The 72,089-nt window shown below is 41.9% G+C and overlaps 2 protein-coding genes across 4 annotated transcripts in view; both read left to right on the top strand.

Moving 5' to 3' along the window:
* Positions 1-12,567: 12,567 nt before the first annotated feature.
* Positions 12,568-46,096, top strand: stat4 (signal transducer and activator of transcription 4). 2 transcript variants are annotated; one of them, XM_036958922.1, is made up of 23 exons: positions 12,568-12,726; positions 13,221-13,349; positions 15,191-15,326; positions 17,705-17,803; positions 18,026-18,197; positions 26,315-26,400; positions 27,543-27,694; positions 27,830-27,988; positions 28,245-28,337; positions 33,103-33,162; positions 33,357-33,377; positions 36,977-37,070; positions 37,379-37,423; positions 38,970-39,053; positions 39,553-39,651; positions 39,755-39,890; positions 40,217-40,269; positions 40,612-40,706; positions 41,143-41,279; positions 41,645-41,836; positions 44,193-44,238; positions 44,431-44,530; positions 45,458-46,096. In XM_036958922.1, the coding sequence occupies exons 1-23, from the start codon at positions 12,668-12,670 to the stop codon at positions 45,479-45,481; spliced, it is 2,271 nt and encodes a 756-aa protein (XP_036814817.1). In that variant the 5' UTR covers positions 12,568-12,667; the 3' UTR covers positions 45,482-46,096. The 2 variants fall into 2 exon arrangements, with proteins under 2 accessions (XP_036814817.1, XP_036814818.1); XM_036958923.1 differs by having other exon boundaries at positions 37,382-37,423.
* An 18,517-nt stretch (positions 46,097-64,613) lies between these two features.
* Positions 64,614-72,089, top strand: part of stat1b (signal transducer and activator of transcription 1b) — a 39,608-nt gene continuing 32,132 nt past the window's right edge. The window contains exon 1 of one of the 2 annotated variants that reach the window (XM_021579196.2): positions 64,614-64,806. The gene's annotated coding sequence lies outside the window, so the exon portion shown is untranslated. The remainder of the gene's footprint in view (positions 64,807-72,089) is intronic. The other variant, XM_021579195.2, reaches the window with a different exon arrangement.

The raw sequence follows: 72,089 nt of genomic DNA on the forward strand, positions 1-72,089 counted from the left end.
ACCAAGAAAATGCCATTTATATTCTCCCTTTTTCCTGTAGTTTGAGACAAGGCCTCTAGATGGCATGCTAACACAGACATAAATGTACACAGAACAAAAATACAAACGCAACATCCAACAATTTCAAAGATTTTACTGAGCTACAGTTCATATAAGGAAATCAGTGAATTAAAATCAATTCATTAGGCTAATCTATGGATTTCACATGACTGGAAATACAGATATGCATCTGTTGGTCACAGATACCTGTCACAGATACCAGTCAGTATCTGTGTGACCACCATTTTCCTCATGCAGCGCAACATCTCCTTTGCATAGAGTTGATCAGGGTGTTTATTGTGCCCTGTGGAATGTTGTCCCACACCTCTGCAATGGCTGTGCGAAGTTGCTGGATATTGGCGGGAACTGGAACATGCTGTCCTACACGTTGATCCAGAGCATCCCAAACATGCTCAATGGGTGACATGTCTGGTGAGTATGCAGCCAATGAAAGAACTGGGACATTTCATCTTCCAGGAATTGTGTACGAATCCTTGCAACATGGGGCCATTATCATTCTGAAACATGACGTCATGGTGGCACGAATGGCACGATGAATGGCACGACAATGGGCCTCAGGATCTCGTCGTGGTATCTCTGTGCATTCAAATTGCCATCGATAAAATGCAATTGTGTTCGCTGTCTGTAGCTTATGCCTGCCCATTCCATAACCCCACCGCACCATGGGGCTCTCTGTTCACAATGTTGACATCAGAAAACCGCTCGCCCACACGATGCCATACACGCTGTCTGCCATCTGCCCTGTACAGTTGAAACCAGGATTAATCCGTGAAGAGCACACTTCTCCAGCGTGTCTATGGCCATTGAAGGTGAGCATTTGCCTTCGGAAGTCAGTTACAAAGCTGAACTGCAGTCAGGTTAAGACCCTGGTGAGGACGACGAGCACGCAGAAGAGCTTCCTTGAGACCGTTTCTGACCGTTTGTTCCTGCAATTCTTCGGTTGTGCAAACCCATAGTTTCATCAGCAGACCAGGGTGGTTGGTCTCAGACTATCCTGCAAGTGAAGAAGCTGGTTGTGGATGTCCGGGGCTGGCATGGTTACATGTGGTCTGCGGTTGTGAGGCCGGTTGGACATACTGACAAATTCTCTAAAATTACGTTGGAGGCGGCTTATGGTAGAGAAATTAGCATTAAATTATCTGGCAACAGCTCTGGTGGACATTCCTGCAGTCAGCATGTCAATTGCACAATCCCTCAAAACTTGAAACATCTGGGGCATTTTGTTGTATGACAAAATTGATCATGCTGTTAAATCAGCATTTAAGCTTTTCTGCTACATATACATACACTTTATATATACAGTTTACATACACATTTTACATACATAGTACTTTTATATACATCAGTCCCATTACAATAATACATTACCAAACATAAACTCTTTAATCCCACCCCTCAACCACTCTCAGCCCATCCCACCTATCAGCATAGACCACCCTCGTTTGGTTTCCATGTGCTATTAATCATTCCCATCTGTTCATTTCCAGCTGCCAAAGAGAAGTTGGAAAGTGGTTCGAAATGTCAGTATAAAGTATAGCTGTATTAGACACATTATTCAAAGAATTTGTAAAAAATATTATCAATAAAGGTGGCATATGATTCTCACTTTATAAAAATGTTTGTTGAAATCATCCATTAGAAAACAAATTGTATCTTCATTATTAATCAAATCCAAGGTTGATGCAAGGATATCAATGAAACTACCAATGTCAGAATCGGGTGATGAACAAAAATGGACACTCCTCTCACTCTTGATGTTCTACAGTGGTGAACAGCATTATAAGGAGACATGTCATAAAGCATGGTTGTCAACCATGTTTCTGGAAGGGCAACAATGGAAAGTTCATGACTGAGAGAAGACAGATAATGAACAAGGTGGTCATGATTTTTAAGAAGACTGAACGTTCAAACGAAAGGTAGAAAATAAGCTTGTCTTGGAATTAGATAAACTGCTATACAGGTTGATAAATTGCTTAACAATAAATTACTTCTGGTAAATGTCAAGAAATTTGAATCTGGATCAAACACAATCATTATATTTATAATTTGCTTCATTAATATCTAATGGGTTAAAAACCATGTTATCGGGTTTGATATCCTGCCCAACTAAGTGATTGTCGACTACAGGAAAAGGAGGACCGAGCACGCCCCATTCTCATCGATGGGGCTGTAGTGGAGCAGGTTGAGAGCTTCAAGCTCCTTGGTGTCCACATCACCAACAACCTATCATGGTCCAAACACACCAAGACAGTCATGAAGAGGGCACGACAAAGCCTATTCCCCCTCAGGATTTGGCATGGGACCTCAGATCCTCAAGTCTCTCACTGTTGCCACTTGTTATAAACCCTCCTCAGCCCCCAGCTGTGCACTGGACACCATATGTGAATTGATTGCCCCCCATCTATCTTCACAGTTTGTTCTGTTAGGTGACCTAAACTGGGATATGCTTAACACCCCGGCTGTCCTACAATCTAAGCTAGGTGCCCTCAATCTCAAACAAATTATCAAGGAATCTACCAGGTAATCCCTAAATCCATAACCATGGGCATCCTCTTAGATATCATCCTGACCAACCTGCCCTCTAAATACACCTCTGCTGTCTTCGACCAGGATCTCAGCAATCATTGCATCATTGCCTGCGTCCGTAATGGGTCTGCGGTCAAACAACCACCCATCATCACTGTCAAACCCTCCCTAAAACACTTCTGCTAGCAGGCCTTTCTAATCAACCTGGCCCGGGTATCCTGGAAGGATATTGACCTCATCCTGTCGGTAGAGGATGCCTGATTGCTCTTTAAAAGTAATTTCCTCACCATCTTAAATAAGCATGCCCCATTAAAAAAATGTAGAACTAAGAACAGATATAGCCCTTGGTTCACTCCAGACTTAACTGCTCTTGACCAGCACAAAAACATCCTGCCTGTAGAGTTCTGCATTAGCATCGAATAGCCCCCGCAATATGCAACTTTTCAGGGAAGTCAGGAGCCAATATACACAGTCAGTTAGGAAAGCTAAGGCTAGCTTTTTCAAACAGAAATTTGCATCCTGTAGCACTAATTCCAAAAAGTTTTGAGACACTGTAAAGTCCATGGAGAATAAGAGCTCCTCCTCCCAACTGCCCACTGCACTGAGGCTAGGAAACACTGTCACCACCGATAAATCCACGATAATAGATTATTTCGTATCGTCTGAGATCCCCAAAGATTGGAAAGCTGCCGCAGTCATCCTCTTCTTCAGGGGGGTGACACTCTAGACCCAAACTGTTATAGACCTATATCCATCCTGCCCTGCCTTTCTAAAATCTTCAAAAGCCAAGTTAACAAACAGATCACTGACCATTTCGAATCCCACTGTACCTTCTCCACTATGCAATCTGGTTTCCGAGCTGGTCATGGGTGCACCTCAGCCACGCTCAAGGTCCTAAATTATATCATAACTGCCATCGACAAAAGACACTACTGTGCAGCCATCTTCATCGACCTGGCCAAGGCTTTCGACTCTGTCAATCACCGCATTCTTATCGGCAGACTCAATAGCCTTGGTCTCTCAAATGACTGCCTCGCCAGGTTCACCAACTACTCAAATAGAGTTCAGTGGTACAAATCAGAGGGCCTGTTGTCCGGACCTCTGGCAGTCTCTATGGGGTGCCACTGGGTTCAATTCTCGGGCCGACTCTTTTCTCTGTATATATCAATGATGACTCTTGCTGCTGGCGTTTCTCTGATCTACCTCTATGCATACGACACCATTCTGTGTACATCTTCAATGCCATACAACACTCCTTCCGTGGCCTCCAACTGTTCTTAAATCTAGTCAAACTAAATACATGCTTGATTAACATCACTACTCTGGACGGTTCTGACTTAGAATATGTGGACAACTACAAATACCTAGGTGTCTGGCAAGACTGTAAACTCTCCTTCCAGACTCAAATTAAGTATCTCCAATCCAAAATGAAATCTTGAATCAGCTTCCTATTTCACAACAAAGCCTCCTTCACTCATGCTGCCAAACATACTCTCGTAAAACTGACTATCCTACCGATCCTCGACTTCGGTGATGTCATTTATAAAATAGCATCCAACACTCTACTCAACAAACTGGATGTAGTCTATCACAGTGCCATCCGTTTTGTCACGAAAATCCCATATACTACCCACCACTGCGACCTATATGCTCTCGTTGGCTGGCCCTCGCTACGTATTCGTCGCCAAACCCACTGGCTCCAGGTCATTCTATAAGTCTTTGCTACAACACCTTATATCAGCTCACTGGTCTCCATAGCAGCACCCACCCATAGCACACGCTCCAGCAGGTGTATTTCACTGGTCATCCCCAAAGCCAACACTTCCTTTGGCTTCCTTTCCTTCCAGTTCTTTGCTGCCAATGACTGGAACGAATTGCAAAAATCACTAAAGCTGGAGACTTATATCTCCCTCTCTAACTTTAAGCATCAGCTGTCAGAGCAGCTTACCGATCCCTGTACCTGTACACAGCCAATCTGTAAATAGCACACCAAACTACCTCATCCCCATGTTGTTTTTCTTTCTTCTTGCTCTTTTGCACCCCAGTATCTTTACTTGCACATCATCATCTGCACATCTATCACTCCAGTGTTAATGCTAAATTGTCATTATTTCACCTCTATGGCCTTTTTATTGCCTTGCCTCCCTATTCTTCTACATTTGCACACACTGGCCATAGACTTTTCTATTGTGTTGACTGTACATTTGTTTAAGTGTAACTCTGTGTGACGAACTAGCTGAGGTATCCTCGGTAGACTCAGCAACAGACGCTTGACCGGCCAACCAATTCTTGTGAACCTGAAGTGCTGGCTGAGGCATCCTTGGTTGCTCCTGCAGTGGCATCCGGACCCGACCTTACCTACCAACACAGAAAACCCACCCTGATGCTCCCCTTAGGTGAGGCGTTATATGTAACGTGTACGCTGAGAGTTAGGAAGCAAGTAAAGGGAGTGAATAATTTCATAAATAAACAAACACGGTCAAAACAAGAAACACGAGCAAAGTACAGACATGAAACAACGGAACAGAAACGCATGGGGAAGGAACCAAAGAGAGTGACAGATAGAGGGAAGGTAATCAAGAAGGTGATGAACTCCAGGTGAGTCTGATGAGGCGATGGTGACAGGTGTGCGTATTAATGAGCAGCCTGGTGACCTAGAGCGCCAGAGAAGGAGTATACGTACATGACAATTGTGACTATTTAAGCACATTTTTACTCCTGAAAATATTTAGACTTACCATAACAAAGGGGTTGAAGACATTTCAGCTTTTTTTTTCAAATGAATTTGTAAGAATTTCTACAAAAATTATTCCACTTTGACATTATGGGGTATTGTGACCAGTGACCAACACATCTCAATTTAATTGATTTTAATTTCAGTCTAACACAAAATGTGGAACAGGCATTCAAAACCTTTTACGGTTGTTTTAACGCATTAGTGTAATTTTCACAGTTATGTGGTACATTCTCACAACTCTCAGTACAAAACAGACTAAAAAGGCAGTTGTTTCAACTCTAAGCACATTTTAAATTGACTAAGTACAACATACTCATGCAATACATGTTCATATCAAGTAATTGTTTTCACAATACAATGCTCACAATACTTTTAATATGATTCTCTTCTCATTTGTTAAAATACAATTTACTATTACTTAATCCGACTGCTCTTAATTGATAATCACTTAAATGTTTGGTAAACCGATAGATTTTACATGTAAACTGGTTTGTCTACTAGTTTTGAGAACTACATAATGAAAATCTATGTCTGTAAAGTAGAAACAAAAAGTATAATATTAAGTGTGTTTTGAAAGTATTCAAACCCATTGACTTTTTCCATTTTTTTTTCCATTAAAATTGCTTATTTTCCTCAATCTACACACAATACCCAATAATGACAAAGCAAAAACAGTTTTTTGCTAATTCATATAAAAATATTCTTAAATATCACACTTAGATAAGTATTCAGATCCTTTACTCAGTACTTTGTTGAAGCACCTTTGGCAGCGATTACAACCTTGAGTCTTCTTGAGTATGATGCTACAAGCTTGGCACACCTATATTTTGTGAGATTCTCCCATTGTTCTTTACAGATCCTCTCAACCACCCTCACCCCAGTCAGAGGGCCTTAGCAATCTGGAGCAGGTTTTCATCAAGGATCTCTGTACTCCGTTCATCTTTCCCTCGATCCTGACTAGTCACCCAGTCCCTGCCTCTAAAAAACATCCCCACAGCATGCTGCTGCCACCACCATGCTTCACTGTAGGGATGGTGCCAGGTTTCCTCCAGACGTGACACTTGGCATTCAGGCCAAAGAGTTCAATCTTGGGTTCATCCGACCAGATAATCTTGTTTCTCATGGTCTGAGAGTCCTTTAGGTGCCTTGTGCCAAACGCCAAGTGGGCGGTCATGTGCCTTTTACTGAGGAGTGGATTCCGTCTGGCCACTATATCATAAAAGCCTGATTGGTGGAGTGTTGCAGAGATGGTTGGCCTTCTGGAAGGTTCTCCATTCTACACAGAGAAAGTCTGGAGCTCTGTCAGAGTGATTATTAGGTTCTTGGTCACCTCCCTGAATAGTGCCCTTCTCCTCAGATTGCTCAATTTGGCCGGGAGGCCAGTTCTAGAAAGAGACTCGGTGGGTCTAAACTTCTTCCATTGAAAAATGATGGAGGTCACTGTGTTCTTGGGGACCTTAGATGTTGCAGACATTTTTTGGTACCCTTCCCCAGATCTGTGCCTCAACACAATCCTGTCTCGGCACCTCTACGGACAATTCCTTCAACATCATGGCTTAGTTTTTGCTCTGACATGCACTGTCAACTGTGGGACCTTATATCCGACTGTCAACTGTGGGACCTCACGTCTGTAGCCATTAAGTGCTTTGAAAGGCTGCTAAATGCTCACATCAACACCATTATCCCAGAAACCCTAGACCCATTCCAATTTGCATACCGCCCAAACAGATCCACGGATGATGTAATCTCTATTGCACTCCACACTGCTCTTTCCTACATGGACAAAATTAACACTTATGTGAGAATGCTATTCATTGACTACAGCTCAGCGTTCAACACCATAGTACCCTCAAAGCTCATCACTAAGCTAAGGATCCTGGGACTAAACACCTCCCTCTGCAACTGGATCCTGTACTTCCTGATAGGCCGCCCCCAGGTGGTGAGGGTAGGTAGCAACACATCTGCCACGCTGATCCGCCACACTGGAGCCCCCCAGGGGTGCGTGCTCAGTCCCCTCCTGTGCTCCCTGTTCACCCACGACTGCATGGCCAGGCACGACTCCAACACCATCATTACGTTTGCAGTGGTAGGCCTGATCACCGACAACGGCGAGACAGCCTATAGGGAGGAGATCAGAGGCCTGGCCGGATGGTGCCAGAATAACAACTGATCCCTCAACATAACCAAGACTAAGGAGATGATTGTGGACTACAGAAAACGGAGGACTGAGTACGCCCCCATTCTCATTGACGGGGCTGTAGTGGAGCAGGTTGAGAGCTTCAAGTTCCTTGGTGTCCACATCACCAACAGACTAGAATGGTCCAAACACACCAAGACAGTTGTGAAGATGGCACAACAAACCTATTCCCCCTCAGGAGACTAAAAAGATTTGGCATGGGTCCTGAAATCCTCAAAAGGTTCTACAGCTGCAACATCAAGAACATTGTGACCGGTTGCATCACGGCCTGGTACGGCAATTGCTCGGCCTCCGACAACAAGGCACTACAGAGGGTAGTGCGTACGGCCCAGTACATCACTGGGGCTAAGCTGCCTGCCATCCAGGACCTCTATACCAGGTGGTGTCAGAAGAAGGCCAAAAAAAATTGTCAAAGACCCCAGCCATAGACTGTTCTCTCTACTACCGCATGGCAAGCAGTACCGAAGTGCCAAGTCAAGGACAAAAAGGCTTCTCAACAGTTTTTTACCCCCAAGTCATAAGACTCATGAACAGGTAATCAACCACCCCAACCCCTCTTCTACGCTTCTGCTACTCTTTGTTTATCATATATGCACAGTCACTTTAACTATACATTCATGTACAAACTACCTCAGTTGGCCCCACCAACCAGTGCTCCCACACATTGGCTAACCGGGCTATTTGCATTGTGTCGCGCCACCCACCACCCGCCAACCCCTCTTTACGATACTGCTACTCTCTGTTCATCTTATAGGCATTGTCACTTTAACCATATCTACATGTACACACTACCTCAATCAGTCTGACTCACCGGTGTCTCTATGTAGCCTCGCTACTGTATATAGCCTCGCTACTGTATATAGCCTCGCTACTGTAAATAGCCTCTCTACTGTCTATAGCCTCGCTACTGTTTTTCACTGTCTTTTTCCTGTTGTATTTATTTCTTTACTTACCTATTGTTCACCTAATACCTTTTTTTGCAATATTGGTTAGAGCCTGTAAGTAAGTATTTCACTGTTGTATTCCTCGCACGTGACAAATAAACTTTAATTTGATTTATATAGACAGATGTGTGCCTTTCCAAATCATGTCCAATCAATTGAATTTACCACAGGTGGACTCCAATCAAGTTGTAGGAACATCTCAAGGATAATCCATGGAAACAAAATACACCTGAGGTCAATTTCGAGTCTTACAGCAAAGTGTCTGTTTTACATTTTTAATAGATTTGCAAAAAATTCTCAAAACCTGTTTTCACGTTGTCCTTATGGGGTATTGTGTGTAGACTGATGAGGGGAACAAAAATGTTTTATCCATTTTAGAGTAAGGCTGTAACGTAACAAAATGTGTAAAAAGGAAGGGGCCTGAATGCTTTCCAAATGCACTGTAAACTCAAATGTACTAAGATGATGATAATGACTATTATGATTTGACTTCACAGTAAGTTTTACACTGCTTTACTAAAGTGTATTTTATTGCTTTGGTATTCAAAACATTTCCTTGTGTATTTATTTTGTTTTTAGACATCTTTCATCACAACCATTGATCCAAAATATAAGTTTACTCTGAAATATGATACATTGGTTTAATCACCAAAACATATTCAAACATATTTAAATCTTTTCAATTTAGTTATTTTAACAACCAGTTAATCCAATAGCAAAACATTTAAGATACATGTTTGAAATTTGCCCTTTGAATGTAGTATGCTACAGTACTGTAAATTACAGTACATTACATTATTTTCACATTAGGCAATACAATTGCATTACCCTCTAAAAATCCCATGTGTGATCAAAGATCATCTTTCACAGTGTAGTCAAATGAAAGACATTGAAGAGACAATGTTTAGCAGGCACTAGTTTGCATCAAGCAAGTCTTTGGCCATAGATTGCAGTAAATATCCATTTATCATCTACCTTTTGGCATGGCGAATCCAAGCCTGACATACAGCAAGACTGGATTGAAATCAGTGCATGCCTCATCCATAGACTGAAGCAGGGTGGTACGCTCATGGGGATAGCAATCTTACATGTCCCAACTTTATTGTAATTGTTTATTGTATTTGAAAGTATTGTAATACACTTTATGTATTGTAGTGGTCCTGTACATGGATCAGGTCATAAGAGCATGGCACTAGCAATACCAGAGTTGTAGGTTCGACTCCCACTGGGGTCATGTACCAAAATGTGTTCGCTGTATTGACCAATACAATTTTAGCAAAGCTGACCAACCCCCCCCCCCCCCCCCCCCCCCCCCCCCCCCCCCCATCAACGAGACCCCAACAACTTAATTTTTTGCATACATGCTTACTGTATAGGGAAGGGGTATGTATTCAACTGCGAGGTATTGGGCCTGCTGGTTTTCTATTCTACCTGGTAATGTATTGCACATACCTGGTGTCCCAGGTCTAACTCAGTCCCTGATTAGAGGGGGACAATGGAAAAAAAGATGTGGTTGAGTTTGAAGGGTATTGGGGATTCATTTATTTATTGTTTTGGACTTCCTGAATCATTTGCATATTGGTATTGTATGATATTGTAGTACTGCACTGTAGGAGCTAGAAACAGAAACATTTAGCTGCACCTGCTGTAATATCTGCTAATCTGTGTACACAACTGATTTGATTTGTTACATACAGTACGTCTCTGATCATGTCAATATCAGATAAATGTTTTATTTACTGTGAACTAAAATCATAATAGTCATCATCATCGCTGTACATTCGGGTATGTACAGTGCCAGTCAACAGTTTGGACACACTGTCACATCAGCCTTTGCTTTGGCTCCCCCTCCTGTCCAGCTCAGGCGTTCAGCGTCGCCTGCCTTCTAGCTGCTGCCGAACCTGTAGCCGGCAAACGCCCTTCACTCATCAACCCCAGACTTGTCTGGTCATCATTACACACACCTGGTTCCAGTCCCTACTCTATCACTGTATATATATTCCCTCTGTCATTTGTCTTTGTCGGTCATTGTAGATGCTGCTTGTTTTCCTGAGAGGAAACTCTCCTACTATTTCCTGAGTACTTTATTATTTTGCACTTTGGGTTTCATCCAGCTTTTATGTATGGCGCTTTAATAAATTCAGTAGTTCTAAACCTGCGACTGTCTCCTGCCTACTCTTCTCTACACTTGTGACACATGTAACGGATGTGAAACGGCTAGCTTAGTTAGCGGTGCGCGCTAAATAGCGTTTCAATCAGTGACGTCACTTGCTCTGAAACCTTGAAGTAGTAGTTCCCCTTGCTCTGCAAGGGCCGCGGCTTTTGTGGAGCGATGGGGAACGATGCTTCGTGGGTGACTGTTGTTGATGTGTGCAGAGGGTCCCTGGTTTGCGCCCGGGTATGGGCGAGGGGACGGTATAAAGTTATACTGTTACACACACACCTACTCATTCAAGGGTTTTTCATTTATTTTTACTATTTTCTACATTGTAGAATAATAGTGAAGACAACAAAACCATGAAATAACACATATGGAATCATGAAGTAACCAAAAAAGTGTTAAAAAAAGAAAAATATATTTGAGATTCTCTGAAGTAGCCACCCTTTTACTTGATGACAGCTTTGCACACTCTTGGCATTCTCTCAACCAGCTTCATGAGGTAGTCGCCTGGAATGCATTTCATTCCACTTGTCAAAAGTTAATTTGTGGAATTTCTTTTCTTCTTAATGCATTTGAACCAATCAGTTGTGTTGTGACAATGTAGGGTTGGTTTACAGAAGATAGCCCTATTTGGTAGTCCCTATTGTGGCAAGAACAGCTCAAATAAGCAAAGAGAAATGACAGTCCATCATTACTTTAAGACATGAAGGTCAGTCAATATGGACAATTTCAAGAACTTTGAAAGTTTCTTCAAGTGCAGTTGCAAAAACCATCAAGCGCTATGATGAAACTGGCTGTCATGAGGACTGCCATAGGCAAGGAAGACCCAGAGTTACTTCTGCTGCAGAGGATAAGTTCATTAGTGTTACCAGCCCCAGAAAATGCAGATTAAATAAATGCTTCACAGAGTTCAAGTAACAGACACATCTCAACATCAACTGTTCAGAGGAGGCTGCGTGAATCAGTAGTCGAATTGGTTGAATTGCTGCAAAGAAACCACTACTAAAGGACAACAATAAGAAGAGACTTGCTTGGGCCAAGAAACACGAGCAATGGAGCAATTACATGAACATGTAATTGGATAATGAAAACCAGGTGTGTAGAAAATAAAGACAAAACCAATGGAGAATGAAAGATGGATCAGCGATGGCTAGAAGATCGGTGACGTCAACCGCCGAACGCCGCCCGTACAAGGAGAGGGACCGACCACGGCGGAAGTTGTGACACATACATACATTTCATTATGTAGTTCTCAAAATCTGCAGTAGACAAAAGTTGACATGTAAAATCTATTGGTTTACCAAACGGTTAAGTGATTAACAATTAAGAGCAGTCGGGTTAAGTAATAGTCAAATGTATTTTAACAAATGAGAAGACAATCATACCAAAAGGAATTTGAGCATTGCGTTGTGAAAGGCAATTCCTTCATGTGAACATGTATCGCAATGTGAAACATGTATTTCTAGATGAAACACTAAGTTTGGTGAAAAGGTGACAGTATGATTTTGTGTGTTGTACTTAGTCAATTGAAAATGTGCTTAGAGTTTTGAAACAACTGCCTTTTTGAGTATCTGTTTTGTGTGAAAATGTAGCACATACTTGTGAAAATTGCACCAAGGCTAAAAAAAAATGTAATCAAACTGAAATACCTGAATTCATCAATCCATGTGTTGCATAGTTCAACAAAATTATGCGCTTATTAAATACCATTTGCATTTCCTGTTACATATATGCATTGCAAACAGTAAGTAGGGAGGCCTACTATTGGTTATGAATTATATATTTTTTAACCAGTCTGTTTATTTTGTACAGTTCAAATGTTGTTGAGAAATTAGATGTCCCTCACTCTAAACATCAAATGATACATTTATACAGTACATTATGAATGAGCCACAGGGGGCGTATCGAGGGAGGGAAGTGACAAAACCTATATGACATGACGAACAACATAAAACGATAAGGTTTGAAACATATAATAGGCTGAAAGAGGAAACGAGAGAGAGAGAGAGACAGAGAGAGAGGAGCAATTGACAAGCATTCACATGACTTGTGTCCCCGAACGTGGATATTTCTGTGATAGCGCACCAGTCCAAAGACACAGGTAGGCTTTCACAAAGGACGACGTTTTATAAACTTTTTGATAGTCATTAACCAGAACGATTTGATCTAGCTCCGCAACAGAAATTAAGGTACGCAAAGTTTATGCTTTACAAGACATCTCGTGTGGTAGGCTTACTTGACAGACAGTTACCAGTCGACAAGCGTCAGTAATTGATCGATCTATATTATTCATTACTCCGAATATATTGTGTTATTGAATAACGACAGACATAAACAGTTTAATAATACAAAATAATAATACATATTTTTATGCAGTATGATACGCATTTGAAACGCAACATGCGTCACATTTTTAGAATAGGTAGGCCTAGGCCCTAGAGTATGCTCTTTTTGAATAGTCTACTTTATCCGAAACTATTATGTTACTGTACCTGGACAAAAACTCTACAAGCACCGATCCTTCAATCATTTTCACAGAAGTGTAATTGATTTGGCTGTTTTAATTTGCTCTGGGCTGTCGGAATTGTTCCTCAGCATGAGTCAATGGAAACAAATTCAACAGCTCCAGATCAAATACCAGGAGCAGGTGGGCTACCTTTATGATGACAACTTCCCTATGGACATACGGCAGGTGCTCTCCAACTATATTGAGAGCCAGGACTGGTGAGTGTGTGTGTGTGAGAGAGAGAAAGAGAGAGAGAGAGAGAGTGTGTCTGTCTGTCTGTATGCATGTCTGTGTGTATGTCTGTATGTGTGTTGGTGCCTGTGTTACTGTACAGTAATATATATAATAGATATCAAGTTGGGTTTCCAGTGAGCATGTTCAGGAACTAAAACACAGCATGTGGATACCATAATTGATAACGCTTTACTTGAAGGGGCAATAAGGCATCCATAACACCTTAATGAGACCAGCCATGACACTTTAATGAGTGTTGGAAGTGTTTTACTGCATTAACACATCATGGTAATCCAGCTGTGACTGACATGTAGCCTTTTCATGTATTGGGTCGTTCCATGAAATGAGTCACTTTGATATTTTTAGAAGAAATTGTGAATCAATATTGGATTGTAAAAGCCTGTTATATTAAATGAAGTACCCTTTAATATAGACCACATGGACAATTCAATGAATCTGATTTTTAATATGAAAAATAAGTATTACGCATGTTGATATGTCCGTCTCTGTATTCTCTGTGGCTTCTCTGAAGATTTTAACCCAGTTAACCCAGTTAACCACTAAGTGTTTTCACCATCATTGTAAAGTCCTATTTATTTTGTTGCTTTGACCGAAGAGTATTATTTATTACATGTGATTAGGGATTCATTTGAAGGTAAAAAACTAAAAGAGTTTTAATATGGTAAAACTATTCCTTTTTAAATATTTTTTTCAAATCATAGTGTTAAAGGAGGTGAGCTGGTTCTACTCTCTTTGGGCATTTGCTGGTGTTTTGTGGTGGAAAACTGAGTGTGTAGAGCTTAACATTACATACTGTAGATAGCTTCTTCTTTTTTTAAAGCTTACAGTCAAATGACCAAAGCATCCTCTAGTGGCGTCATGGGTAGAATGTTATCAATATTTTTCATCATTTCATAATTAATAAACATTTATTATTTTTAGTGCCAAAAAAGTGTAATATTGGGATGCAAACTCAAATACGTTTTAACTCTATGAGATAGTAGTCTTCTTTTTTTAAAGCCAATTGCCAAGTGTGTGAGGTGTATACTTTCGTTTCAAAGTAGATTTGCCTTATACTACCAAGAAACAGTATGTGTGACCCTATTTACTGCAGTAATTCATTTCCCATCCCTGTTACACACAACAAGCTTCCATTCCCTCTGTCACAAGAGGATGTATTTTTTTTAGTTTAACTAGGCAAGTCAGTTCAGAACAAATTCTTATTTTCAGTGATGGCCTAGTGGGTTAACTGTGTTGTTCAGGGGAAGAACAACAGATTTGTACCTTGCCAGCTCAGGGATTCGATCTTGCAACCTTTCGGTTACTAGTCCAACGCACTAACCACTAGGCTACGCTGCCACCCCGTATGGTTGATTTAAGATGAAATCGTCAACCCTGTTATGGTCAACCCTGTTATGGTCAACCCTGTTACTTTATTTGGCACTTACAGGCACTTAGTATAGTCTTTTTTTTTTTTTTTGATGGGATAAAATAACAAAAAACATGTAGATGTGCTCATTATTACAGAATGTACAAATTAGGTGAAATAAAATGATTTTTTCCCCCACCAAGTTACACTACCCAAACGGGACTCATTTCGTGGAACCACCCTATTGCGCTTGTACAAAACAGCAAAATAAATCATTTGATGATATGACATGCTGAAAAAGGAGAATGAGTGATTTCCCCCTTTTCCCTTGTCGATTATAACATGATGTGTACAGTATGTTCTACATACTCTTATTAATAACTTTTTTTTATTGAGCACTGAAAACTGTTACATTTGATACAAAGCTAAGACAACATGTATGTGTTTTCTTCACAGGGATACTGCCGCAAACCATGAGTCCATGGCGACAGTTCTCCTCAGCAATCTCCTGTCTCAGCTGGACAGGCAGTGTTCTCAGGAACAGAACTTCCTACAAAGACACAACTTGAAGTTCATCTACCAGCAGTTACAGGTGCCACAATAACCTCCCTTACAATATCATACACCTAACCTGGTTACAACCAGACTGAACTCTGCGCTAAATCCGTTTGCCAGGCAACCATATACCCTGCAGATCCAACATTGATAACATTAAACAATCTCTCCTTGTCATTGATGCATTTAAGCATTGAGGGGATTTAGTACAACCAACCAACAACTTCCCGTAAATAGGGAGTTGCACTGTGTAGTATGTTATGACAGTATGTATGTGTGTGTGTGTATGTTCAGTGTGGAAAAGGAAGTGAAAGACGAGAACTGTTCATTTGTGGGTTTTTGTCACCTTTAGGGATTGGCTTATGGTTTAGTGGCATTCCTCAAACTGAGCTTCCTTTCACTTGTGATGTTGTATGTGTGTTGTATGTCATTTTTGTTCCAGACAATTGCACCTCTTACCCTATTCAGGGGAATCCAAATTATATTATGCTCTCTGAGGTCTCAGGACATTGACTGGCAGTATATTTCTTAGAATCTCTGAGAATTGTACCTTAAAACACTGTAACGGGAACAGGAAATAGCTGTTTGAGGCTGATGGCTGAGGCCGGTGAGGCCATATTTCTGTATAACACAACTGATGTAGGAAAGACACATACCTCATCAGAACCTTGTGGTTTCCAGAACTTCCATTTTGTCTGTGTGTGTATTTGACTGTTTGTTTGTGTGTACAGATGGTGTGATGTTTCTCAGAGGAAGTAGTAGCTCAAGCACAAGAGGACACAAGAGGTTTGGTTTGGTGTCGCGCTTGGAGAGGTGCATTTTGTTATTGTTTAGCTGTGCTGTCTATTACGCACAGATGACAGATGGAAAGTGTCTCTTTCCATGCAATCATTTGTGCTGAGTCTACCTTGAAGGTACACAAGCATTATTTATGATCCATTCTTTTGAACTCCTAAAGTCCACTGGTTCATACCTGAATTGCATTTTGTTGTGAGGGATCTAACCCTACCCTTGTATAAAATAAATATGTCACTGAGTGAAGAAAACGGTCAACCCACTATGCATATACATTAGGACTTTTAGTACTGGAAATAAATATTGCAGTTCTTATGTCTCATCTAAAGCTAGGAAAGGCTGAGTGGTTGGCTCTAAGGGGATTTCTCAGTCTGAGGGAGGATCTGAATAAAGTGGGCCGAATGAAGGCTGCTGAACGGACACTGTTTGTTTGTGATGTCGTCGTCATTGTGATGATGGTAAAGGGTATTGCGTAGGTTTTCAAGATTGAATCCCCTTTCTGTCTTTCGTTGCACACTCAAATCAGTAGTCACAGACAATGACTGAAAGACAAATCAGGTTTCACATGTTCACATCAGAACTTTCCCTTGTGTCACAGGCCTAGACAGAATCTGTGGAATTTTGTCAAAAACAGACAAAGATGTCAAGATGCACATGGTGTTTGAGACATGTTTTGCACAGAACTGGGTTCAGATCCCAGAGACAGACAAAACGCAAACTAAAAGGACAAATTATGGGCCATCCATGGTTGTATTCCTTAGGGATCATCGTAGCAAACAAGTTCATTCTGTTTTCTTCATTTTTCTGGCCTAATAAACATGTCCCATGTCTGTAGGCCTTTTTACACTAAATGTCTCCTTGTTTAGACGGTCATAGTACATTACTTTTGGTTTTGTTTTCATATTGAGTCTGTACCTGGTTCAGTCGCATTCTTTCCTATGGAATGATTTATCTTGTTTCTTCACACACATGATGGCATACTTTATGTGTGGTGTGTCGGTGGAGAGGTTGGAGAGAAGGTACCGTGTCTGAAAAACACCTTTCAATACTTCCTTATTAGCCAATTTTACACTATACATTATAAGGAGAAAGTAGAGCAAACCTAAACCTCCCTGTTTTACTCACACTCTTTTGTATTTCCGAGGAAGAATCTCAGTTGAGAGAGCAAGCTTTCAAAGAGCACTTAGAAACTCACACAATTCAGGAGACAGACACTCATACAGACAAGTCAGTTGAAATGTTGTTGTTTTTTTAACTATATTTTGTAAGTATTTTCTGCTTTAATTGACAGGGATACCCATGAAATGAAGAGGGAGATAGATTGTGGGCATAATGTTAAGAAGTGCGCTGGGGCCAGGATTCGATCCCATGCAGGCAGGGGACTGCGTATGTCAAAAGGTGTAGACAGCAGTATAATATTGCGGCGATTTCGGGGGGGGGGGGGACTACCAGGACTACCAGGACTCGAACTCAGATCCTGCAACTGTCAACCTAACACATGAACAATTTCACAGAGAGATTTGAATGGCTTGACAAGGTCTCTAGGTGTTTGACATCTCCATGCCTTCCTGTACATGTATACATGTGTATGTGGGTTCATATGTCCATGATCTTTTTCAGACTAAATGCAAAGCCAACCCTCTGCTGATGGCCGGGGTCATTTCCACTTGCCTCAGAGAGGAGCGTCGTATCATCTCCACAGCCAGCATTCAAGAACAGGTGAGTCTCTTTGACTCTTTGACGTCACCAGGAAAGTCCCTTGTGTTTCCCACATATCCTTTTTATATCTTCTTCCTCGAAACACCTGGAAAGACAGAGGCAGTAAAAGGAAGAGTAAAGACTAATTGCAATAGGACGGTATCTGTGTGTGTGTGTGTGTGTGGGGGGGGGGGGTCTGCATATGTGTGTGTGGTTTACTTCACCTCATCATCATCTTGATAGGGCCCATTGGAGAAGTCAATGCAGAATTCGGTGGCCTTCGAGAGACAGAAGAACATGGACAACAGGGTTGCTGTGATCAGGAGTAGTGTGCAGATGATGGACCAGGCAGTGAAATACCTAGAAGACATGCAAGACGACTTTGACTTCCGCTATAAAACTCTCCAGTCTCGAGGTCAGCCATTCACCCAATCCATACCCTTATGGACTCCCCTAAGATCTGATGTGATTTTACAGCTGTAGTATAATATTGGATAGCTGTAAGTAAAATGGCAATATCTGCACCTTGCCCTCTGACGGCCTGATGTGGTGAAATTATTGACTAACTATGGGCAACACTTGACTTAAACCGCATAGTTTTTAAACCCAGAGGCCCAATATCGCAATACTTCCAGGAACGCTTGCGAAGCAGACTAGGCCGGGGTATTTATTTACCTTTATTTAACTAGGCAAGACAGTTAACAGCAAATTCTTATTTTACAGTGACGGCCTACTCCGGGCAAACCCTCCCCTAATCTGAAAAAACCCTGTCCCAATTGTGTGCCGCCCTATGGGACTCCCGATCACGGCCAGTTGTGATACAGCCCGGGATCGAACCAGGGTCTGTAGTGACACCTCGAGCACTGAGATGCAGTGCCTTAGACCGCTGCCCCAATCGGGTATGGGGTTTAGCAAGTCAATAGAAGTGAAAAAAAGTGTAAAATATAAATGCAAAACCTAGATTTGCGCCAATGTCTTAATTAGCTGAAACCTGGTTAAGGTGACAAACTGACACGTTTTCATTTTCATCAAAAACATCTTCATATCAAAGGAATGCCTTTGATTAGACGGCCTGCACATCCGCAGTTCGGCTCGAGACAACCGTTAGACCCGATGACGTTTCTGTGCATCAGCTTAGCTAGCCAACATTGCCATGACATCAACCTCAAGCGTGATCGAGGGATTTTATTGGAGAGGCAGTTTCTGGATATCTTAGTTTTTAGTATCTTTGCTTAAACCCAGCAGGTATAATTGTTACTGTAATTTCATTAATTTCATTAATTTCATTTCCAATATGTTTTCATTAATTGAATTCACTTAGTCTATTTTATGAGAATTTGTAAGATTCTTATTTGCATAAAATAGACAGAGACCCGTCTTATCAATAATGGATAATAATATTTATTCTCTCCCATTTAACCACGAACAACAGTTTATATACAAAATATGACGTCATTGGTGAATGAATCTCCTCCTCTCGACCAAGACAGAGCAAAAAGTTCATTCCGACCCACTAGCACACACACAGGACACACAACATAACTGAATTAACTCTTGATCCCTCACCATTATCGATCACCACTTAGCTGACAGTTTAACAGAAAACCTAGGAATGCACTCACTGCCTTATCTAAAACACCCCAGAGCTAAGTTTCGTCGGTTCAACCATAGCTTACTTTAAAAAAAACACTCCTAATCTCCTCCAACCTGGCTGGAATGGAATGGTATTTATTTAAATGTATTTTTATTTTTTTGTGAATTTTACCCCTTTTTTTGTCATGTATTGTCATGTTGTGTGTTTCTGTCCTTTCCCTTCACCCTGTCTCCCTCTGCTGGTCGTTGTTAGGTTACCTTTTCTCCCCCTCTTTCCCCCAGCTGTGCCTTGTCTCCTCCTAACTACCCATTCACCCCGTTTCCCACCTGTTCCCTTTTTCCCTCTGATTAGGTCCCTATATCTCTCTCTGTTTTTGTTCCTGTCCTTGTCGGATTCTTGTTTGTTGTGTTTCATGCCTGAACCAGACTATCGTCCTGTTTGCTGTAACCTTGTCCTGTCCTGTCGGAATCTGCCGGTCTATCTGAGCCTACCTACGTTTGGTTATTAAAGAAGCTCTGTTTAAGTTAGTTCGCTTTTGGGTCCTCATTCACTCACCGTAACAGAAGAATCCGACCAAGAATGGACCCAGCGACTTCGGATCCTCTCCACTCAGCCGTCGAGATCCAGGGAGCGATGCTAGGCAGACACGAGCAGGAATTGTCTGCTGCTCGACATGCCGTTGAGACCCTGGCCACCCAAGTCTCCAACCTCACAGAACAGGTTCACCATCTCCGCCTCGATCCACCGGCCACTTCCAGGGCTTTCGAATCTCCGGAGCCCAGAATCAATAACCCGCCGTGTTACTCTGGGGAGCCCACTGAATGCCGCTCGTTCCTCACCCAGTGTGATATTGTGTTTTCTCTCCAGCCCAACACTTACGCCAGGAGCACTGCTCGTGTCGCCTACGTCATATCTCTCCTTACTGGACGGGCTCGTGAGTGGGGCACGGCAATCTGGGAGGCAAGGGCTGAGTGTACTAACCAGTATCAGGACTTTAAGGAGGAGATGATACGGGTTTTTGATCGATCTGTTTTTGGGGAGGAGGCTTCCAGGGCCCTGTCTTCCCTATGTCAAGGCAATCGATCCATAACTGACTACTCTATTGAGTTTCGCACTCTTGCTGCCTCCAGTGGCTGGAACGAGCCGGCTTTGCTCGCTCGTCTTCTGGAGGGTCTCCGCGCAGAGGTAAAGGATGAGATTCTCTCCCGGGAGGTTCCTTCCAGCGTGGATTCCTTGATTGAACTCGCTATTCGCATTGAGCGACGGGTTGATCTTCGTCACCGAGCTCGTGGAAAGGAGCTCGCGTTCTCCGTTGCCCCCCTCTCCGCATCACTACCATCTTCCTCTGCCGGCTCGGGAGCTGAGCCTATGCAGCTGGGAGGTATCCGCATCTCGACTAAGGAGAGGGAACGGAGAATCACCAACCGCCTCTGTCTCTATTGCGGTTCTGCTGGCCATTTTGTCACTTCATGTCCAGTAAAAGCCAGAGCTCATCAGTAAGCGGAGGGCTACTGGTGAGCGCTACTACTCCTGTCTCTCCTTCAAGATCCTGCACTACCTTGTCGGTCCATCTACGCTGGACCGGTTCGTCAGCTTCCTGCAGTGCCTTAATAGACTCTGGGGCCGAGGGCTGTTTTATGGACGAGACCTGGGCTCGGGAACATGACATTCCTCTCAGACAGTTAAGGGAGTCCACGGCCTTGTTCGCCCTGGATGGTAGTCCTCTCCCCAGGATTCAGCGTGAGACGCTACCCTTAACCCTCACTGTTTCTGGTAATCATAGCGAAACCATTTCTTTTTTGATTTTTCGTTCACCTTTTACACCTGTTGTTTTGGGCCATCCCTGGCTAGTTTGTCATAATCCTTCCATTAATTGGTCTAGTAATTCTATCCTCTCCTGGAACGTCTCTTGTCATGTGAAATGTTTAATGTCTGCTATCCCTCCTGTTTCCTCTGTCTCTTCTTCACAGGAGGAGCCTGGTGATTTGACAGGGGTGCCGGAGGAATATCACGATCTGCGCACGGTGTTCAGTCGGTCCAGGGCCACCTCTCTTCCTCCACACCGGTCGTATGATTGTAGTATTGATCTCCTTCCGGGAACCACTCCCCCCCGGGGTAGACTATACTCTCTGTCGGCTCCCGAACGTAAGGCTCTCGAGGATTATTTGTCTGTAGCTCTTGACGCCGGTACCATAGTCCCCTCCTCCTCTCCCGCCGGAGCGGGGTTTTTTTTTGTCAAGAAGAAGGACGGGTCTCTGCGCCCCTGCATAGATTATCGAGGGCTGAATGACATAACAGTTAAGAATCGTTATCCGCTTCCTCTTATGTCCTCAGCCTTCGAGATCCTGCAGGGAGCCAGGTTTTTCACTAAGTTGGACCTTCGTAACGCTTACCATCTCGTGCGCATCAGGGAGGGGGACGAGTGGAAGACGGCGTTTAACACTCCGTTAGGGCACTTTGAATACCGGGTTCTTCCTTTCGGCCTCGCTAACGCTCCAGCTGTCTTTCAGGCATTAGTCAATGATGTCCTGAGAGACATGCTGAACATCTTTGTTTTCGTTTACCTTGACGATATCCTGATTTTTTCACCGTCACTCCAGATTCATCTTCAGCACGTTCGACGTGTCCTCCAGCGCCTTTTAGAGAATTGTCTTTTTGTGAAGGCTGAGAAGTGCACTTTTCATGCCTCCTCCGTCACATTTCTCGGTTCTGTTATTTCCGCTGAAGGCATTAAGATGGATCCCGCTAAGGTCCAAGCTGTCATTGATTGGCCCGCCCCTAAGTCACGCGTCGAGCTGCAGCGCTTTCTCGGCTTCGCGAACTTCTATCGTCGTTTCATCCGTAATTTCGGTCAGGTGGCAGCTCCTCTCACAGCTCTTACTTCTGTCAAGACGTGCTTTAAGTGGTCCGTTTCCGCCCAGGGAGCTTTTGATCTCCTCAAGAATCGTTTTACATCCGCTCCTATCCTTGTTACACCTGACGTCTCTAGACAGTTCGTTGTCGAGGTTGACGCGTCAGAGGTGGGCGTGGGAGCCATTCTTTCTCAGCGCTCCCTCTCTGACGACAAGGTCCACCCATGCGCGTATTTTTCTCATCGCCTGTCCCCGTCGGAACGTAACTATGATGTGGGAAACCGCGAACTGCTCGCCATCCGGTTAGCCCTAGGCGAATGGCGACAGTGGTTGGAGGGGGCGACCGTTCCTTTTGTCGTTTGGACTGACCATAGGAACCTTGAGTACATCCGTTCTGCCAAACGACTTAATGCGCGTCAGGCGCGTTGGGCGCTGTTTTTCGCTCGTTTCGAGTTCGTGATTTCTTATCGTCCGGGCTCTAAGAACACCAAGCCTGATGCTTTATCTCGTCTCTTCAGTTCTTCAGTAGCCTCCACTGACCCCGAGGGGATTCTCCCTGAGGGGCGTGTTGTCGGGTTGACTGTCTGGGGAATTGAGAGGCAGGTAAAGCAAGCGCTCACTCACACTCCGTCGCCGCGCGCTTGTCCTAGGAACCTTCTTTTCGTTCCCGTTCCTACTCGTCTGGCCGTTCTTCAGTGGGCTCACTCTGCCAAGTTAGCCGGCCACCCTGGCGTTCGGGGTACGCTTGCTTCCATTCGCCAGCGTTTTTGGTGGCCCACCCGGGAGCATGACACGCGTCGTTTCGTGGCTGCTTGTTCGGTCTGCGCGCAGACTAAGTCCGGTAACTCCCCTCCTGCCGGCCGTCTCAGGCCGCTTCCCATTCCCTCTCGACCGTGGTCTCACATCGCCTTAGATTTTGTCACCGGACTGCCTTCGTCAGCGGGGAAGACTGTTATTCTTACAGTTGTCGATAGGTTCTCTAAGGCGGCTCATTTCATTCCCCTTGCTAAGCTTCCTTCTGCTAAAGAGACGGCACAAATCATCATCGAGAATGTTTTCAGAATTCATGGCCTTCCGTCAGACGTCGTTTCGGACAGAGGTCCGCAATTCACGTCTCAATTTTGGAGGGAGTTTTGCCGTTTGATTGGGGCTTCCGTCAGTCTCTCTTCCGGCTTTCACCCCCAGTCTAACGGTCAAGCAGAACGGGCCAATCAGACTATTGGTCGCATCTTACGCAGTCTTTCTTTTCGCAACCCTGCGTCTTGGTCAGAACAGCTCCCCTGGGCAGAATACGCCCACAACTCGCTTCCTTCGTCTGCGACCGGGCTATCTCCTTTTCAGAGTAGCCTCGGGTACCAGCCTCCGCTGTTCTCATCTCAGTTCGCCGAGTCCAGCGTCCCCTCCGCTCAGGCTTTTGTCCAACGTTGCGAGCGCACCTGGAAGAGGGTCAGGTCTGCACTTTGCCGTTATAGGACGCAGACTGTGAGGGCTGCTAATAAGCGTAGAACTAAGAGTCCTAGATATTGTCGCGGTCAGAGAGTTTGGCTCTCCACTCAGAACCTTCCCCTTAAGACGGCTTCTCGCAAGTTGACCCCGCGGTTCATTGGTCCGTTCCGTATTTCTCGGGTCATTAATCCTGTCGCAGTTCGACTTCTTCTTCCGCGATACCTTCGTCGCGTCCACCCGGTCTTCCATGTCTCCTGTATTAAGCCCGTTCTTCGCGCCCCCGCTCGTCTTCCCCCCCCCCCCCCCATCCTTGTCGAGGGCGCACCCATCTACAGGGTCCGCAGGATTTTGGACATGCGTCCTCGGGGCCGTGGTCACCAGTACCTCGTTGATTGGGAGGGGTACGGTCCTGAGGAGAGGAGTTGGGTTCCCTCTCGGGACGTGCTGGACCGTGCGCTGATCGAGGATTTCCTCCGTTGCCGCCAGGTTTCCTCCTCAAGTGCGCCAGGAGGCGCTCGGTGAGTGGGGGGGTACTGTCATGTATTGTCATGTTGTGTGTTTCTGTCCTTTCCCTTCACCCTGTCTCCCTCTGCTGGTCGTTGTTAGGTTACCTTTTCTCCCCCTCTTTCCCCCAGCTGTGCCTTGTCTCCTCCTAACTACCCATTCACCCCGTTTCCCACCTGTTCCCTTTTTCCCTCTGATTAGGTCCCTATATCTCTCTCTGTTTTTGTTCCTGTCCTTGTCGGATTCTTGTTTGTTGTGTTTCATGCCTGAACCAGACTATCGTCCTGTTTGCTGTAACCTTGTCCTGTCCTGTCGGAATCTGCCGGTCTATCTGAGCCTACCTACGTTTGGTTATTAAAGAAGCTCTGTTTAAGTTAGTTCGCTTTTGGGTCCTCATTCACTCACCGTAACATTTTTTTGGTATCCAATTGTTGTATTGTTGACACATATTGTTGACACGTATTGTTGTACTACAACAATTGGATACCAAAAAAAAAGGGGGTAAAATTCACAAAAAAATAAAAATACATTTAAACAAATACCAATGATGTGTGCCACAGGGAGAGGCAGCTCATAGAAGCTTCACAATAATTGTAGCTACTATCTTGTCTCATTACTACAACTCCCGTACGGGCTCGGGAGAGACGAAGGCTGAATGTCATGCGTCCTCCGATACACAACCCAACGTACTGCTTCTTAACACAGCGCGCATCCAACCCGCATCCAACCCGCATCCAACCCGCATCCAACCCGCATCCAACCCGGAAGCCAGCCTACACCATGCACCTGGCAACCTTTGCTAGCGCGCACTGTGCCCGGCCCGCCACAGGAGTCACTGGTGAGACAAGGAGATCCCTACCAACCAATCCCTCCCTAACGACACTAGGCCAATTGTGCATCGCCCCACGGACCTCCCGGTCGCAGCCGAACCCAGGGACTCTGATGGCACAGCTGGCGCTGCAGTACAGCGCCCTTAACCACTGCACCACCCGGGAGGCCCTATTTAAATTACCCCCTGTTTCAGGCTCCACAATCCCTCACTTTTAATTAAAAACCTGTTTTCCCATTTCAAGAGGTTAAATACAAAAATTACAATAGTAATTGACCATAACAGGGTTGACGATTTAATCTTAAATCAGCCAAAATGTTTTATTTTTTCTTTATTTGACTAGGCAAGTCATTTAAGAACAAGTTCTTATTTTCATTGACGGCAGTGGGCCTTGTTCAGGGTAGAATGACAGATTTGTACCTAGGCAGCTAGGGGATTCGAACCTGCAACCTTTCGGTTACTAGCACAATGCTGTAACCACTAGGCTACCCTGCCGCCCGCTGTGATAATGGGGACGGAAGCTTGATGTGTGCCACAGGGAGAGGCAGCTCATAGAAGCTTCACAATAATTGTTTTTATTGTTAAAATATTTCTAGCCTGTCTATCTATGAGGGTTGATGTGTTATGCTCGACCCACTCATTTTTCCACCACAAAACACAAGAAAATGGCCAAAAAGAGTCGAACCAGCTCACCTGCTTTTACGCTATGATTTGAATATCAGATATCCAGTCTTTCTTTTGAGAAAAACATTTTACAAGGAATAGTTTCACCATATTAAAACTAGAGTTTAGTTCACAAAACAGGGTTGACCTTAAAATCAGGGACAGGTGTGTTTTTAAATGAATCACTAATCACATTAAATAAATACAAATCGCCAGAAATGACTTTGTCGAAGCAACAAAATAACTAAGACTTTACAATAATGGTGAAAACTTTTGGGATTAAAGGGGTTCAAATCTTCTGAGAAGTCACAGAAAGTGACTTCTATAGTCAAGTCTATATTCAAATAAAATGTTATTTATTTTTATTGAATTTATTGAATTGTCCATGTGGTCTATTAAAGGGCACCACATTTAATATAACATGCTTTTAAAATCCAATAAGGGTGTACAATTTCTACTTACAATTTCAAAGTGATGCAAAAGGGACTCATTTTGTGGAACGACCCATGTACCAATCCCAGGTTGCGCCAATAAAGTGGTGCAAAGAAGTGCCACACTTTTATTCAATGTAACTTACATCAATAGTACATGGGTTCCCACTGTGTTTTATCCTCTGTCATGCTGGATGTATTTTTGTCCCTTAGATCCAGTGGACAGGAACACAGCGGCGATGAAACAGGAAGTGACCCGACTGCAGGAGATGCTCAACAACCTGGACTTTAAGAGGAAGGTGTGGGAACACTACATAGATTAGATGAACCAGCAATCAGCTATGGTTGTTACTATAGGCCTAAGCTTTGTGTTTAGCGTGTAAACAGTTGAACATCAGCGATGCCTTATCTTTGAGTAATATGCATTTATTTGAATTGGGGCCACCGTTTCTGTCATGCAGTTGCTGTCTTACACACTTTTAGTCTATACAATTCTATATGAATATTTACTATATAGATACAATGGTTAAAAAGAAAACATTTTGTTGGGCTGCAAAGTGTGGAGAGCACTGTTGCATCCAGCACGATATTGCTAGTTAGATTTTCGTCTGGCACTGCAAGACAGCTGATTGCGTTTTAGATATTGAAATCTTGAGGATATTTATTGAATTCGCTTCGGGGACTATTCAACAAAACACACGTTTATGTATAATATTATAATATATGGCATTTAACAGACACTTTTATTCAATGTAACTTACATAAATAGACCTAGGCGCCAACGTTTTGTGGGGAAGCGTGGGAACTTCCTTGATTTAAAAAAAAAACTATAAAAATGTTTTATTTTAATTTTTACAATTCGTGAATGTTTATACCAATCAAAAACGATGCATACATCTGTGAAGCTTCAGGCTATAAACAAGCAGTACATACCAGAGGAAGATGCAACTCTGATGCAAAGGGGAATTTCTTTGGTTTTTCTCTATGACATTCAGAAAATGAGCTACGACCTAAAGTCGAGGAGTCAAAGAAATTGGACTTTGCTTGGAAAGAAATCTCATATGATGTGTGACTCTGTCACTATCAATTGCTCCAATCACTTTCTGTAAAAGAGAATATATACAGTATAACTACATTGAGGGTTCATATAAATGATCCTAATAAAACATATATTGTAGCGGAATAGCATTTGGGGAAATCGGGTCTAGACTTTTCCCTATCCATTATTGATGGGATTATCATTAAATATCCTTCCTAAAAGATGTCATGAGTCTTGTTAAACCACATATAATTGCAGGAAATTAACTTTAAAAAACAACATTTTCCAAAGTCAATCATATTGGGGGAATTGAACCCACAACCTTGGTGTTGCTAGGATCATGCACTTACCAACTGAGCAACACAGGTCCAGCAGTGAGATGTTGTTATTGTTCCCCCATAGGAGAACCTATCTAAGATGAGTGACGTGATAAAAGAGATTGATGCTCTGATAGTCTCCCAGCTGAACCCAGAGCTGATGGAGTGGAAACGCAGGCAGCAGATCAACTGTATAGGTGGCCCACTGCTCACTGGACTGGACCAGCTCCAGAACTGGTAATGCAACCAAGCTTGCTTACACACATACACACACACACACATTACTCAATCTTATAACTATATTCCAGAATAACGTGGGATTTTAGGTCAACCTCAATTCATGCACACCCCATCACCCTCTCTCTCTCCTAGGTTTACACTGACAGCCCAAAGTCTGTTCCAGATGAAGCGTCAGCTGGACAAACTGGGGGAACTTATATTAAAGGTGACGTATGAGAGTGACCCCATCCCACTGCAGAGACCGCAGATGGAGGAGCAGGTCAAATACCTCATCTACCACCTCATCAAAAGGTACTGACCTCAACAAAGCCAAACACCTACTCTAACCAAGTGCATGAAATATCCATATCACAAAGTGATTTTCCAAAGAACTGGAAGCATAGGGAAGCATGAGTGGGAAATATTGGGAAGTCTAGATAACAGGGAAATGAACTTGTGACTGTTATGTTGCCGCCATCAAAATCTAGGTGCCATACACAACTGCTATTATGCTATTGTAGTTCTCTTGTAAGCCATCGTTGTGTCATCCTTTGTACAATGTCCACAGCTCCTTTGTGGTGGAGAAGCAGCCATGTATGCCAACCCACCCCCAGAAACCTCTCATCATCAAGACCGGGGTGCAGTTCACCACCAAAGTCAGGTACTGTATGTGTATTAAGATGTAACACAATTCAATACTTGGTGCTTATCAATCCATTGTGTGTGTGTACATATTAAATATACACTCACCAGAGAGTTTATTAGGTACACCCATCTAGTACCGGGGTCTAGTACTTTTGCCTCCAGAACAGCCTGCATTCTTCGGGGAATTTTACAATGTTCGGAAACGTTGGTCCATGCTGATGGCATCATGCAGTTGCTGCAGATTGGATGGCCGTACATTCATGTTGCGAAACAGCCAGTTCCAACTCATTCCAAATATGTTCTATTGGGTTGAGGTCTGGGGACTGCGCAAGCAACTCAAGTAAACTGAACTCGCTGTCATGTTCCAGGCAATGTTTTTCCACTCCTGAATTGTCAAGTGTTGGTGATCGCGTGCCCACTGGAGCCGCTTCTTTTTGTTTTTAGCTGATAGGAGTGAACCTGGTGTTGTCATCTGCTGCAACAGCCTATCCGTGACAAGGACCAACGAGTTGTGCCTTCCACAATGCCATTCTGCACACCACTGTTGTGCTGCACCGTTATCTGTCTCTTTGTGGCCAGCCTGTTAGCTTACACGAACATTATCGGTAAACCCTGGACACTGTTGTGTGTGAAAAGCCCAGGATGGCGGCCGTTTCAAATCAAATAAAATTGTATTAGTCACATACACGTGATTAGCAGATGTTATTGCTTGTGCTTCTAGCTCCAACAGTGCATTAATATCGAACAAGTAATATCTAACAAATTACACAACATATACTTAAGACTATATACATATGGACGAGCGATGTCAGAGCGGAACGGACTAAGATACAGTAGAATAGTATAGAACACAGTATATACATATGAGATGAGTAATGCAAGATATGTAAACATTATTAAGTGAAGGAGATACCGTAGAATAGTATAGAAAACAGTATATACATATGAGATGAGTAATGCAAGATATGTAAACATTATTAAGTGACTCAGATACTGTAGAATAGTATAGAATACAGTATATACATATGAGATGAGTAATGCCAGATAGGTAAACATTATTAAAGTGACTAGTGTTCCATTCCTTAAAGTGGCCAGGGATTCCTAGTCTATGCCTATAGCCAGCAGCCTCTAATGTGCTAGTGATGGGTGTTTAACAGTCTGATGGCCTTGAGATAGAAGCTATTTTTCAGTCTCTCGGTCCCAGCTTTGATGCACCTGTACTGACCTCGCCTTCTGGATGATAGTGAGGTGAACAGGCAGTGGCTTGGGTGGTTGATGTCCTTGATTATCTTTTTGGACTTCCTGTGACATCGGGTGCTGTAGGTTTCCTGGAGGGCAGGTAGTTTGCCACCGGTAATGCGTTGAGCAGACTACACCACCCTCTGGAGAGCCTTGCGGTTTTGGGTGGCGCAGTTGCCGTACCAGGCGGAGATACAGCCCGACAGGATGTTTTCAATTGTGCATCTGTAAAAATTTGTGAGGGTTTTAGGTGACAAGCCAGATTTCTTCAGCCTCCTGAGGTTGAAGAGACTCTGTTGCACCTTCTTCGCCTCACTGTCTGTGTGGGTGGTCCATTTCAGTTTGGCAGTGATGTGTACGCCGAGGAACTTGAAGCTTTCCACCTTCTCCATTGATGTCCCGTCGATGTTGATAGGGGGGTGCACCATATGCTGCTTCCTGAAGTCTACGAACATCCCCCTTTGTTTTGTTTACATTGTGGGAGAGTTTGTTTTGAAGGCACCACACTCCCAGAGCCCTCACCTCCTCCCTGTAGGCTGTCTTGTCATCGTTGGTAATCAAGCCTACTACTGTTGTGTCGTCTGCAAACTTGATGATTGAGTTTGAGGCGTGCTTGACCACGCAGTCATGGGTGAACAGGGAGTACAGGAGGGGGCTGTTTACTAACCCTTGTGGGGCCCCAGTGTTGAGGATAAGCAGAGTGGAGGTGATGCTTCCTACCTTCACCACCTGGGGGCGGCCCGTCAGGAAGTCCAGGACCCAGTTGCACAGGGCGGGGTCCAGACCCAGGGCCTCGAGCTTAATGATAATCTTGGAGGGTACTATGGTGTTGAATGCTGAGTAATAGTCCATAAACAGCATTCTTACATAGGTATTGTAAAGAACACGATGGGAGACAGAGAGCTGGTTTCAAGCGCAGGGCGCAGCAGGTGTTTATTGTAAAGGACCACAGGAGGAGGCAGGTTGCTGGGTTTCAGAGGCAGGCAGAAGGTCATACACAGGGGGTCCAAAAAGGCAACAGTACAGGCAGGGAAAAGGTCATGTCGTCCAGGAGATCCGGAAATAGGTAGGTAACAGGAAATCTGATAGGCTAAAGTACAGGCAGGGAATAGGCAAAAGGCGTCGTTAGTGAGGCAGGCAAAAACAATCATACACAGGAGGAGTAAATTACGGAAAACCAGAGCTCCGAATAGAAGTGTGTCACAAAACAAACAATACCTCACAATGATGGGGTGCAAATAACTCAACTAAATAGTGTGTGATAATGACATACAGGTGTGTGATCATAATTCAGGTGATTGGGATCTGGAGAGCGAGCTGCGTTCAGGGGATCTATGTGTTTGAGAGTGTAAGCTGGAAAGTGAGCTGCGTTCAGGGGATCTACGTGTTTGAGAGTGTAAGCTGGAAAGTGAGCTGCGTTCAGGGGATCTACGTGTTTGAGAGTGTGAGTTGGAAGCAGATGTTACAGGTATTCCTCTTGTCCAGATGGGATAGGGCAGTGTGCAGAGTGATGGTGATTGCATCGTCTGTGGATTTATTGGGGCGGTAAGCAAATTGAAGTGGGTCTAGGATGGCAGGTAAGGTAGAGGTGATATGATCCTTGACTAGTCTCTCAAAGCACTTCATGATGACAGAGGTGAGCGCTACAGGGCGATAGTCATTAAGTTCAGTTACCTTTGCCTTCTTGGGTACAGAAACAATGGTGACCATCTTGAAGCATGTGGGGACAGTGCACTGGGATAGGGAGAGATTGAATATGCCCGTAAACACACCAGCCAGCTGGTCTGCGCATGCTCTGAGGACGCGGCTGGGGATGCCGTCTGGGCCGGCAGCCTTGTGAGGGTTAACACGTTTAAATGTTTTACTCACGTCTGCCAGGGAGAAGGAAGGCCCAAAGTCCTTGGTAGCGGGCCGCGTCGGTGGCACTGTGTTATCCTCAAAGCGTGCAAAGAATGTGTTTAGCCTGTCCGAAGCAAGACGTCGGTCTCGGTGACGTGGCTGGTAAATGGTTAAATGCAGTGGTGCGCGCTTTCAGTTTCGCGCGAATGCTTCCATCTATCCACGGTTTCTGGTTATAGTAGGTTTTAATAGTCACAGTGGGTACTACATCTCCTATACACTTCCTTATGAACTCAGTCACCATATCCGTGTATGCGTCTAGATTATTTTCGCAAGCTACCCGGAACATATCCCAGTCCTCATGATCAAAACAATCCTGAAGCGTGGATTTTGATTGGCCAGACCAGTGTTGAATAGTATGAAGCACGGGCACTTCCTGTTTGAGTTTCTGCCTATAACGTGAGGAGCAAGATGGAGTCGTGGTCCGATTTGCCGAAAGGAGGGCGGGGGAGGGCCTTGTAAGCATTCCGGAAAGTTTGAATAGCAATGGTCGAGAGTCTTAGTAGCGCGAGTAGGACAGTCAATATTTTGATAGAACTTCTGCAGCCTAGTCCTCAGATTTGCTTTGTTAAAATCCCCAGATAAAATAAATGCAGCCTCAGGATATGTGGTTTCCAGTTTGCATATAGTCAGTTTGCAGTAAAGTTCTTAGTGTGCCGTCGAGGTTTCGGATTGAGGTGAGATGTAAACGGCGTGATGATGACGGAGGAGGATTCTCTTGGTAGATAATATGGTTGGCATTTAATTATGAGGTATTCTAGGTCAGGTGAACAAAATTACTTGAGTTCTTGTATGCTCCTAGAATTACACCATGAGTCGTTAATCATGAAACACACCCCTCCGCCCTTCTGTTTCCCGGAGAGATATTTATTCTTGTCTGTGCGATGTACTGAAAATCCTGCTGGCTTTACCGACTCCGACAGAGTATCCCGAAAGAGCCATGTTTCTGTGAAACAAAGTATGTTACAGGCCCGATGTCTCTCTGGAAAGAAATCCTTGCTCTAAGCTCATCAGCTTTGTTATCCAAAGACTCAACGTTAGCGAGTAATATACTCAGAAGCGGTGGGTGGTGTGCGCCTCCTAAGTCGAACCAGCAGGCCACCTCGAGTGCCTCTCCTCCACCGGTGATGTTTTGGGTCGGCCTCTAGAATAAGTTCAATTGCTCTGGGGAGAGTGAACAAAGGATCTGCTCCAGGGAAGTTGTATTCCTGGTTGTAATGCTGGTAGTTCTGGTGAGTTACCGCTGCTCTAATATCCAATAGTTCTTCCGGCTGTATGTAATGACACAAAACATTTCCTGAGCTAATAATGTAAAAAATAATACATAATAAAACAAAATACTGCAAAGTTTTCTAAGAGCTAGTGGCGATGCTGCCATCTCCTTCGGCGCCATCATCTATTTGTTGGTAATCCAACAATTTGTTGGTTTCTGGCACCGATGATCATACCACGCTCAAAGTCCCTTAGGTCACTCGATTTCCCCATTCGAACGTTAAATGGAACAGTAACTGAATGCCTCAAAGCCTGTCTGCCTGCTTTATATAGCAAGCCACGGCCAAGTAACTCACTGTCTGTACCTAATAAACTGTCAGGTGAGTGTATGTTTTCGCTAAATATTTATGTTTTGTCACTTTTCTGTCTAGATTGCTGGTCAAACTTCCAGAGGTGGATTACCAACTAAAAGTGAAGACAATATTTGACAAGTGAGTATTAGTGTAATGTAACACAGCAATATGTGGCGCATTTGCTTCAAAGTGATCGCGCTTTGCAAGCTCTGTTAATATTTCAGAAACGTAATGTTTCATAGACATCAAGATATTCTTCATTGACGTTTATAAGCAAGCTAGCACTACATTACTGAGTAATTTATGTACTGTATTATCTTCCCTGTGTGTAGGGACCTCCCCCCTGGTAGAGTGTGAGTATATCCATGCAACCTCAATGTGGGATGTTCTGTGGGGATTTCCTGTTCTTGTTATTTATGCCAATATTGAACCTTCTCATGTGGCATGTGTGAACATTGTTCTTTGGGAAGGGTGATTGTTCTATGTGGAACCATACTGACCCCAAGAACCTTTTGAGCCCTTCAGTAGTTATTTGTAGTTCAAATAAGGGTTCTTTCTGCTTTTAGTGATAATTAAAATGTAGGGTCATGGCTCAATATAATATTTTGGGGCGTGGCTTTTGCACAGCTTTTTTTGTGCAACAATGAGTGAGAGTGTCATTGTAGTTTATCTAATATGTTATGTTATGCTGTTACATGTTATACAGTGGTGTAAAAAAGTTTTTCTGTTATTTTTTATACTGAATGTTATCAGATCTTCAACCAAAACCTAATATTAGATAAAGGGAATCTGAGGTTACAAATAACAAAAAAATGCATGCTTATTTTATTTATTTAATTAACAATTACACTCAATAACTGATTGTGCCACCTTTCGCTGCAATGATTGCAACCAAATGCTTCCTGTAATTGTTGATCAGTCTCACGTCACCGTGGGGGAATTTTCTGTGGGTTTTCAAACATGAACTGATCGTTTTAAGTCCTGACACAACATCTCAATTGGGATTAGGTCTGGACTTGGAGTACGTCATTTCAAAACGTCAAATCTGTTGCTTTTTAACAATTTTGATGTATACAGTTGAAGTCAGAAGTTTACATACACTTAGGTTGGAGTCATTATAACTCGTTTTTCCACCACTCCACAAATTTCTTGTTAACAAACTTTAGTTTTGGCAAGTCGGTTAGGACATCTACTTTGTGAATGACACAGTCATTTTTCCAACAATTGTTTACAGACAGATTATTTCACTTATCACAATATTTCACTGTATCATAATTCCAGTGGGTCAGACGTTTACATACACTAAGTTGACTGTGCCTTTAAACATCTTGGAAAATTCCAGAAAATGATGTCATGGCTTTAGAAGCTTCTGATAGGCTAATTGACATCATTTGAGTCAATTGGAGGTGTACCTGTGGATGTATTTCAAGCCCTACCTTCAAACTCAGTGCCTCTTTGCTTGACATCATGGGAAAATCTAAATAAATCAGCCAATACCTCAGAAAACAAATTGTACACCTCCACAAGTCTGGTTCCTCCTTGGGAGCAATTTCCAAATGCCTGAAGGTACCACGTTGATCTGTACAAACAATAGTACGCAAGTATAAACACCATATGACCACGCAGCCGTCATACCGCTCAGGAAGGAGACGCGTTCTGTCTCCTAGAGATGAACATACTTTGGTGCGAAAAGTGCAAATCAATCCCAGAACAACAGCAAAGGACCTTGTGAAGATGTTGGAGGAAACAGGTACAAAAGTATATCCACAGTTAAACGAGTCCTATACCGACATAACCTGAAAGGCCGCTCAGCAAGGAAGAAGCCACTGCTCAAAAACCTTCATAAAAAAGACAGACTACGGTTTGCAACTGCACATGGGGACAAAGATCATACTTTTTGGGGAAATGTCCTATGGTCTGATGAAACAAAAATAGAGCTGTTTGGCCGTAATGCAAGCCGAAGAACACCATCCCAACCGTGATGCACGGGGGTGGCAGCATCATGTTGTGGGGGTGCTTTGCTGTAGGTGGGACTGGTGCACTTCACAAACTAGATGGCATCATGAGGAAAGAAAATGTTGTGGATATATTGAAGCAACATCTCAAGACATCAGTCAGGAAGTTAAAGCTTGGTCACAAATGGGTCTTCCAAATGGACAATGACCCCAAGCATACTTCCAAAGTTGTGGCAAAATGGCTTAAGGACAGCAAAGTCAAGGGATTGGAGTGGCCATCAGAGCCCTGACCTCAATCCCATAGAAAATTTGTGGGCAGAAATGAAACAGCATGTGCGAGCAAGGAGGGCTACAAATCTGACTCAGTTACACCAGCTCTGTCAGGAGGAATGGGCCAAAATTCAACCAACTTATTGTGGGAAGCTTGTGGAAAGCTACGTGAAACGTTTGACTCAAGTTAAACAATTTAAAGGCAATTGTACCAACTTCTGACCCACTGGGAATGTGATGAAAGAAATAAAAGCTGAAATAAGTCATTCTCTCTACTGTTATTCTGACATTTCACGTTCTTAAAATAAAGTGGTGATCCTAACTGACCTAACTAAGACAGGGAATTTGGCTAAGATGTATTTGGCTAAGGTGTATGTAAACTTCCGACTTCAACTGTACTTGTTTGTGTGTTTTGGATCATTTTCTTGCTGCACAACCCAGCTGTGCTTCAGCTCACAGACAGATGGCCTGACATTCTCCAGTAAAATTCTCTGATACAGAGCAGAATTCATGGTTCCTTCTATTAAGGCAAGTCGTCCATGTCCTGAGGCAGCAAAGCATCCCCAAGCAATCTTATTATCAGCGCCACGCTTGACTGTTGGCATAAGGTTCTTACTGTGGAATGCAGTGTTTGGTTTTCACCATCTCATCCAAAAACGTTTACTCAAGTTTGCCAAAAAGCAACTGGAAGCACCTGGATGATCATCAAGGATTTTGGAAGAACGAGTTTAAAGCAATTCTGCATAGAATAGTGGGCCAAGATTCCTCCACGGCGCCTTGAGAGACTGATAAAAAAACTACAGGAAGCGTTTGGTTGTAGTCATTGTAGCTAAAGGTGGGACAACCAGTTATTGAGTGTAAGGGGGCAATTACTTTTTCACAGCACTGTATATGACTATGGCCAGTGACGGTGTCTTGTGAAAGACTCACATATGGCCGTGCGTCAATTGAGAATTGTCGACTAAGACAGTAGTTCTCAATTCTCTTCTCAGGGACCCCCAGCTGTTCCAGAGCTAGCACACCTGATTAAACTTGCTAATAAACACAATAATAAAACTATGAAATTTTAACAATATAATGTGGCTAATTAAACCAGAATTAAAAAACTGTATGGTTCTACAAATAACCTTTGAGATTGAGAAAGGTGTTTTATAGAACCATTCTCCATAAAGGTTCTATAAAGAACCATAAAAAAGGGTTCTATAATAGCCCCAAAAAGGGTTGTAACCATAGCGGAACCCTTTTTTTGGTGCTATATCAAATCATTATTAATGGTTCTTTATAGAATCTTAGGAAATCGTTCTTTATAGCACATGTTCCATTTAGAACCTTATGAGTATGGTTATTTTCATAGAACCTTCAAAAAAAGGTTCCATATAGCACCAAAAAGGGTTCCTCTATGCTTACAAGCCAAATGAACCTTTATTTGGCGCTATATACAACTATTTGTTTTTAGTGCGTAGTGAGAACAGTGACAAAGAGAGAAATATGAGATGTGTTTGATTACTTACCAGTTGACACAGTTTAAGTAAGCAGAGTAATGCCCTTTTCAGCTGCCTGAAATCCAACTTGAATTTGAGTTGTTTCTACCCGCTGCATGGGTTTGCCATGTACAGTATCTTAGCTAATTCTGTTGTTGTTGCTGTTCTGTGTTTGTATGTGTCTGCGCCTGTGTATGCTTAGTTCAGACTACTAACTACGGCTTTGCCCCATCCCTCTCCATTCAGGAATCGTCAGTTCTTCATCCTGACTACCACCACCAAAGTAATGGACGTGGAGGAATCATCCAATGGCTGCCTGTCTGTAGAGTTTCGACACTTGGTAACCTCTGACTTTCACTGTCCCCACTAACACACTGACATTTTAATAATAATTCAACCTCAATCTGTTCATCCACAGGTTTAGTGAAACATTTTAGTGGACTCAAACTAATGTGGTTCAATGGGGCTGGCTGTCAAGGGTCATATTGGAAATAACAGACAACTGTTTGCAAAGACCCTGTTATATAGTAAACATTTTTTATTAAGATCGCCCTGGCCTAGCTGTACATGACATTGTGCGAACAGTTCATTTGATATTAATGTAAGTATATTTATTATGCATTGATATCCTATTTGTATCTTCTTCAGCAGCTGAAAGAGAAGAAATACGTTAATGGAACCAAGGTGAACGAGGTGAGAGGAGTGATATGAAAGTTGAACAAGACTTTTAGTTTTTCCATGAATGATGGTTAAGGGTCAGTGACGCAGGCCTATCTAAGATTACACTCTAGTAAAGTGACCTTTGGAACATGGCCTTCAGATTTTTTTGCTATGGTAGAACTGCTTTGTCGAGCCAAAGATGGTAGATAAATGAAGATGTCCCACTCAGGCCATTTACCATTGAAAAAAATGGTTATTTCCGGTCTGCTTAACGGGGTGGCTCTCCCATAGGCACCAATGCTTTAGCAGCTGGGTCTGATCTGCTTAGTTTATTGACTGTAATGTAACCAGAAAAGATTAGGGAGTAGGATGTCTTGCTTCTTCTTCTGTATCTTTGTAACAACTTCAAGAGATATATTCTGGTCAACCAGAGATCAAGTCATTGGACACAGAAGTGAATTAAGAGTTTAAAACGTATGATTTATTTAGAGGTAAATATTTTGTTTTACTTTGCCTGAGGTTGGGGTAGCGTACTGGTTAGAGGTAGCCTAGTGGTTAGAGTGGTGGGTCAGTAACTGAACGGTTGCTGGCTCAAAACCCTAGGCTGACAAGGTAAAAATCTGTCGTTCTGCCCCTGAACAACCCACTGTTCTCCAGTAGGCCGTCATTGTAAATAAGAATTTGTTCTTAACTGACTTGCCTAGTTAAATATATAATATCTATAATAACTCAAAAACACTTCCGTTAAGAAAGAGGTAGTTGCTTTCTTAAAACAGTAGAAGGCAACATTGCCAAGGATTTGCAAAATGTTCCCCTTAATTTGAAGTTTTAACTCCTTTTCAGAACAATGGTGCTTTTGCTTGCGTACGTTTTCAGATGGCTCCAAAACTCATCACAGATGGAAAACCTTGTTAACTCCCTAGTAAACTCTTAATTGAAAAAACGTGTGCTCTTTCTGATAAAGTTTTATCATAGATTGACTTTTGAATTGAAGAAAGGCGTTTATTTAGCCTTTTTATTCATGTGTCTCAACAAAAGTCATTCACATAATTTAAACACTAGGATACAGGATCCTTATCTTATTACAGAAAATTACTGATGAATACTGCTATCAAACTTCCCCCTAATGCTCATATACTGTAGAGGGAAAATAATTATCCTCAAAGATCATTTCCTTGGGTTTTTCGACGGCCTTGTTATGGAATGCTGTTCTTTAGTAAATAGGGCAAATTCCTTATCCCGTTGATAGAGCCTGCCGTGTTTTTCATTGAGATGTGTTCAACTTTTTGGTGTGTCCCTCACTGCACAAAAAATGTTTTTTTTTTCCTCTGCTACTGTATTTAATGTGTTCTGAGAAAATGGGTTTGTGAAATGTGGTGTAGTAGAGTGTTTGTAAGAGGAAGAGGAAGGCGTTTAGTAAAGTGTGTGTGTATCTTTGTGTGTGTGTGTGTGTGTGTGTGTGTGTGTGTGTGTGTGTGTGTGTGTGTGTGTGTGTGTGTGTGTGTGTGTGTGTGTGTGTGTGTGTGTGTGTGTGTGTGTATCTTTGTGTGTGTGTGTATTTGTATTCTGCTGGTTCCAGGGTCCTGTCTCTGTGACGGAGGAGCTCCACTCCCTCAGCTTTGAGGCCCAGTTCAACATACAGGGCATTAACATCGACCTGGAGGTCAGTCAATTTCTACACACTACTTCATATCTCCTATATAAGACACACACTCTCCCACACACACATTCTGACAATAATCCACTCCATCCCACACCTCAAATAACCCCCACACAGTCTTCCTAGCATACATTGTGAGTCATTATTACAGTGCCTTGTAGAAGTATTCATCCCCCTTGGTGTTTTTCCTATTTTGTTGCATTACAACCTGTAAATCCATTTTAATTCCAAGTTGTAAGGCAACAAAATAGGAAAAATACCAAGGGGGTGAATACTTTTGCAAGCCACTGTAGTCTTTGTGTAAGCAAATACTGTATGTGTGTGTGTGTGTGTGTGTGTGTGTGTGTGTGTGTGTGTGTGTGTGTGTGTGTGTGTGTGTGTGTGTGTGTGTGTGTGTGTGTGTGTGTGTGTGTGTGTGTGTGTGTGTGTGTGTGTGTGTGTGTGTGTGTGCGCGTGCGTGCGTGCGTGGTATGTGTGCGTGCATATATGTCTCTCTCTGCAGACCTGCTCCTTTCCTCTGGTGGTCATCTCCAATGTTAGCCAACTGCCTGGAGGTTGGGCATCTGTCATGTGGTACAACCTGCTGACTGACGAACCCAGGGTGAGCTGAACACACACACACACACACACACATACTCTACCATTCTTTTAGGTGTTTTATATTTTATCTCACTCTCTTTCCTCTGTGCCGCTCCCTTTTTTAGAACCTGGGCTTCTTTGCCAGTCCTCAGCGGGCCAGTTGGGGCCAGCTCTCTGAGGTACTGAGTTGGCAGTTCTCCACCTTCGCTGGGCGGGGCCTCAACAGGGAACAGCTGTGCATGCTAGGAGAGAAACTCTTGGGTACGGTGGCCTAGTGGAACACTTTTCATGGGGGCATAACAGTGTTGGAACAGCATATATACACCATTTATTTGTCATGAGGAAAAGCACTCCTGTCCCTTTACAAGTATTTTCAATTATGAGAGAACAGGAATGTGAATTGTCATGAGATTGTTCAACATCGGTCTTTGGCTTCCAACCACCACAATAGTATGGACTCCCCCTATATTATCTAAGGTGGTGTTATTTCTGTTCAAGAATAATTGAATATTCATTCTTAGTGTATGAAATTGTAATGTTTTTGTTGTTGTTGATAATCGTAAATCTATGAATCATCTTCACTGTAGGTCAGCAAGCCTCCCAAAACGAATGTCAGGTATCCTGGTCCAAATTCTGCAAGGTCGGTGCTATTGCTTCTTTATAGTCCTACGACTACAAGTCTTAAACACAAAATGAAGGATGTCATATCTTAGCAACAGATACTCTCCCTTCCCACTTCATGTAGAATCTTTCACAGACATACTGTACTGTCATTCTCCATCTTGACTTGACTTATTCTCTTCAGCTCCTAGTAGAGTCATTCTCCATCAACAATTCATAATTGCACCAGTCCGTTCCCCTGAGGAATTTTTCCAGTGGTCATATTAAATGAATAACTTGAGGCTGTCTTTTTATTGAAAGATGCCATAAAAACTTTTAAGTGTAATTCTTATCTCTTTCCCATTCTGTCTGCTTTTTCCAGGAGAATATTCATGGGAAGAATTTCAGTTTCTGGATGTGGCTGGATTCCATCCTGGAGCTCATCAAGAAGCACCTACTTCCCATCTGGAACGACAAGTGAGATTTAGGGCCGGTCTATCCCCTTTTAGGGCCCCCTATCCCCTTTCCCCTAGGCACTATGCCATGTGTGGACAATTATTAGGGGGACAGATGGAATTATTGCCATGTTGCTTCTACAATATTCTCAGATCTACATAAATGCTTAGGCGATAGATGCTAGGGGCTACAAGTTGTTTGTGGACACTCTGCTTTGTGTACCCCACTGCTGATCCCTAAGCTACCTTTTGCTAAACTACAGTGTTGGGTTCAGTACAATTTAATGTCATTTGTGAATCATTAGGTTCAGTTCCATTTTGAATGGATTTCATGGACTGGATTGATCTATTCACTGCTCAGGGCTTTAGACCACAGTGTACTGTTAAATCAGTGGGTGTAAAATAAGTAATGTAACGGTGCTGTAACTGATGGTGTGTTTTGGGTGTGCTTCCTTCAGCTGCATCATGGGTTTTGTCAGTAAGGAGACTGAGAGGGCCCGTCTGAAGGACAAGGAGCCTGGGACTTTCCTGCTGCGCTTCAGCGAGAGCCACCTGGGCGGGATCACCTTCACCTGGGTGGAGCAGTCCGATAGTGGTGAGGCCTGTTCGGCTGTCGATTACTGTGGTGTCGTGAAATAATTATCTTCACTATTTGGAATTTTTGCATCTGCTCTTGAGCCAAAGGGGGACCCCTACATCGAGAGAAAAATTATCCAGAAATTACCTGATTAGACATAAAGGGTCACACCTCCCCACACCCATTAAAATCATATTGTTTGCCCAAAACTAGTGATTTGTTTGGTTTCATAAGATAATAAATTGATTCATATTTTATCTAAACCATGCAGTCAACATTGAAATCCACAAAACAATTAGCATCTAAACTTCCACAGTGTCTTTAACATTGATTCTGTAAACATTTAACTCTGATTGGCGCTTTGGTTGTGTCTGTGTCAACAGGAGAGGCCAAGTTCATCTCGGTGGAGCCGTACACCAAATCACGCCTCAGCGCGCTCCCGTTTGCCGACATTATCCGGGACTACAAGGTCATCGCAGACGGAGAGGTCCCTGAGAACCCACTAAAGTTCCTCTACCCAGACATCCCCAAAGACGAGGCCTTCGGACGACTTTACAACAGCCAGCAGAGCAAAGGCAAGATGTCTGCCAAGACATGTTTATGATGGAGAGGGTTTTGGTTTGTACTGTATATAAAATAATTCTGACCACCTAGGTTCCAGCAACTTCTCTGTTAGTGAGAGTAAGTATGTTATGGGATTGCATCATTTTCTACTCATTGTTTGTTGGTGATGTGTTTTTACCTGTGTGTTACTGGGAGTTGGCAGTTGGTGCGCAACATGCAATTATCGCTCATAACCAACCCAGCAAACCAGGAACATTCCCAGAACATTAGCTAAGATTCACATTAAGTTCTAATTCAGGTTTTATCTAACATTAGGATAATAACAACCCAAAAGTATTCTAAGATTGTTTTTGATGAGAAAATGTAATTTTTCTTATTTTTTAATTGAACTATCCTTGGAATGTTCTCCTAACGTTCAATAAAACAACCACATCAGAACATTCCCCAAATGTTATCATTAGGTTTCCAGGTAATGTAATAACACAATGTACCAGTAATGTTTTTAGAACATACTGTCGCAACAAAATGTGAGAACAATAGAATTGGTTCTGAGAAAACATTATGGAAACGTTCTGCTAATGTTGATGGAGATGTTAAGAACACCCATAACAACAAGCAGGGAATATTCCCACAATGCTCTCATAAAGTTATAGTTTCACGTTATGGCATGATTGTTCCAATAACGTTCCCTAAACCTTCTTCTGCAATCATGTCTGGATTCAATTAAATTGCTTCTGAGAAAACAACATTACTGGAATGTTTCGCTAACATTAATGGAGATGTCATCCGAGAGACCTTCCCAGGTATAGGATCTTAAATTGACCAGTTTCTCACAGCAGGAAAATAATCCTGCAGCAAAAATAAATGTGAATTACTTTGTGGATTATAATTAATACATTTTAGTATGGATTGATACATTTTTTGTTTTGGCAAATCAAGTCTGACATTTTGAAGTTGAAATTACAAACTTTGGAAGCATTTTTAAACCTCAAATACATTTCAAGTTTTAATTTCCTGTGGCACAGGGACATTTATCCAGCAATCAGGTGGTCAAATTAAGATCCTGTATAGGCCTAACAACCAATTATGTGTATTGATAACAACCAGCAGCCCAGCAAACTGGGAACCTTCCCACAACATCAGCTAACATTCCCATTAAATTATAGTTAGGGTTTGAGCTAACATTAGGATGATAATGTCCCACAAACATTGAAAGAATGTTTTTGATCACCAAATATTTTTTTCTAAAAACGTTTTGAAATGAATTATCCTTGAAATGTTCTCCTAACATTCTCTAAAATGTTCTTTACAATATCTGTAGAAACTACCACAGAACATTCCCCTAAGGTTCTCATTAGGTTGCCAGGGATTATAACCCAATGTTCCGGTCATATTCATAGAATATACTACCGCAACAAAATGTGGGAGCAGTAAATTGGTTCTGAAGAAAAATTACAGGAACGTTCTGCTAATGGTGATGGATATGTTATTCAAAACACCAACAAGCAGGGAATATTCCTACAATGGTCTCATAAGGTTATAGTGGGACATTATGACATGTTGGTTCTACTAACTTTCCCTGAACATACTTCTGCAAATAAAATGTTGCCGCAATAGAAGTTGTTCAAAGAAACATTCCTGGAATATTCAGTTAATGTTGATGGATTGTCATGTGATTCCGAATCATTTCCATATGTGTTTCCACATGAGTTGTACCACTAATTTCCTCAACAGTAAGATAACACGAACACATGAAAGAAACCTCCATGGTGTAACGTATATGCCGGGAGTCAGAAAGCAAGTGCAGGTGGTGAGTTTAATAATAATCGGAACATTGAACAATATAACAATTACGAGTAATGTATAGACATGAAACACATAAACAATACTGACTGGTGAAACAACCTAAGGGAGTGCCAGATATAGGGGAGGTAATAAGTGAGGTAATGGAGTCCAGGTGTGCCTAATGATGACGGAACTTTGAAAGAATGTAAAAAATGTGGTTCTTGTAACATCAAGTGCATATTTTTTGCACCCTAAAATAAACATTGTATAATCATCAGCACAACTGGAAAGCTTTTGTGATTTGGGAATATATATTTTGTGATGTCCCCACAATGTTCCCACCAGACTGTTCCCACAACCTAATGAAACATTCTGGGAACCTTTTAAAGAAGAGACTAAATGTGTTCTGGGAATGTTCTTCCAACGCCAGGGGAATGTTTTATACAAACATTGTATAATCATCAGCACAACTGGACAATCAAATGTTCTGGAACTGGGAAGCAGGATTGATATTGCCAACCATTTGAATGGTTGTTTACTAACATGCCCATAATCTCCTATTTTTTTTTTATCTTCTTGCAGTCTTTCCATACATACCATCTATGCTGATCCCCATCTCAACTTTGCAGTGAGTACTTAAGTTTAACTTTGTTAAGATCTTATAATCTGTGCATGCCAGGAGTTGAATGCAGACCTGCGCCGAAGATGTGTATCCGAAATATTAGGCTATGTTAGATATCCTTTGTTTCTATAGTCTAAACCATTCCCTTGACTTATATCTCTCTCTCTTTCTCTCCACTGCTGCCGCCCCCGCCCTTAGAACCACACCTCCCCCCTGCTCCTCCCCAGAACCCCCCATGTCCCCTGGGATGTTTGACATGCTCACCCAGCACCTCAGCCCCTTGGAGATTGAGACTGCCGTGAGTACAGTAACCACCCTATCTTAAACAGACACACTGCAGCGAGCCTAGTCCCAAACTGTAGGCCCATCTAATGTAGCCAACTCTTCCATCATTGCAGATACACAGTTGCCTCTCTAAGCCAGTAGGTGCTGGTATACAATAACCTTCGTCTCAATTTTGGTGATAATACAAGAAATGCATTTTCAACTCTGTTACACTTGTATGAGTGGAGGCTCCTCAGAGGAGGAAGGCCGAACAAAACGGGGCTAAACCTACCTGAGTTTGTCCAATACAAACTCTTGTCTGCAACTGTTTTGGACTAGTGTTTACACCCTAGATCAGCTAGAGTGTGCAAGGCGGTATTGATTGTGTCACTGTCTGCCACCTTGAATACTCCAATATTGTCTTTCGACCTGTGCACCGACGTTTTAAACTTTAATTCATAGGCTAGGTTGCAGCAACCTCATGACGGGTATAGGGAAATTTGAGCATCATGTAGTAGCTTAAGCCTATTGATGTTACATTGAGCTGGGTGAATGGAATATGAATGACAGTCATCCAATATGCTGTACTAGAAATAAGGCCATGGGCGTACGAAAACTTAAACAGCACTGACCACAACTGACTTGGTGTATGGTGTATAGTAATGATAGAAGAGTTGGCTATAGAACACATCATGTAGAAGGTTGGGACTAGGCTACACCGCAGCAAGGTATTAAAACACTCTGGAGATTAACTAGGTTCAGAAGCCTAGGTTGACTTCATCTCTGCTCTGGCTTTGACGTTAGATACGACTTTTAAGATGATGTTCCTTTGTAAAATAAACGAGTCATCATGAAGACTCCTTGTAATCCTCTGTGGTGATTGGACTGAACCTGCTGAAACAATCTTTATATTCTAGTTGCATTGGCGTCTGCTATTATGGGTATTGTTTGACTTTTACAGATGAGTTCTCCGTACTCCGAGTAACACAAGATGACCTGCAGAGTATGCCAAGTGACACAGTCTCTACTGAATCCCTGCACAAGTGTAATTTTCTCTTACATCTGATCACAATACATTGCTCTTCTACCCAACTGTTAGTATTGTCTTTGAGCCCTTTGTCATGAAAACAAAGATATAATATTATGTTTTGAGCATAAAGTAGATATTACATGCAAGGCGGTATTGAATGTGTCCAGAATACATCCAGCTTGTTATGTCTCTTCTCATAAATTGACATCTTTATTACTTCTGTGCAAGCACACTATTGCTTTCTGTTTGTGTCTGTGTGCACAAGTAATGTTAGTATGTTATTATATATATATATATATATATATAGTGTCTTATTCCCCGCTATCAAGAACCAAGTTTTGTACAAATAATACATGTTTATTATTGCTTTAATCACTTTTTGTGTTTTCATTAGTTTACCAATTGGATATTTTTGCACTTAGAGCCCAAGGTGTAATGGTCCCATTTTCATTGACACCCCTTTCCACCAGCAAAAGGGTTAAACAAAATATGATTTCCCCCTTTCAACTGTCTTTACCACTGAGTAATAGTGTACCTGTAGGTAATAATAATAAATAATAATTCATGAAACTTTTAAAGTGCTATTCATTACATGATAGTAGGGTTGAATAGTGGGAACCCGGTTACCGAGATTTATCTCCCAAATCCACTCCCTTTCCCAATAGAACTCACGGGGAGTTTTAAAGAAGAGTGAACGCGCGATGGCAGTAGGCTATAGGAGTTATTTATTCAGACCCATAACCATTCAATCTTTGTGAAGACAAGTGAAGGCCTTCTGTATCTAATTCTAGTCCTATATTATTCAAGGATGACATTAGAATGATAAGATAAGGACAACGAAACATATTTCATTTAACTGTTGAAAGCGAGGAAGGAATGAAGCAACATTAGAGAGAGGAAGAGGAGGTAGGCTAATAGCATTAGGGAAAATATTATCAAAGGTATATACTGTATATGCATCAGCCTACTAATTATACAAATAGGCCCTATCATATTTCAAAATTAAAATCAAATTCACTAGCCTATACTTGTAACTTTGTGGTTCATCAGAATTGCATGTTCTCTTCTGCTTTATCATGGCTTGAATGATGTGCGTAATTCCAGTCCATATAATACAATACAGTACAGTAATACAGTTCACACTCAAAAATATTTTACCTACAGGAGCTAGTTTCATTTATTTACCCAAGAGAGCATATAGCTGGCTACATCTATGGGCTTTTTTTCTGTTGTGACACTATACTTGTACACTATTTTAACTGAACAGTGTCCCACTTACCCTAAAACCCCCATTTCATTACTTTACTTACTTATAAAGGTTTGGGACACCTGGGACCATCACACGATGTCCTGGCGACTGGTAAAACACATTTCCTAAGAACATCTTGAAAATGTCCTGACATTGTCTTCAACAATGCCCTGAAAACTTACAGGGAACTAGACAAAGTTACTTCGTCCTGATCTTGTCAATTTACACTTATAAGATCTGATCAAAATCAGTTCACAATGTGTCTTTTAATTGTCTACACCTGTCTGAAAATGTTGGCACAATCAGAAACATGATCGAGGCACAGGACACATGTTAACACCAGGTATAAACAGGGCTAAAGGGCCCCCAGAGAACAAATCTCCTGAGAAAGTCTTGAAGATATCCTCACATGGTCCTCAACGACATCCTGGGAACTTACAGAGAACTATACAAAGATCCCCCAGAGAACGTTCTCTTGGAACCATCACACAATGTCCTAATGACTAGAAAAATGAAATTCCTGAGAACTTCCTAAAAAAAGTCCCGACCTGGTCTTCAGTGTCATCCTGGTAACTCACAGCGAACTAGACCTAGGTCCTCCAGAGAACATTCCATTGTGACCATTATGCAATGTCCTAATGATAAATAAATAAATGTCCTGTACTGGATGCCCCCTTTTGTTTGCTAAATGGCCTGAATATAACGTCCCATTGGAACAACCCACTGACCTTTTTGCAACCCCTAATGGTCATTCTAAGATCTTATTGTAATAGTCTGTCTGTAACAATCCAGGACCTGTCGGAAACGCCCCCTTGTGGTCATTGGATGTCCCAAGGATAACGTCCTATCAGAGCGAAGTAGGAACCTATTTGTAATGTTCTCTAGTGGACATCACAATACTTTATAATAACATTATACTGGGAACATTACATAATGTCTGTGAATGTTGTGAATAGTTTATATGTACATATATATATATTTTTTTTTTAATTCAGTTGATATAATATCATTTCAAAGTATGCATTAAGGTGTCTGCAATAGAATGCACAAATGTAGACATTAATTAATGCATTTCCAAAAGCTTTTTTACAATAGTGGAGTAGTACAACAATTGCATAAAGTATCTTATTAGACAGTGCTTGATATAGACGCAGCATTCTTGTTTTCAAAGTGATTGAATGTGTAATAGTTAGTTAATAATGTTAATCAGTCTATGACCCAAGCAAGCCTACCACAATGAATGGCAGGTGTCCTGGTCCATGTTCTGCAAGGTAGGTCAAGCAGTTATATACACACACAAGCTGGATCACGTCATGTCCTACTAACACATTCTCTGTGAATGGGAGTAAGTATGCAATGCGGATGTGACGTCAGGGAAATGAACATAATATTCCTGTAGACACAGCCGCACCACCTTTTTAAGAAGCGAGGCGAGGTACTAAGATAAACATAACACAGGTTCTTTCGATCAAGGAGTGGAGCATGGGAATCAGACAACATTATGCAACAGCAATTTATTTAATTTTCAGTGTCACAAGTAAGACACAACATCCATAGGCCTACATCATCTTCGGGCTCCGGGAGCTTCGTACAACTGTCCTATAAGATAGACTTGAACAGTTAGCAATATCAGATTTCTCACAAACAAGTATCACTAGGTTTATATGTTTAATTCATATACTCAAACTGACGATAATAATGTGTTGCAACACTCAAGGAGAGCGTGCCCAGGAAGAAGGAGAGTAGGTCTAGGTGGAATATGGGCGCCAATGCCTAAAAACAATACATTAACAATAAATCCTATTCCTCATACTTACTTTGTTACAAGAAATACCATCGCCGCTCACATTCTCCCAAGGCACGTTGACCAGCACATAGTAAGGCGATCCCCTGAAGGACACAGGAAGGCTTTTATACAAAAGGCTTTGGCCTTAGCCTTAAATAATGCTATTAACAATTATAACTTGGTACTTAGGTACTTTTTTCTTTTTTTTTACAAATTGGTTGCCATGAAGACTTCTTGTAATTCTTTGTGGTGATTGGACTGAACCTGCAAACACACAAAACAATCTTCTAGTTGCATTGTCATCAGTTATGCATTTGTCTGACTTATACTTTGCTTTTGAAACAGATGAGTTTTCCGTAAACAATGTAACACCAATGTCACGTGTGCTCCCTCTCCGGCCTCTAGGTCACCAGGCTGCTCGTTAGGGCGCACACCTGTCACCAGCGTTATGCGCATAATGACACTCACCTGGACTCCATCACCTCCTTGATTACTTGCCCTTTATATGTCACTCCCTTTGGTTTCTTCCCCAGTTGTCATTGTTGCCTACAATCTCTACTGAAGAGAGCCCTAGACAAGTGTAATTTTATCTTACATCTGATCACAGAGCAGGATGGATGAAGCTAAGAGGGTTACTTTGCTGAGAAAATAATTGAGAACAAAAATGACCCTAAAAAGTTTTGGAAATCATTTAAGGAACTTGGCTGTAGTAGTACTACCAAAAACAAACTAAACAGTATTGGACCGAACATCAAGGAGGAGATGGAAAAAAGCAGAGGTTGCCAATAAATTCAACTCTTTTTTTTTACTTCTGTTGCCAGCAAGCTGGTTAGCAAGCTGCCCCCCAGTTCTGGTTTGTATGGAAGCAACCAAGTCAAGAAGTATTATGTAGAGTTAGGGCTTCAGCCAAACTCTTTTTCTTTTGCAAAGGTAGCAACAGCAAAAATAATCAGTATGCTGGCAGAGCTTAAATGCTCCAGAGCCACAGGCCTGGATAATATTCCTGCAAGGTGTCTTATAGATTCTGCTGAGCAAATTGGCACTTGTATTACGCATATCGTTAATCTCTGTCTTGAACAAGGTACCTTTCCCAGGGACATGAAACAAGCTAAAGTTATACCTCTCTATAAGAAAGGGATAGTCTGCCCCTGGGAATTATAGGCCTGTATCTATCATCTGTGTAACATCAAAGATCCTGGAGAGAGTTGTACATGAGAAAATGTATGAATATGTTAACAAACAGGGTCTAATGTATGATTTTCAGTCGGGTTTTAGAAAAACATACTCCACTGATTCATGTCTACTTTACTTGACTGACTTCATTGTGTAGATTGTCTGAAATCAGAGTGGAGTTAGTCCAAGCTGCTTGATAAGGACTCCATGAAAGTGCTAGCTACTGCCCTCATTCAATGCCATTTTGACTATGCTAGTACCTCCTGGTTTGGTGGCTTATCTAAACTAATGAAGGGGAAGCTCCAGATAGCGCAGAATAAGCTGTAGTATTGAAGGTGAGTCCACTTACTCACATAGGCAGGAGCTGCTTTCAGGAACTAAACTGGCTGCCTGTTGAGGCTAGGGTGTCCCAGATTAGACTAGGTTTGGTTTACAGGAGTATTTATGGTCCTACGCCCAGATATCTAAGTGATTACTTTCCTCTTGTTAGGGATGCACACAATCACAGCACCAGATCAGGTGTTGCTGATGTGTGCTTATATAGGTTCAGGAGTAATGCTGGGAATATACTTTCTTGTATACTGGAGCCTCAGAATGGAATGAGTTGCCTCTGCCCATAAAAACAACGTCTTCTCTGGGCAGCTTTAAAATATAAAGTAAAAATATGTTTGATATCTTCTGTGCCCATATGAATAACCCCTGTGATATAACTGGAATGAGGAGATAGATGTTCTTCTTCTCTGTTTTTGTTTTATTGTTTCACTGCCATACTCTGTTCGATCTTGTCTAGCCATCTTGTCTCAAGAGGACCACAATGGAAATAAGTCCCAGACTTTATTGTGTGTTATCATCCTCAATGATTTTATTAATGTGCATGTATGGCTTTTTCAAGTTTTATGTGTGCTTGTCGGTTATTGTTGGAAAATAGCTACTCTATGAAGAACCAAGTTTTGTACAAAGAGTAACCTAAGCGTCGAAGGTCTCTCCAATAGTAAAAGGGCTTAACAAAATATGATTTCCCCCATGTTCTTTACTACTGAGTAATAGTACACCTGTAGATAGTCATAATAGTAATGGTCCATAATCAACAATCACACTGGATGGATAAAATATTGTACTGGACAAAGCAATATTTTTAATCAGACTTTCTCTCCTTGAGTAGCTTTCCTGCATTCAAATATGAACCAAATGTTAGGTTTTTGCCTTCAGTTTTTTTCCCCCTTGCAGGTTCTTCAGAACTGCAACATTTCCTCTTTTTATGATGAAATATTTTCCTGAATGGTTCAATCCCAAATGCAGAAGTGATTTTCATTTTCGACTTGGCATTTGACCTGCTACAGTTGTTTGCATCAAGAAGTGGCTACTGTACTGTATTGTACTGTATTGTAGTAAAGTCGGAAAGTACCCTGGGCTGTCCCTTATTAAGTTACTGCATGGGGGAAAACATCTCTAATGTTTTTCTAATGTTTTGCCTTAGAAGGTGCCAAGAGCTTTTTTCCTACTGTAGTTTATGTTTGACTTTGAAGTATGTACGCTGACTTACTGGGTTTACTTTGCAATGAGACACTGTAGCATGATATAAGAGCGTTGTAGGCCTACTTTGGGCCTACTGCCTCTACCAACGGTTTGTGACACAGGTGGTTATGCACTCACCCATGCACTGCAAAAAATATCATGCTCCCCTTCAACTATCATTTAAGGAATAAGGCATGCCTGGGGATTATTGTGAATGGCACACTGAGGCTGTTCTTATGCACATCGTGTACCGGAGTAGGCTAATAGTCTGGCTACACTGTAAAGGGGTTACAGTGAATTTGACAGTAGCTTACAGGCAGCTTGTTTGCAAGTAAAATTATGTATTTCAAATGACAGTACACCTACTTTAATATAAATACATTATTGTTGTGCCACAGAAGCAGTATGTCCCTCTTACTTTGATCTCTACTTAACAGCTGTATGTTCCAACTGTCATGACATTATAAGTTATGTTCAGTGTTTCTCCGTTGGTTCAGCAGTTTAGTTTCTGTTTAGCTCCAGTACAGATCACACGTAGGTGTCCAGAAACTAACGTGTTATAGCTAACTTGTCTACAATAAACATCCTGCAGATAGAAGGTTGTCGTGGACCTTCTTCCCACACCATCCACATATTAGGTCTGTGGAGCTACAACAAAACAGTACAGTGTATAGCCAGTTAATGTTACAGTCCAGTTGTCATGTAATTCCTCTTTTGTTCTCTATTGCTCCTCCATTGTTCCTCAAGCAAGGGGGAGGCCGATGACATCACTGATTCCCATCAGACCAACTCCTTGAAGTTTGCAGTTGTGTCTAAAAAAACAAAACTTTGCTTAAACTTTGCAAACATTTACCATTTAGTGTGTGTACTTTAATGTATTGTCACGGTCGTCGTACGGAGGAGACCAAGGCGCAGCGTGATAAGCGTACATTCTTAATTTATTAAAGAAAAAACAACAAAACGAACAGTGATGCAAATCTGAATAGTGCAGACAGGCAACTAAACATAGAATAAGAACCCACAAAATGCCCAAGGAATATGGCTACCTAAATATGGTCCCCAATCAGAGACAACGATAAACAGCTGCCTCTGATTGAGAACCAATTCAGGCAACCATAGACATATAAACACCTAGACTTACAAAAACCCTAGACATACAAAAAACCCTAGACAAATTAAACATATATATCCACCCTTGACACACCCTGCCCTGACCAAAATAATAAAGAAAACAAAGATAACTAAGGTCAGGGCGTGACATGTATTTATATTTGGGATATTGCTTTCCAACAGTAAAAGTAAAAAATTGCTGGAGGACATCAGATTCCAAACTGTCAACGACTGTAGGGCAAAACAGATCAAAAGGATATGGCAAAATGCTCAACCATTTAAGGTTTAAGACTTGCAGTCACTTCAATAATTTTAAATACATTTTTAAATGGATGGGGCACCATAACCAGATAGGAGTTAAATTGGTACAGCATTCTCACTTACGGGTGCAACAAATATAGCCTCCTATTTAGCCTCTTACAGGGTATGTTGATGAACCAGAGACAACAATATCATGCACCACTAATGGTCAAAAGGTTTTTGGCGCTTCAAGGACACAGTATGACTGTACCATTCGAAATATAGCAATTCTTTCCCCGCCCACAACATTTTTCATCATTTACAGTATGCTGCAGTAAAAAAGTTTCAGAGTATTTTACTGTCGATAACCCACTATGTCAAATATGACAAATCTGTGCTTTATAAAGGATGGAATAAGCACCTCTTAATAAAGGCCTTGTAAATCATAACCCTGTCCTGCATCTTGGTAGAGCATTGCAATGCCAGGATATTGGCTTCGACCACCCATATGTAAAAAATATATTCACACATGACTAAGTCGCTTAGGATAAAAGTGTCTGCTAAATGTTAAATATTATATTATAATTCACTAAAACATTTCTAGGATGGCCCAACATCTTCCCTCTTGGGAGCATAGTTAATATTGGATTTGATCTTAACTTCCCCCAAAATGCTGTGCTGCAAGATGACACACTCTAAAGTGCAGTCATGCACAGCTAAAAACCTTGGCAGGGCTTTTATTTTATTTTTTTCTTCTCTAAATTACGTTTCCTTGTTTGTTTTTTCCAGGTGTCGTATGTCCCCCCATTTGTTTCTGGTTCACCCCAGTGTTTTCACAATTGTTTAATAGAAGAAAAAGACATGGATGGCTTAAACTACATCAGGGAATTACTTTTGAGTTCTGTGAAAAATCTAAGAAACTTGGATTTTTGAGTGTAGTTGCCCTTTAATTCAGTGAGCATTCATCGCAATGCGATGTAGAGCCTAAATAGATGTGTTATGAATGACAGAAGATGTCTCACTTCAAACTAAGTATTACAGCACACTCCATAAAGTGTCAATAAATAGGCTATTAAGGTTCTTCTGATTTATGAAGATTCTCTCATTATTCACAGGTTACTGTAGGGTGTGAGAGGTATTTACGTGGGTTGATGGACTTACAAAGCTTAAGTTTGTGTGTGTGTGTGTTTGTCATAACCAAGAGGATTTGGAGTTGTCCAACCGGAGACTACTGCACCAGGTATTCCTCTTCTGTTCCCATGCTGGAGACCAGGGCTTGGTTACAACCTGTCACAATGATGCCAACATTTTGTGGCTTATCTTTCAGCGGGGGAGTGGGTGAATGTGTCAAAAACTTGCTTGACTGGGCTCAGTACCATGCGTTATGGCTCGTTTTTGTTGTGTGCTTGTTTGTGTTCTGAGGAACATGTCACTTGGTCCCAGAAGAAAGACACTTTCAATTTATGTAGGTTGGGGGCTTTCATCAAGGTAAGTGTTTCTTGGTGTAATGTCGTCCCCAGGCTATTGCACACACAACACATATAAGCCTGGGATATCAACCATTCAAAGTTGGCTTTAATGGGATTGACCATAGAATTAATGGGATTGACCATAGAATTCTATAGGAGTAACCTTACTGAGTAAAGTATTAGTCATCGTCACTACTTAACACAGTCAAAAAGGCATAATTATTGCTAAACCCTACCCATTTCCACAATTAATCTTTTAACATGTGATTTTAAACCTAAACTAATGAAGGCCAAATTTGATGTGTTGGTTCACCAAACCTTTCACGCATTTGGCAGAAGTGTCTGGGAAAGAGACTAGGTGTAGTGTAACTAACATGATATCACTTTAGAGCGTATGCCATCCTTCAGCCCAACATGTGACCCTTTATAAAGCACATTCTTATTTCATATTCGACATAATGGGTTATGTCACATTTGACATGGCTGATTATGTCACACAGTTATTATGTCACGGAGTATTATTTATTTTTTGTGTGTTATTTGTCAGAATGTTTCTTGTATTATTAACTACAACCTAAAATCATTTTTGGACATTAGTTTGCCGGTCACGCACTAGATATTTGAGCAGAAATTCCCTGACCTGGAACCTTTGTTTGAACATCCTAAGGGAGATCTATTAATCCTGGGGACTGCACCAAAATGCAGGCGCCGGCAAAGAGGAAGAAGTGGGGCCCTAGTCAGAATCAGGCGGCATGCATACCATCCACCGTTTCTGATTGTACTTGTATACTCGTTAATATTCAGTCCCTGGACAATAAAGTAGACAAGCTCAGGGCGAGGATCTCCTTCCGGAGAGACATCAGGGACTGTAACATACTCTGTTTTACAGAATCCCTTTTCTCTCCGGATATATTACCCTGTCCATTCACCCATCAGGGTTCTCCATCCATCGTGCTGACAGGAAGAAGGAACTCTCTTGAAAAAAGAATGGCAGAGGGGTTTGTTTAATGATTAACAACTAATGGTGTGATAGTGGTAACGTACAGGAACTCAAGTCCTTTTCTTCTCCTGATATGGAATACCTCACCATCAAATGCCGACCATATTACCTCCCAAGATAATTTTATTAGGTCATCGTCGACTTGAGTAAGTCATTTAAGCGTGTTCACCCTGGCAAGGCTGCTGGCCCAGATGACATCCCAAGTCGCATCCTCAGAGTATGTGCAGACCAGCTGGCTGGTGTGTTTACGGGCATATTCAATTTCTCCATATTCCAGTCTGTTGTCCCCACTTGTTTCAAAATGTCCACCATTGTTCCTCTACACCCCAAAAAAGGTAACTGAACTAAATGACTATCGCCCCTTCTGTCATCATGAAGTGCTTTGAGAGACTATTTAAAGACCACAACACCTCCACCTTACTTGACAACCTAGACCCACTACAATTAGCATACCGCCCCAACAGATCCACGGATGACGCAATCGCCATTGCACTGTACACTGCCCTATCCCACATGGACAAAATAAACACCTATGAAAAAATGCTGTTCATCGATTACAGCTCAGCCCCTCCTGTACTCCCTGTTCACTCATGACTGTGTGGCAATGCAGGTCTCCAACTCAATCATCAAGTTTGCTGACGACACAGTGGTAGGCCAGATTACCAACAATGACGAGACAGCCTACAGGAAGAAAGTGAGAGCCAGGAAAACAAGCTCTCCCTCAACTTCAACAAAAGGAAGGAGCTGATTGTGGACTACAGGAGACAGCAGAGAGAGCATGCCCCCATGCACATCGACGAGGCATCAGTGGAGAGGGTCAAAAGCTTGAAGTTCCTCGACGTGCACATCACTGACGACCTGAAATGGTCCCTTCACACAGGCAATGTGGTCTTCAACCGCAGAAGACCCTGACGAACTGCTACAGATGCACCATTGAGAACATCCTGTCGGGCTGTATCACAGCTTGGTACGGCAATTTCACCGTCCGCAACTGTATGGCTCTCCAGAGAAATCTAACTGCCTGTAGCTCAGGCATTGAAGCAAGGATATGCATATTCTTAATACCATTTGAAAGGAAACACTTTGAAGTTTGTGGAAATGTGAAATGAATGTAGGACAATATAACACATTAGATCTGGTAAAAGAAGATACAAAGGGAAAAAAAAACGTTTTATTGTATTTGTTTGTACCCTCATCGTTGAAATGCAATAGAAAGGCCATAATGTATTATTCCAGCCCAGATGCAATTTAGATCTTGGCTACTAGATGGCAGCAGTGTATGTGCAAAGTTTTAGACTGATCCAATGAACCATTGCACTTCTGATCCAAATTTTGTATCAAGACTGTGCCAAATTGGTTTATTAATAACTTTTTTTTAAACTCTGTTTATTAAGTTTTACACACACACACACAGAGACAAGACAAAGCAATATAAATAATATACTCAACTAGAAAAAAATATACAAATAAAAATACAAATAAAAAAATAGCTTTAAAGATACCATACTTTAGACAAGTTAAACACACCAGGCAGAAGGCTACAGAGGTTAAAGGGCAATCTATAGTACAGGGACAGAGCAAACACCTCACCATTGTTCCTGTAAACAGTCAAGGGATAAGGGTGGAGAAATGCAACCACTCACAGAGAGTCATGGCCACAGACCGAATTGAATTTTTTCTAGCTTCAGAGAGCACAACACATCTCTCACCCAATATTTATAAGATGGGGGAGCTGCCATCTTCCAGTTCTGTAGTATTAGCCGTCTAGCTAAAAGAGTTGTATAAGCAACAGTGTCCGACTGGATTCTTGATAGGGGGGTACCCATGGGCAGTACTCCAAAAAGGGCTGTAAGGGGAGACGGATCTATAACAGTGTCATATATATCAGAGAAACATTTAAATATTAATTCCCAGAAACCTGACAGTTTATGACAGCCCCAAAACATATACAACAGTGTGGCTGGTTCCACTTTACATCTGACACAGGTAGGATCAAAATCAGAGAATATTCTTCCAAGTTTGGCCCCCGACCAGTGGATACGGTGAACCACCTTGAATTGAATGAGGCTGTGTCTAGTGCTAAAAGAGGACGAGTGCACCCTGCGCAGCACAGATTTCCAGGCGTCTTCCCCAAGTTCCTCCCCCAAATCCTTTTCCCATCGAGTCTTCAAAGGCACCAAAGAAGGGTTCTGTAAGTCATGAATGATTGCATACACATCTGAAATTGCGCCCCTAGGAAGCTTGTTCAACGCCAAGATGCTCTCTATAGCTGTATTCGCAGGCCTATTGGGAAATCCAGGTGTGTTAGCTCTGACAAAGTTTCTAGTCTGGAGATAGCGGAAAGATGGGATTGGGGGAGATTGAACTTTTCCTGCAGCTGAGAAAAAGAGGCAAATGTATCATCAAAGAATAATTGGGCTATCGAAGAGAGGCCTAGTGAGTGCCAAATGCCAAAAGCCCCATCATTCAAAGATGGAGGAAATAAAATGTTCTGATTGATTGGGCCTGATAGAGAAAAGCCTCAGAGGCTAAAGGCTAAACGGAACTGATTCCAAATTTTAAGAGACTGCTTTACAATTGGGTTGACACACCTTTTGCCTAGGGACACTGGGAGAGACGAGCACAACACAGAGGAAAGTGCTGCAGGTTTACACGATTCAGACTCCATCTGGACCCAGAGTGGTCTAGGGCCAGTAGGATCAGTCTGCAGCCAGTACAGAACGGCTCTGAAATTTGCAGCCCAGTAGTATACAGTGCCTTGCGAAAGTATTCGGCCCCCTTGAACTTTGCGACCTTTTGCCACATTTCAGGCTTCAAACATAAAGATATAAAACTGTATTTTTTGTGAAGAATCAACAACAAGTGGGACACAATCATGAAGTGGAACGACATTTATTGGATATTTCAAACTTTTTTAACAAATCAAAAACTGAAAAATTGGGCGTGCAAAATTATTCAGCCCCCTTAAGTTAATACTTTGTAGCGCCACCTTTTGCTGCGATTACAGCTGTAAGTCGCTTGGAGTATGTCTCTATCAGTTTTTCACATCGAGAGACTGAAATGTTTTCCCATTCCTCCTTGCAAAACAGCTCGAGCTCAGTGAGGTTGGATGGAGAGCATTTGTGAACAGCAGTTTTCAGTTCTTTCCACAGATTCTCGATTGAATTCAGGTCTGGACTTTGACTTGGCCATTCTAACACCTGGATATGTTTATTTTTGAACCATTCCATTGTAGATTTTGCTTTATGTTTTGGATCATTGTCTTGTTGGAAGACAAATCTCCGTCCCAGTCTCAGGTCTTTTGCAGACTCCATCAGGTTTTCTTCCAGAATGGTCCTGTATTTGGCTCCATCCATCTTCCCATCAATTTTAACCATCTTCCCTGTCCCTGCTGAAGAAAAGCAGGCCCAAACCATGATGCTGCCACCACCATGTTTGACAGTGGGGATGGTGTGTTCAGGGTGATGAGCTGTGTTGCTTTTACGACAAACATAACGTTTTGTTAATAGTAATTATAATAGTAGTCTAGTTGACGCTGAGACAGCTTACAACCAATACCAAAAAACTAAGTGTTGAACGTTTGCTGGGCATAAATGACGCTCAAAACTTTTAAAATTAAAGTGAGACCCCAAAAACCGTGTAGCCTCGGGAGACATTTACTGTTTACTGGGTCAATGCAAACGGATGCAGTAAACAAATAACCAAAAATATTTTGAGTCACTGAGACAATGTGTAAACAAACTAAATAGGTGAGCAGACAGCCTAGAAACACAGGAGTTAAGTAAAACCTTAATACAATTAAATTAAAATGACTGAATGCTTGTAAGGCACGCACGCTAGATGATCAAAACATTAGATCACAACAAATAAGCCTAAATAGTTTCGCCAACTATACAAGACTAGCCTGTTATATCTAAACATAATTGTACCACAGGTGGGTTACTTACTATCCACAGTTCGCAAGCAACAGTTGCTGAACTGTGAGCATATTCAAGACTTCCTGATGTGACGTTGAATGTGAGCCATAGCCTCATCCGGAGATTCAAATGTGTAGTCTTTACCCTCATGAGATAGCCATAAACGGGCCGGGAATCGCAGTCCATACTTCACACTTGGATGGTCCCGAAGTACTCGTTTCGCCTGTCCGAAAGCTGCGCGCTGCCTGGAAACAGTGGGGGAGTAGTCCTGGTAGATGGAGAAGCTCTGTCCTTGAAAGCTCAGAGTGGTATTGCGGGCTCGTCGGAGAATCTCCATCTTCTCATGAAAAAAGTGCACTCGAAGAATTATGTCACGGGGCCTCTCCCCATCCCGGGGCTTTGGGCGCAGCGACCGGTGGGCTCGATCAATCAGGGGCTTTTCATCTAAGGCAAGAACATCCTTCAGCAGCCCTGAGACTAAATCCGTGGCGTGATGCATTTCCGCTGACTCTGGGACCGATACAAGTCTCAGATTATTGCTGCAAGAGAATCCCTCTAAACTCACACAGCTCTCCTCCACCTTTTTCAAATCCGCAGCTAGGCGTTTAACTTCAGCCTCCAGGGATGTAGTTAAATCGGAGACATTAGTAGCGGAGGTCTCCAGTGCTGCAATCGTTGTAGTGTGTGACGCAGTTGTTGTTTTGAGTAATGTGATTGCTGGCACAGTCTCGTTCCGCAGGATGGTTAAATCTGCTTTTAAAGTATCAGAAACCTCCTGTATTCTGGCCTCAATCGTAGCAACCACCTGTGTTTTCATTTCAACTATCTCAGAGCGTAGTAGTTTGATGGCCTCGAGAATGTTCATTTCAGCGCCGCCAGGCCAAGCCGCACCCCCGGGTAAAGTGTGCGTCCCCGGGCCCTCAGACTCAGGAGAGGGTGGTGATGAGAGCGGGTCTTGTAGGCCGGGTTTTCTCAAAGTCATGCTTTTGGCCTTATGTTTGGTCGACATGCTGACATTCGGAAGCAAAGTAGTCTTGGTTTTTATGGAAAGGGATCATCAAATTAATATTTGAAAATAAATATGGTTCTGCTGCAAAATTCACATAAACTTTAAGAATACCACGGGAGCAAACGGAAAACACGTCAGTCGCACATGGCGTCCCCTACCATCCTTATTAATAACTTTTCAAGCTCATAACTGTGCACTCCCCTCAAACAATAGCATGGTATTTTTTCACTGTAATAGCTACTGTAAATTGGACAGTGTACTTACTCACTGACTTTATTGTCCCCATGGGGAAATTTTGTTGCAGTGTCATGCACACATTTAAAGTGGCGTTTAAATACAAAACAAAATTGACAATACAACTTTCATAACAGTTACATACCTATAAAACGTTTTAAAAAGACTAGCCTGCTGGCCTTATGGAGTCGATAGGAACATTAGCCCGAGCTATTTAGGAGGGATGTTACACCTGGCACAAATGATTGTCTAGTTCTGTTTTTCCTGCTGATGGTTGCCCTATATCTGCACCCAGAGGGAAGTAGTTCAAAGTCCGGGTACAGGGGGTGGCTTGGGTCTAAAAGAATTTGTGAGCCTTGCGGAGGGCCCTGACCTTAAAGATCTCATCCAGGCCTGCCTGTTTGACTCCAAGTACCTTGCTTGCTGTGGTGATAATCCTTCTCATCATATTTCTCTAGCTGACAGTGGCATTGCCAAACCAACAAACAATACAAAAAGTTTAAATATTCTCATTGAAAGATTTGCAGAGTCAGTATAGTACAGTCTACATTAAAAGATCACAGCTTTTTGAGAAAGTACAGTCTCTGTTGGCTCTTTTTGTCGATCAGGTCTGTACATTTACTCCACTGAAGCTTATTGTCCAAGAGGACACCCAGGTATTTGCATTCCTCTACAATCTACAAAGTGTAGTTAGATTACAAGAATGTAAGCTTTCTGCCAATATCAGATATATCTATGTCCTGGGAAATGTTCTTGTTACGTACAACCTCATGCTAATCGCATTTTCCTACGTTAGTTCAACCATCCTGTGGGGGACCCTCCGATCCTGAATTCGTTTTTAAACAGTCATCACTAGCCGGCCTCCGCCCAGTACTCTTTCTTGAACCTTAGTCACTGTTACTAGATGGCTACCACCCGGTACTCTACCCTGCACCTTTGATACATAGGGCATAGCAGTTTCTATGTGTACGACAGCGTATGCTAGTTCACAAAAATATACAGCAACCTTTCCGAGCCAATGAATAGGAGTGGGACAACATTCCACAGACCACAATCAACAGCCTGATCAACTCTATGCGAAGGAGATGGGTCACGCTGCAGGAGGCAAATGGTGGTATATACTGACTAGTTTTCTGATCCATGCCCCTACTTTTTTTTTAAAGGTACAATATCTGTAACCAACAGATGCATATCTGTATTACCAGTTAATGGAAATCCATAGATTATGGTCTACTTGACAGAGCAAAAACCAAGCCATGAGGTCGAATGAATTGTCCGTAGAGCTCCGAGACAGGATTGTGTTGAGGCACAGATCTGGGGAAGGGTATCCAAACATTTTCGCAGCATTGAAGTTCCCATGAACACAGTGGCCTCTATCATTCTTAAAAGGAGGAAGTTTGGAACCACCAAGACTCTTTCTAGAGCTGGACGCCTGGCCAAACTGAGCAACTAGATGGTCACGCTGAGCTCCAGAGTTCCTCTGTGGAGATGGGAGAACCTTACAGAAGGACAACAATCTCTGCAGCACTCCACCAATCAGGCCTTTATGGTAGAGTGAACAGACAGAAGCCACTCCTCATTAAAAGGCACATGACAGCCCACTTGGAGTTTGCCAAAAGGCACATAAAGGACTCTCAGACTATGAGAAACAAAATTCTCTGGTCTGATGAAACCAAGATTGAACTCTTTGGCCTGAATGCCAATCGTCACGTCTTCCCTAAAGTGAAGCATGGTGGTGGCAGCATGCTGTGGGGATGTTTTTCAGCGGCAGGGACTGGGAGACTAGTCAGTATCAAGGGAAAGATTAACAGAGAAAAGTACAGAGTTAATTGATGATAACCTGCTCCAGAGCGCTCAGGACCTCAGACTGGGGCAAAGGTTCACCTTCCAACAGGACAATGACCCTAAGCACACAGCCAAGACAGGGCAGGACTGGTTTCGAGACAAGTCTCTGAATGTCCTTGAGTGGCCCAGCCAGAGCCCGGACTTGAAGCCGATCTAACATTTCTGGAGAGACCTGAAAAATCGCTGTGCAGTGACGCTCCCCATCCAGCCTGATAGAGCTTGAGAGGATTTGCAAAGAAGAATGGGAGAAATATCAGAGCTCAGGATAAGACCCAGATGCAGACAGTTCGAAGTAACAAAAGTTTATTACAAAAACAGAGGGCAGGCAGAGGTCAGTAATCCAGAGCAGCCTCTGAAAGGTACAGAACGGCATGCAGGCTCAGGGTCAGGGCAGGCATAATGGTCAAAACCGGGAAGACTAGAGAGAAAAACAGGAGTACGGGTAAAAGGAGGAGACAGAGCGCTGTGAGACAGAGATTTAATCTTGATACATGAAATGTGGGATATATACGGAGGGTGCGGGGCAACAGAAGACGAACAGCAGAGGGGCTAAGGATCTTGGAAATGGGGAAAGGGCTAATAAAATCAAGGGGAACGTTTACAGGACTCTACCCGGAGGGGCAGATCCCGAGTTCACCGTCATACGATGCCACCTTTCCAACAAGTCAGTTTGTAAAATTTCTGCCCCACACACTACCGAATTCCAAACTGTCAGCAAAATAACTGTTCATCGGGAGCTTCATGAAATGGGACTCCATGGCCGAGCAGCCACACACAAGCCTAAGATCACCTTGCGCAATGCAATCACTCGGAAGTGATAAATCACGCTTCATCATCTGGCAGTCCGGCGGACGAATCTGGGTTTGGCGGATGCCAGGAGAACGCTACCTGACCGAATGCATAGTGCCAACTGAAAAGTTTGGTGGAGAAGGAATAATGGTCTGGGGCTGTTTTTCATGGTTTGGGCTAGGCCCCTTAGTTCCAGTGAAGGGAAATCTTAATGCTACATCATACAATGACATTCTAGACGATTCTGTGCTTCCAATTTAGTGGCAACCGTTTGGGGAAGGCCCTTTCTTGTTTCATTATGACAATGCCCCGTGCACAAAGCGAGGTCCATACAGTAATTGTTTGGCGAGATCTGTGTGGAAGAACTTGATTGGCTTCCACAGAGCCCTGACCTCAACCCCATCAAACACCTTTGGGATGAATTGGAATACCAACCTCCAAGCCAGGCCTAATGGAAGCAAGTCCCCGCAGTAATGTTAGAACATCGAGTGGAAAGCTTTCCCAGAAGATCGAAGGCTGTTATAACAGCAAAGGGGGGACCAACTCCATATTAATGCCCATGATTTTGGAATTAGATGTTCGATACACACGGGAAACTGTTGAGTGTGAAAAATCTAGTAGCGTTGCAGTACTTGACACAAACCGGTGTGACTGGCACCTACTACCATACCCTGTTCAACGGCATTTAAATATTTTGTCTGGCCCATTCACCCTCTGAGTGGCACACATACACAATCCATGTCTCAATTTTCTCAATGATTAAAAACCTGTCTCCTCCCTCCATCTATACTGATTGAAGTAGATTTAACAAGTGACAATATTTAACAAGTGGCAATAAGGGATAATAGCTTTCACCTAGTCAGTCTATGTCATTGAAAGAGCAGGTGTTCATAATGATGTGGACACTCAGTGTCTATATTCCGGTCTCTGTTATTGCTGGTTCTATTCCGGTCTCTGTTATTGCTGGTTCTCTGTTATTGATATAATTTCTTTCTTTTTACTTTTTGGATTATGTGTGTATTGTATTTTTTTGTTGTTTCTAGGCATTATTACTGCACTGTGGAAGCTGGAGAAAAAAAGCAGAATTTTAGTACATTTCGTTCTATAGGCTTTTGTCAAGAAGGGACACACATTTTCGTAGGAGGTTTAGGAGAACGTACACAGCAGGTTAGGTTATTAACGTAGCAGGCAAGTATAATTAGGTTAAGATTAGATAAAGGGTTAGGGATTGCGAAAAATAATAATGAAACAATTAAATAATTTACGTCATATATGACAGCAGCTGTATCCCATCTAGTCATTGCCTTTTTATAGTATGTTTCCTATCAGAGGCTCCTTCTACTTTCGCCTTCTTGGAAACCACGTGGTTTGTACACAGCCATTCTATAATCTTCGGCTACTCCCTCCGACAGAAACTGCAGAGCGTTTGCAAAGTTTATTTGTGACTATAGCGACTCTTGAACGTTGCCGAGCAACTGTAATAAATGGACTATGGTTAATTTTTAACATGCCATTGGAGTACAGGATGAACTACCCAGCAAATAGCTGTGGAATTACTTCCAAAACTTATGTGTTCAATAATATGTTAGGTTTCTATTTACGCTCTGAATAAGTTGCGTTTTTAATTTGAAGTTTCTGATTTCAGTCTGACGAGGGAGGTTGCCGAATAGAAAGAACAGTGCTAAAACGCATATGTACTTTGATTGGTCCTCTACTACTATGGGCGTCAACCTTTGCAAAAGCTTAGCTATGACAGGCTTTATCGCATATGGGCTGTGCCATTGAACAGCTGTTCATATAAAAGTTGGTATTTTCAGAATTATTTTATTGACAATACAAATGTTAATATCATATGTTGTCTGAGCCACCAGGCTGGTGAAGTGGAGGGACCTTTCCCATTTATCTTGACTTCACCTTTTCGTACCGTTTTCAACGTTATTCAAGGTAGGTGCAGGTTACTGAATTTACCTGGTTCTTACAGCAATCATTACCTAGGTATAACACCCTCCCCCCCCAAAAAAAGCATTGCGCATGCAGGGAATTTTGACCAAAACAGTGTCAAAGGAAACCAAATCAAGGAAAGTGTGAAACTGAAAGTATACTTGCTAATAATTACACTTACATTTTCTTATATTATTGATATGGTGATATTTAAAGTGTATCTTTTTTAAATGAATTTGTCACAAAAGAGACAATTTGCAACATTGCTTGGATTTGTTATTATGCTTTTTTAATGTATTTTCTTTGTAAATTGTATTGGGCTTTCTTTTTTTCTTTTTTTAAACCTTTATTTAACTAGGCAAGTCAGTTAAGAACAAATTCTTATTTACAATGACGGCTTAGGAATAGTGGGTTAACTGCCTTGTTCAGGGGCAGAACAACAGATTTTTACATTGTCAGCTCGGGGATTCGATCTAGCAACCTTTCGTTAAAGTTCTATAAAAATATTTTATATCATTTGTCAAAAGTGGTTAGGCTATCTAATTTTTAAATACTCAGTAAATGCATGTGTAATAACTGCAAGTGTGATAGATTACCATCTTTTTATTATCTTAATTACATTTGTATTATCTTTGTTTTAGTTATAAAATGCTGTTTTCAGAATGCATTTGGTTGAACCCTCAGCATAATCGTATAAAGAAGACACTTCAGCTGTTTAAAGTTGATCTTGCAATGCTTCAAAGGTTTAGAAAAAGTGTATGCTAAACTGAAGGCTTACACACCACCACAATTGTAATCATAGCTGTTGACTGAATATATTTACATTTTAGTCATTTAGCAGACACTCTTATCCAGTTAGTCCCGTTTAGCTGTCTTAAGATGAATGCACTATCACAGTCATAGTAAGTACATTATTTCCAGTGGTGTAAAGTGCTAAAGTAAAAATATTTTAAAGTCGTTTTTTGGAGTATCTGTACTTTACTATTTATATTTTGGGCAACTTTTACTTCACTACATTCCTAAAGAAAATAATGTCCTTTTTACTCCCTACATTTTTGATGACACCCAGAAGTTACATTTTGAATGCTTAACAGGACAGGAAAATGGTCCAATTCACACACACGTCAATAGACCATTCCTGGTCATCCCTACTGCCTCTGATCTGGCGGACTTACTAAACGCAAATTGATTTTTTTATAAATTATGTCTGAGTGTTGGAGTGTGCCCCTCGCTATCCGTAAATTAAAGCAGAAAAAAATGGTGCCGTCTGCTTTGTTTAATATAATGAATTTGGAATGATTTATACTTTTATTTTTGATACTTAAGTATATTTAGAACCACATCCTTTTAGACTTTTACTCCGGTAGTATTTTACTGGATGACTTCCACTTTTACTTGAGTAACTTTCTATTAAGGTAACTATACTTTTACTCAAGTATGACAATTGGGTACTTTTTCCACCACTGATTATTCCTCAATAAAGTAGTCCTAGCTTCAGGGAGAAGCTGGTTCCGCCATTGGGGTGCCAGGCCAGAGAAGAGCTTGGACTGCGTAGGTGTGGGAGAACAAAGAGACCAGAACAGAATACTCAGGTTTTATGGTCAGATACACTATATAGGTGCAGTGGAATGTGTTGTTTTTACAGAGTCAGCCATAGTAGCATGGCGCTCCTGGAGCAAATTAGAGCACATCGCCAGATTTTTTACATTGTTGGCTCAGGTTTTCAAACCAGCAACCTTTTGATTAGTGGCCCAATGCTATAATCGCTAGGCTACCTGCCGCCCTAGCATTGGCGTGTAGGTTTTGAGCAGACCCGGAAGGTTGCTCTGAGGCTGCTCTGGAGACAAGTACCATAGTTTTGTAGTGGATGCGGCTTCGACTGGGAAGCCAGTGGAATGTGCGGAGGAGCGGGTGAATTTGGTGACATGGGAGAATTTGGGAAGGTTGAACACCAGGAAAGCTGCAGCGTTCTGGATAAATTGCAGGGGTTTGATGGCACAAGCAGGGAGCCCAGCCAACAGTGAGTTGCAGTAGTCCAATCAGTCAGTATGTGATAATGATTGTAAATCCTTGATTTGGAACAGGTAACTCTAATAGATTTTCTCTTAATAGGAGACAGTACAATCAATGGTTCAATGCGTAATCTAATGTACTAATAAAAACAGTCCTGTTCATCAGTGCAGGAAACGCTGCAGTATGTCCTCTCAGTGTTTTTCTTGTAAAGAAATATTTTTCTGTTTTGACAGGAGTTTCTGTCCATGACTGGCTGACTTTTACTAAGCCTGTTGATTCAGGTCCACTGTCCGTGACTAAAGTTTGACTAAATAATTGACTGGCAGCCTGTTCTGGCAGACTGGAATTCAAGTGAAGTGCATAGAAATGTTCTGTGCATGTGATTTACAGCAGCATGACATGGAGGGAGTTCACCATGAAATTTAATCCATGAGGTAAAGGAGGTTGTAATATCTCAGACATTCAACAGATTTTCAAAAGACATTTGTGGGTTAGCCTATTTAAACGTTGACATCAGTTTCCATTCCTCTCTGATTACTACAAAGGATCTTTCAGGAGGTAATGTTTTAGTTAGGGACTGCGGTGAAACTGCCCTTGAGTGTCTAAGTGATGTGGTTAAAATTTTTTGCCCTTTTAAAACCTGTTATGGCTGCAACCCTTTGTTCTCAATTTCCGCCTGAAGACATACCCAAATCTAACTGCCTGTAGCTCAGCCCCAGAAGGAAGGATATGCATATTCTTGGTATCATTTGAATGGAAACATTCTGAAGTTTGTGGAAATTTTAATTTAATGTAGGAGAATATAACACAGTAGATCTGGTGGAAGAAGCATACGTTTTCTGTTTTTTATTGTTGTAGCATCATCTTTCACATGTACATAGAATAGCCACACAGTCAGATAGGATGCTGGAGATAATTTTGATGGATAACACAAGAGGGCAACTGTAGGTGTGCAAAGTTTGAGACTGATAACTTCAGGAATGGGTGAGCTACATGACATTTAGCATGAAGTCACCCAGGTGTCCCACACAAGTTGCCCAAATGTACCCAAGTGGCCGAATTGGTGAAATGACCTATAACTATATACAGCAGTGCAAATAACTATATACAACATATCAAAAAGCAATTCTAACACATACACAAAAAAATGTTTTAAAAAATATTAGAAAATAAATATTTAAAAAAAAAACAGTACACCCCTTGGAAGTCCTCGTCACAGTATTTTGCTGCCTGTGCCATGTCCCATAGCAGTCTCTTTCTGATGTAAAGCAGAGGCAAACTGAACAAGTGGTGCATTTCATGTGACACAGAACACAACGACGCCTCCATGCTGTGCCCTTTTGGCTCTGAGGCACAGTCATGCCTGCAGTAATGAACTGTGGCATATGAACACCACTGGGGGCACAGGTAGAGCGGGCAGCTTGGCACCGGGGCCTCCCAGTCGGAGTCGCTATCACTGTGAAAGAAAAAATAAAAAAAATATTTGTATTGTATGAGCCATTTATCATCACATAAAATAAACAGATATGTATTGATTGTATAGAGCAGAGGGAACAGTCACTAAGGTGTTCCATTCAACTCCGGCCATTGTTGTGTATATATACAGTGCCTTGCGAAAGTATTCGGCCCCCTTGAACTTTGCGACCTTTTGCCACATTTCAGGCTTCAAACATAAAGATATAAAACTGTATTTTTTTGTGAAGAATCAACAACAAGTGGGACACAATCATGAAGTGGAACGACATTTATTGGATATTTCAAACTTTTTTAACAAATCAAAAACTGAAAAATTGGGCGTGCAAAATTATTCAGCCCCCTTAAGTTAATACTTTGTAGCGCCACCTTTTGCTGCGATTACAGCTGTAAGTCGCTTGGGGTATGTCTCTATCAGTTTTGCACATCGAGAGACTGAAATGTTTTCCCATTCCTCCTTGCAAAACAGCTCGAGCTCAGTGAGGTTGGATGGAGAGCATTTGTGAACAGCAGTTTTCAGTTCTTTCCACAGATTCTCGATTGGATTCAGGTCTGGACTTTGACTTGGCCATTCTAACACCTGGATATGTTTATTTTTGAACCATTCCATTGTAGATTTTGCTTTATGTTTTGGATCATTGTCTTGTTGGAAGACAAATCTCCGTCCCAGTCTCAGGTCTTTTGTAGACTGCATCAGGTTTTCTTCCAGAATGGTCCTGTATTTGGCTCCATCCATCTTCCCATCAATTTGAACCATCTTCCCTGTCCCTGCTGAAGAAAAGCAGGCCCAAACCATGATGCTGCCACCACCATGTTTGACAGTGGGGATGGTGTGTTCAGCTGTGTTGCTTTTACGCCAAACATAACGTTTTGCATTGTTGCCAAAAAGTTCAATTTTGGTTTCATCTGACCAGAGCACCTTCTTCCACATGTTTGGTGTGTCTCCCAGGTGGCTTGTGGCAAACTTTAAACAACACTTTTTATGGATATCTTTAAGAAATGGCTTTCTTCTTGCCACTCTTCCATAAAGGCCAGATTTGTGCAATATACGACTGATTGTTGTCCTATGGACAGAGTCTCCCACCTCAGCTGTAGATCTCTGCAGTTCATCCAGAGTGATCATGGGCCTCTTGGCTGCATCTCTGATCAGTCTTCTCCTTGTATGAGCTGAAAGTTTAGAGGGACGGCCAGGTCTTGGTAGATTTGCAGTGGTCTGATACCCCTTCCATTTCAATATTATCGCTTGCACAGTGCTCCTTGGGTTGTTTAAAGCTTGGGAAATCTTTTTGTATCCAAATCCGGCTTTAAACTTCTTCACAACAGTATCTCGGACCTGCCTGGTGTGTTCCTTGTTCTTCATGATGCTCTCTGCGCTTTTAACGGACCTCTGAGACTATCACAGTGCAGGTGCATTTATACGGATACTTGATTACACACAGGTCGATTGTATTTATCATCATTAGTCATTTAGGTCAACATTGGATCATTCAGAGATCCTCACTGAACTTCTGGAGAGAGTTTGCTGCACTGAAAGTAAAGGGGCTGAATAATTTTGCACGCCCAATTTTTCAGTTTTTGATTTGTTAAAAAAAGTTTGAAATATCCAATAAATGTCGTTCCACTTCATGAAATTCAAGAATTTTTAATGTTACGAAATTGTATTTTTAGTTGTCATCTGAAATTTCCCCTGATGTTGGTCCCTGTACGGGGACAGCAGCCATAACAGGCCTATTAACTGCAATAACTGTTTTGATCATTCTTATAGAAACCTCAAATAAAATGTGAAATTAGTCAAAAAAAAGTCTGGACTACTTTTACAACCTTTGATTTGCATAAAAATAAGTGTTGTTTTGGTATAAATAATCAAATCATATAAAATTGCATTTAAATCTCTTGTCCACTATAACGTTTTCATGGATTGTCATAGAAACATAAAACTAAATCCAAATTATTCAAACAAAACCCTCAATGGAACTGACGCAAGCCATCACCGCCATACAAGTTTTGGCTGTACAAATGTGACCGACCGCCTTGATTCGGTCTATTGTATCAAAATTTGAAATTATGTTTTTTTACATTGGATAAAAGCAGAGACACAGAGCTACACAATGGTATAGCATTCACTGAATTTGAGGAACAATGGGAAAGAAATTCTGCTTTGAAAGTTGATAAACTTGTAACCTCACTTTTGAGAAAATGGTCTTTGAATATTTTAGTACCTGCTGGAGAGCTCTTCTTTATCTTCACTTTGTCTTCACTCATTCAGCATTGTTCACACACTCTTAAATTAACCTTTTTTGGGATAGGGGGCAGCATTTTCACTTTTGGATGAATAGCGTGCCCAGAGTGAACTGCCTTCTACTCTGTCCCAGATGCTAATATATGCATATTAGTAGTAGTATTGGATAGAAAACACTCTGAAGTTTCTAAAACTGTTTGAATGATGTCTGTAAGTATAACAGAACTCATATGGCAGGCGAAAACCTGAGAAAAATCCAACCAGGAAGTGGGACATCTGAGGTTTGTAGTTTTTCAAAGCTTGGCCTACCGAATACACATGGAGATATGGATGAGGTTGTACTTCGTACGGCTTCCACTAGATGTCAACCGTCTTTAGAAACTGGTTTGAGGATTCTACTATAAAGGAGGGGCTCATGAGACCTCTTTGAGTCAGTGGTCTGGCAGAGAGCCTTGGTCTCATGACGCGCGCTCCCGACAGAGTTACCTCTCGTACCAGTGCTTTTCTGAAGACAAATTAATTATCTGGTTAAAACATCAATAATGTTCTATGTTAAAAACATCCTAACGATTGATTCCATACATCGTTTGACATGTTTCTAAATTACTAGAACGGAACATTTCGAGTTTTTGTCTGAATGAAGCACCTCATGAAGATGGATTACTGGGCTGAACAAGCTAACAACAAGTGGCTATTTGGACATGAATGATGGAACGGTGTCATTTATTGTGATTTATTGTCAAACTGGGATTCCTGGGAGTGCCTTCTGATGAAGATCATCAAAGGTAAGTGAATATTTATGGTGTTGTTTCTAACTTTGTTGATTCCAAAATGGCGGATATTCCTCTGGCTGTTTTGGGTTCTGAGCGCCATTCTCAGATTATGCTTTTTCCGTAAAGTTTTTTTGAAATCTGACACAGCGGTTGCATTAAGGAGAAGTGTATCTTTAATTCTGTGAATAACACTAGTATCTTTTATCAATGTTTATTATGAGTATTTCTGCAAAATCACTGGATGTTTTGGAATCAAAACATTGCTGCACGTAAGGCGCCAATGTAAACTGAGATTTTTGGATATAAATATACACGTTATCGAACAAAACATACATGTATTGTGTAACATGATGTCCTATGAGTGTCATCTGATGAAGATCATCAAAGGTTACTGATTAATTTTATCTATATTTCTGCTTTTTGTGACTCCTATCTTTGGCCGGAAAAATGGCTGTGTGTTTTTTCGACTTGGCTCTGAACTAACATAATCAAATGCTGTGCTTTAGCTGTAAAGCATTTTTGAAATCGGACACGATGGGTAGATTAACAAGATGTCTTTCATTTGCTGTATTGGACTTGTTAATGTGTGAAAGTGACATATTTCAAAAAAATATTTTTGAATTTCGCGGCGCTAGAAAGGTTAAGCTTTAGTTCCACCAATCTCTTTAAGGGTTGATCCGAGCGTTCTGTCCTAACAACAGCAGTCAAGCACTCAAGCTAACTGGCTAACAGTTGTCGCAGTGACATTCTATTAAAATGGACACTTGCATACTGGCTAACAGTCTTTT

This window comes from Oncorhynchus mykiss, chromosome 22, assembly GCF_013265735.2.
Source record: "Oncorhynchus mykiss isolate Arlee chromosome 22, USDA_OmykA_1.1, whole genome shotgun sequence".
Taxonomy (NCBI): domain Eukaryota; kingdom Metazoa; phylum Chordata; class Actinopteri; order Salmoniformes; family Salmonidae; genus Oncorhynchus; species Oncorhynchus mykiss.

Excerpts from the sequence above, each read along its gene's own strand:
- stat4 (XM_036958922.1), top strand. The coding sequence starts at position 12,668 with ATGACTTGTGTCCCCGAACGTGGATATTTCTGTGATAGCGCACCAGTC. Across the intron at positions 13,350-15,190 it reads TATATTGAGAGCCAGGACTG|GGATACTGCCGCAAACCATG; the intron begins GTGAGTGTGTGT and ends TTTTCTTCACAG. Across the intron at positions 39,054-39,552 it reads GCATTAACATCGACCTGGAG|ACCTGCTCCTTTCCTCTGGT; the intron begins GTCAGTCAATTT and ends CTCTCTCTGCAG.